The 72,089-nt window shown below is 36.3% G+C and overlaps 2 protein-coding genes across 4 annotated transcripts; one reads left to right on the top strand and one right to left on the bottom strand.

The window, feature by feature from the left end:
• The first annotated feature begins 6,454 nt into the window (after positions 1–6,454).
• Positions 6,455–23,547, top strand: LOC131933263 (phospholipid-transporting ATPase VB). The gene is made up of 23 exons (XM_059290049.1): positions 6,455–7,491; positions 8,194–8,404; positions 8,670–8,755; positions 9,700–9,803; positions 10,588–10,719; positions 11,396–11,526; positions 12,325–12,574; positions 12,980–13,053; positions 13,981–14,157; positions 14,471–14,612; positions 14,809–14,994; positions 15,333–15,497; positions 15,837–15,931; positions 16,562–16,688; positions 17,059–17,162; positions 18,244–18,603; positions 19,038–19,092; positions 19,301–19,503; positions 20,534–20,734; positions 21,171–21,251; positions 21,523–21,627; positions 21,904–22,091; positions 22,718–23,547. The coding sequence occupies exons 1-23, from the start codon at positions 7,082–7,084 to the stop codon at positions 23,172–23,174; spliced, it is 4,044 nt and encodes a 1,347-aa protein (XP_059146032.1). The 5' UTR covers positions 6,455–7,081; the 3' UTR covers positions 23,175–23,547.
• Positions 23,548–32,436: 8,889 nt separating this feature from the next.
• LOC131933262 (uncharacterized) lies at positions 32,437–38,786 on the bottom strand. Of its 3 annotated transcripts, none has more exons than XM_059290047.1 (2): positions 37,920–38,786; positions 32,437–35,031 (listed from the first exon to the last, which is right to left on the bottom strand). In XM_059290047.1, the coding sequence occupies exon 2, from the start codon at positions 35,020–35,022 to the stop codon at positions 33,283–33,285; it is 1,740 nt and encodes a 579-aa protein (XP_059146030.1). In that variant the 5' UTR covers positions 35,023–35,031; positions 37,920–38,786; the 3' UTR covers positions 32,437–33,282. The 3 variants fall into 3 exon arrangements, with proteins under 3 accessions (XP_059146030.1, XP_059146031.1, XP_059146029.1); XM_059290048.1 differs by lacking the exon at positions 37,920–38,786 and adding an exon at positions 37,807–37,868; XM_059290046.1 differs by lacking the exon at positions 37,920–38,786 and adding an exon at positions 36,210–36,269.
• Positions 38,787–72,089: the final 33,303 nt, after the last annotated feature.

Consider the following 72,089-nt stretch of genomic DNA (forward strand, 5'->3'; position numbering starts at 1 on the left):
ACAGTGTCATTCTTTAGTAAGTAATTTATAAACAAATAATCATAAAGAGAAGTAATTGCTTTTTAATTTGTTTAGTACAAATCTATTAAAAAGAGGCTTATGAGCTTCACTATTTAACTAAAAAAAAAAGGGAAATAAGTCATTGAAGTGGTTTGAACGTTTGCTTATCTTTGATAAGTTTGATTGACAGTGGTTTAAAAACGAAGGAAAAATTATCGTGGGATGGTGTCTATAGAATAAAGATAATCCAACCGCAGCTACGGTAATCTTTTTTACAAAACAAACATTAAGTCAAAAATGCAAGAATTTTTTTTTTTAACTATAACAATTTTTTTATGGTCGGCCGTGGGCCCCTAAATGGCGTGGGCTCCCCCGCATTGCGGGGTCTGGCGGCACTGTAGTTCCGCCCCTGCTAGAGGGTTATTTTGCTCATCTTTTAAATAATGAAAAAAAAATTCACAAAAAATTAAAAAAATCTCCACTACTAGTGTACTATAGTATAGGCGATTATGGCTATAAGTATACTAGTATAGGTAATAGGGGTGACAGTGAAGTGAAAATGTGGCCTATAAATTATAATAATATTATTAATATGCCTATTCTAATCTGAGACTTAATTTAATTACATTAAGCCTGTACATTAGGCCTAAAATTAATAAATATTATTAAAACAGACGTATCCAGACAGTAACAAGACAAGTGTTAGTTAATAGTTTATTAGTACGAGCCGACCTGCAGCGTATCGAATGCCGCTATTTAGTTGTTTTATTTTCTACTTTTCAGTAATTCATAATTTGTAAATTGGACAGTACCAATGCTGCCACTGAAGATATTTGCTTGAAAACACTATCAGTAGGTCATTAAGGCATGATTAAGGACAATAACCCCCCCTTTCCCCCAACCCTTACCCCCCCCCCCCCCCGCAGTGAAAGCAGCCTCCTCTTAGTTACCTCCCCTAAGTTTAAAATCGTTTTTCAAACTAAATTATCTGCCCCTAATAGCCGTCATTAAACCCGGCTCTACGATTGTAAACATTTAGCTTGAACCACAGCTCACCAGACTATGTAGGGGTGGTAGTGATATGCTTAGAGGCTTAGAGAGGAAGAGAGGGGGCTGCTAGGCGCACTTACAGCTTGGTGTTTTCTATGGTCTCCATGATATTAGTACTAGATCTAGATTAGATTCTAGTCTCTAGATCTGTCAGTTGACAGCAGTTGTGGATTAATGAAGTTATAGTTATTATTTTAATAAATTATATAGCGATGTCGGCATCGCCGCCATCTTGCTTTAAGAACGGCAACCGGGGAATTTCGCTATTGTAAAATTTCGTCGATTATCTTCCTTATTGAAATACATAGTGAGAAAATATAGGGATTTTAAAGTAATCGATTCAATTTCGTAGTCGGGCCAACTTTTCACCAATTTAATGAAATAATGTGTGATTTTAAACTGCTAACTGCATTACTTTTCTCTCTTCCTTCTCCAAGTTATAATATTGCGAAACGTGGTCTAATTTTGTGCGTGTTTCAACGACAACTTTTGATAGAAAGGTTAGTTTATCAAGCTATCTCTTTGTATTCTCAAAAATTATATTATGTATATTATAAGTTAATAATGATTTCATCTAATTTGAGGTACGTTTTCTAGTGGTATTTTGACCGAAAAAAGGGTGTTTGATTCACCACAATAACGCCATTTTATAATAAAAAAATATGGCGAGACCGGAAAGCCTATAGCCCAGTATAGGGGCGTGGGGGCCGGCGTCGCCTTTATAAATGTTCACTTGTTCCTTAATCGTAGAGTTTATTGCAAATGAATGATTGCCTTTTAAAAATAAAAGATGTATAAATATGTTAAAGGCTGTTGAAGAAAGCCAGTGGGTTTTTTTTTTTTGCACATCAAGCTAATAACCAATAATAAATTACCACTCAAGAAAAGAAATTATTTTAAGCATATATTTCCTTATCCCTTACTTTATTATGCTACACACTTGCCTCTATTAAAACAATAAATTCTACTTTTACAGTAGTATTAATGTTGATTTCTTTTCCTCTAGATATATGATCAAGAGTATGGATGAGGAAATGAATACTTCAGCAGGTGGTAAATCTACAGGCTCTGGGAGCCCTGATAAGCATTCTGCCAAAGATTTACCAATTCTGATTAATCAGTATTCTGACTTTCGGACAGCAGCTGGCATAAAGCAAGGCCATATAATTCATATATGGTATGAAAATAAAAAACAAATTAAAAAGGCAGTGCAAGTTTTGGAAGATATAATACCAGCATCAAGTAACAGTCATCAACTTTATAATAAAATCAACAGATTATGTGTTAAATTTAGATCTCTTAAGCCACAAGCACAATGGGATAAAATTATAAATTTTATGGAAATGCCATTTCAAGAGCCTGTACCTAAAGAAAAGGGGATTGTCTCTAAGTTAGCACCTGAATTAATAACAACACTAATCCCCCCAAAACAAGCCTCACCTTTAAAACTTAAACAAGACTGTGTAAGTTGTGCATACAAAAGAAAGTCTACAGAACAGTTATTGAAATCAAATAAAAAATTGAAAACTAGTTTAAAATTCTATCAAAATGAACTTCAATCAAATAAAGTTTTTCAAATTAAAGATCTAAATAAAAAAATTAAACGCCTCACTGACAGACTCCTCAAACAAGAGAAAAAGAATAGACAGTTGGAAGCAGAGAAAGTAGAGATTAAAAAAAAACTTAACTGCAATCCGTTTGCAGATTCCATCCAATACAAAATGAAACTGAATCAAGTTGCCAGTTTAAAGAAAAAATTATCAAGAAGAGAAAGAAAAATTGAAGCACTAGAAAATGTGGTCAAGATCAAAAACAAAACCATCAAAAATTTAAAATCAATGGTCAATGATTTAGAATTAATGTATGATAATGCCATCAACATGCAAGAACCCCAAGAAGAGGGACAAACTATTGTAACCAAAGAAGGAAAGCATTATGGTACTTCTATGAGAATTTGTATGTACCAATCTTTGTTGAAAAATGTTTCTGTGTCAGCTGCTGGACAGCTATTACAGTTTTTCCTGGAGCAGGAAGCTGGAATGAAACTTGACTGCGTGCCTCGCAAATCTACAGTGGCTCAAATGGCTTATGAAATAGGCATTTTAGCTGATCTGCAGGTTGGCGAGGCACTTGCATCCCTTGATGGTGCTACACTGTCATGGGATGCAACCACCGTTGATGGTAGTCATGTAAATGAAATCCATATTTCTGCTGCAGGTAAAACTCTTGCTGTTGATGTAAAACCTTTACCTGGTGGTAAAGCTGTAGATTACATAGAACATATTAGTGTTAAGTTAAAAGATATTGTAAACATATATTGTAAATACATAAATCATCCAAATTTAGAGCAGCTGTACAAAACTCTTATATCCACCATTAAATCCAATGTGACAGATAGGGCAGCTGTGAATCATTGTGTTGTAAACCAGCTGAATACTTTGTTACAGACACACCTGCTGGAATTGAATTGCAATGTTCATCCGCTAGATAGTTTTGCTGCTGGTGCCAGAAGAGCATTGGAAAATGATACTGAGATAGGCAACAAGACATTGCACTGTATTTTGAGTATTTCCAAGCTCAGATACAAGCAATCCAGTGGAGACCCTAGCGGGTTCAAGACCTATTTTAGAGAAAAAAATATTCCAGTGGGAGTTTTCCTTCGGTACGTCGGTAACCGGTTGCACATTTTATTCCATTCAGCTGGAATTATAATTTTATATCTGAAAGAGCTGAAGAAATTTGTTGAATTAGGAGGCACCAACCTTAAAAAAAGCATTAAGGAAGAGCTGGATGACCCTAGGGTTGTTGCTCAATTAATTGCACTCGGGTTAATCGGAAAAACAGTCACAGGGCCATGGATGACTAAATTCTATGCAAATTCAATGAATTTAGACATGGTCCCTGTGATACAAAGCTCTAAAAATGTTTTGGACAGGTTTGCTGCTGAGCCAGAAGAGTTGTTATGTCCCACTGTGAATGTTTTTAATGAACCCATTGATGCAGCTTCAGACATGGTGCTGACAGCAATCATCAACAATATTGAATCCCACAGGGATAAAGTAAAGCAAACTTTGAAGCAAATATTACATGAAATTGTTATGGTCTTTGACCGCCAGTTTGTTCGATATACCAGTGGCGACCTTTCTAGCCCTACAGTTGAGCAGTTGACACAAGCTTCAACTGCTCCTTCACACAACATGGCAGCTGAGAGAATATTAGGAATGACTGACTATTTATGGCGTCGGGCCCCTAATGCGACAGCTGGTTTTGTAGACGGAAAGGTGAGAGGACGGACAAATGATACAGTAGGATGGCTTCTGCAACAGGACAAAACGACCCAACATAGATTAGTTTATTTTGCAATGAAAGAGGGGTACAGAGCAAGGGAACTTGCAGCACAAAGGAAGAAGATGATGGAAGCAGTGATGATGCGTCGAATGCTAGAAGCTGGTCAGAAACATGAACAATCCAACCGTAAGGCTCTAGACAAAGAGGTTGCTATGGCTTTGAGTGCTAAAGATCTGAATGCTAGTGTGTTTTCATCTGCGTCATCTGAAGTTATGGGCCTCATTGCAATGTATATTACTTCAGAAAATCCTATGTCTGAACTGACTGAAACCTATACAGGACATCTACTTAAGCATTTATGGACAGAGGAAGGAGTTGATAAAATGTATTCTGGCAGAGTGGTAAATTTTAAGCAACAGAAGACTAAGACAATGAAATGTACAATTACTTACTGGGGACCTGATGAATTGGAAACTGACAGTGTTGACTATGACATGACAATGACATCTCTAGTCACTGATTTACTGACAGGTGACCTTGTGTTTAGTAGCTAGGATGACAGTAGTAGTCCATGTTGTACAAAGCTTAACTTGGTATAAGTCTCACCTGTTATTGTATTGATGTAAGCTATGTCTACCTTAAAAGTTTATTGTTTTGATGTATATATTAACTTTGCTTTTTGTTTAATTGTGTAAATTTAATTATTTATTGAGAATCATTTAATTTAAAACATTTATCCTAATAAGATAATAGTCAGAGATGAGTTGTTTTTTTACTTGCAATGTTATTAATTTGGTGTAGGCTTCCTGAAATGTTATTAAAGTTATTCTACTTGTTGTGTTGCTAATAATAATAGTTTTTAAAGACAACCATTCAGTAAATAAAACTCCTGGCTTGCCAGTGTGCCTAAGATAAATTGTTCGGTTTAATTTATTAAAAAAAAAATTAGTGCCTACTACCTTTTTATTCAATTTGTTCTGCTACTGGCAAGTCTATTAATAATTAAATTAATAAATGTAATTCAAACATGCTGAAGTAAGATCATGCAGAGTTTTAACATTGTACCTTGAAAAACAACTGAGCAGGGCCCATAATAGCCGTAATGTATCCCTTAAAGGAATGCTAATTATTCTGCTCCCAGTGAATGACTTAATGATTTCAATTAATATAAGTAATTCAAACATGCTGAAGTAAGATCCTGCAAAGTTTAAACATTGTAGTTTTAAAAACAACTGAGCAGTGCAACTTAGAAATTAGGGCCCATAATAGCCGTAATGTATCCCTTAAAGGAATGCTAATTATTCTGCTCCCAGTGAATGACTTAATGATTTCAATTAATATAAGTAATTCAAACATGCTGAAGTAAGATCCTGCAAAGTTTAAACATTGTAGTTTTAAAAACAACTGAGCAGTGCAACTTAGAAATTAGGGCCCATAATAGCCGTAATGTATCCCTTAAAGGAATGCTAATTATTCTGCTCCCAGTGAATGACTTAATGATTTCAATTAATATATGTTATTCTAACATGCTGAAGTAAGATCCTGCAAAGTTTTAACATTGTATCTTTAAAAATAACTGAGCAGTGCTATTTCAAAGTTAGGGGACAGTGATTTTCATGACTTACAAAGAAATATAGTGGACATTCACCCATTACGTAAAAAATTCATTAAAAAAAAACTACTGAAGCTAGAAAGAAAATTTTTTCAGTGTTATTCTAGTTACATCAAGCACAATATTTTTGCAATGCTCATACATTTAATTAGCCAATTTTAATTTTTTTAATGGAATGCCTATTATTATAAATTACACACTAACTACACTCTATGGAACTAGATCTAGACTTCTTTATGAAACTATGCTATATTTTTTCATCAAATCTAATTTCACAAAATTCCATAAACCAATTAATAAAATATATAAATTATTCTTTACATTAGTAAATTCGTGAATTCCAGCTTTAGGAAGCAAACCGATAGCCGACTCCCACTTCTCTGCTGCCATATTGTTGCTTGTCTAAATGGAAGTGTTATCCTCATTGATTGGTTATTTAGTAACAGTTCAACCAATGAATTCTCGTGGCACAGCTTGTTTAGGTTACGACAGCAGCAACACAATCACATACTCAACACACACTTCGTTGCCAAAAAAACAATGGATTTGAGGCTTGTGGTTTAACATCATTTAAATATGACGTTGTTTTATAATTTTGATATAGGATATTTTGTGGAAATGGAAGAAGACGTTCGAAATCGTTCTAATTAGGATACAGTTTCACTTTGAATGTGATGAAACTTAACCCACTTCAACTCAACTGAACTGTATTTCTGAAGTGTTTCACGAATGGCTGTGTCGTGTTCAGTTAGCGAGTGCGGAAATATTTATAAACTGAGTGTCAAATTAATTATTCTATTCTAGTACTAATAATTTAAATTTTAAATATAGATCTAGTCCCAAATCAGCAGTCATTGAAATATTAATATTGTGTTACGAAGACAATTAGGATTAGGCCATATTAATTTAATTTAAAAATATAAGAGAGTCAACAGTCTACAGAACTGGAAAAGTCATTGTTAGCCAAAAATTAAAAGTATAATACTCATCATAGGACAGGTCTATATTTTATTATTCACAACAGGCTATCATAATAGTATTAATATTGTTACTCTCTGTTGTTAAAGACAAAACATTAAAACTAGTCTTCAAATTCTTAGCACGAAATCAAGTGCTCATTCTGTCACCAAGATGGGAATTGCACGTCGCATACTTAATTTTATTCTGCCTAATAGAGGTGTGGGGCCAAATTTTCGGAGAGTAGTTCCGAATCATACAGTGGATCCAAACATCAAAATCAAGCACAAGGCACATCCTAATTATGGATTTAAAGATAATGCCATCAAGACCACTCGCTACACAATAATTACCTTCCTGCCGAAAAACTTGTTTGAGCAGTTTCATCGCTTCGCCAACATATATTTTATTTTTGTTGTTGCGCTTAACTGGGTACCTGAAGTCAATGCTTTTGCAAAGGAAGTCGCTGCTCTACCAGTTTTGTTTGTCTTAGCAGTGACTGCAGCTAAAGATGCCTTTGAAGATTTTAGGCGCTACCGGTCAGACAAACAAATCAACAGCCACACATGTCGTGTCTTTTCAGTGTAAGTACCCTATATGTCATAGGTACTGTTGTGTTACCTGTACCTCACCAAATCATATCTCTTAGTTGTGCTATGGCTAAGCTTAATAGTACTAACAAAATAACCAACTACGTTTAAAGCTTGAAATTCACATAGCAAGCTTTTAAATGTATTCATTATGTTGAGCAAAAAAAATAAAATAAATAAGATAAAGTTAGATGTAATTGCTGATTTTTGTTTTTGTTTTCATCAAATTCCAAATTTTGGTTATCAGATTAGATTGCTGTAAGTGTTGAGAAATGTCTTCTTTACTTGTTAAACATTTAACATAATGTTGTTGATGACTTAACAAACATTAATGTACACTAGATCTATGTACAGTAAGCTGGTAATTCCGTCAAGCATAAAAAGTTAATATTTTTCCATAGGCCTAAATGCTGAACTTATTTGTAGCTTTTTAAATGATAAAATATAAAATTGGAAAGTAAAAGATATTTAAAACTTACTACATTCATTAGTACTTTATGTCCTATATTCACATATGAAATAACTGATAATAGTTCATAAATATCTACAACTTGTTGATAGTGCTTCTTTATTGGCTGATGAATTTCTTATAAAAGCTATTCATGTTCTTAGAATAATGTGTACAATATGGCCATTTTATCATCTTGTTTGAAGTTGAAGTTGTAAACAGAATATTTTCCTGGCTCTTTTTTACAGGTCAGAGCAACGTTATGTGAGGTGCAACTGGTCAAATGTTTACCCAGGGGATTTTGTTCATCTGTCATGTAATGAAATCATACCAGCGGACATCTTATTTATACGGTCCAGTGATGTCCAGGGGATCTGTCACATAGAGACCAGCAACATTGATGGTGAGACCAACCTAAAACAACGGCAAATTGTGGAAGGTTTCGCCACTGTGTCTGAGGTAATTTTAGTTAGAAAATATAGGAAAATTGAAAATTAAAACAAAATATAATTCTTAAAATGTAATCTATCTACCAGTATCTGATAATTATGATTAATTTTAAGTTATTTAAAAATATATATTTGTAAGTAAGTTAAGAAACCCTTTTAGGCCTGAAAATTCATGAGGTAAATAGAGTTCATCCTTTGAGTGACCATCACATATAAAAAAATTGTGTGGCCAATACAATACTTGAATGCTTTAACTTTTATCATTACTGTTCTAGACGAGAGACTTTGTCCCCACCATGTTTCCGTATACAGTTGAGATTGACCAACCCAACTCAGAGATTTATTCCTTCCGTGGTTTTCTGTAAGTATATTTTATCAGGTTTTCTGTCAGCATGTTTTGGCTTCAAAAATCAGGTTTTCTGCTATTTCAGCTTGTTTTATTAAGGCAGAGAACAGTGTTAAAACACTTGTTTTATTAATGAAAAATACAATACAACCACTCACTGAAAACGGATCCCTTAATGTTTACAGACTTTTCTTATTCATCATAAAACTACTAAAATTCTCTGACAGTAACTTCCTGTTTTAATGTTATACTTACTTCAGTAAAATATCAACTTCATGTTTCTAATTTTAAATCTCATGACCCCACTTCAGTAAAATAACAATGTTATATTTCATGACTTCAGTAAAATTTCAACTTCATGTTTTAATATAATGTCTCATGACCTTACTTTAGTAAAATATCAATGTTATATTTCATGACTTCAGTATAATATCAACTTCATATTTCTAATGTAAAATCTTATGAGCTTAATTCAGTAAAATAGCAATGTTATATTTCATGACTTCAGTAAAATATATCAATGTTATATTTCATGACTTCAGTAAAATATCAACTTCATGTTTCTAATTTAATACCTTATGACCTTACTTCAGTAAAAAAACAATGTTATATTTTATGACTTCAGTAAAATATTAAAAATGTTGTATTTCATGACTTCAGTAAAATATCAACTATGTTGTATTTCATGACTTGAGTAAAATATCAACTATGTTGTATTTCATGACTTGAGTAAAATATCAACTATGTTGTATTTCTTGACTTGAGGAAAATATAAAAAATGTTGTATTTTAAGACTTCAGTAAAATATTTAAAAAATTGTATTTAATGACTTCAGTTATTAAAAATATTGTATTTTATGACTTCAGTTATTAAAAATGTTGTATTTTATGACTTCAGTTATTAAAAATATTGTATTTTATGACTTCAGTTATTAAAAATGTTGTATTTCATGACTTCAGTAAAATGGAGAATGAGACAGTGTCCCTATGTAACAGCAACCTGCTGCAGCGTGGCTGTGTTATCAGAAACACAGATTACATTGAGGGCATGGTGGTCTATGCAGGTAAACTGATCCTACTGGGATTAGCCTCACTGATTGTTTATTGTTCTGATTTACCTGATCTTTGGCAGGATTTATTGGTGGGGACATCTCCCCCCCCCCCACCCGCACACACTGGTTTCATTGATTAGTTTTATGGCAAGCTTTCTAATCTTACCTGGCCAAAAAACTTGAAACAAAAAAATATGGTAGGTTTATGTTTACAAAGATAATCTCTTTTTTTCTACCACCCCCACAAACATTTTTTTCTATGTATAATTAGTAAGAACAAAAATATTTACAGCTTTTAGTAAAGTAAAGAAACCCTTTTGAACCTGGTGGACCATGGGGCAGATGAAGTAGATTTCACCTTTTTTGTGACCTCAGCATATAAAGGGATAGTGTGGTCAGCACTATGCCCAGCTGCTTTTACTTTCTCTAACTTGATTCGGGTACTGATCAGAGCTGGGTGGGCTCAGAGATGTCTTTTGGACTCAAGCCCAAGATCCAAACGCAAGACTTAATGTTTAGCATTCATGTGCTTTATTATCCCACCACGCCATCCCATTTAATTTATAGTAAAATAACTAAAATAATTCAAATTCATTATAGTATTTTGTAAATAAGAAATGAAAAAAAAATGAACTGAATAATAAGTAAAAAAAAAAAAGAACTGAATAAGTGAAAAAAAAAACTAAATAATAAGTGAAAAAAAAAAGAACTGAATAAAAAGTTAAAAAAAAAAAGAAATAAAATGTGTATGTGTGTTCAGGTAAAAAAAAAAGAAATAAAATGTGTGTGTGTTCAGGGGCAGAGACCAAGGCCATGATGAACAACAAAGGGCCAAGACACAAGATCAGTCAGCTGGAGGCCAAGATCAATCGGGATGTGATTTGGTGTGTCATACTGCTCTTGTTCCTTTGTTTCTTCTGTGCCATTGGTAAGTTTACTGTTAATTTTTCAATCTATATATTTGTTATTTGTGATGTGTAATATGGTGTGTTGTATGTATTATTTGATGTGTAGTATGGTGTGTCTTACTGTTTCTTTGTTTTGTCTCAGTATTATTTTAGTGCCCTTGACCCTTATGTGTTTGGTTTCTCTCTGCATTTGTCTATCTTTAAATTTTAAACTATTTTTTCAATTAAACATTTGGTGTAAATGATGGTATCACTTTTTGATGTGCCTAAAACTCCTTTGACCAACAACTTCTATTATAGTCTGAAGGAGGCTGTTTTATGAGTATCAGTAGTTTTGAAGTGTTAAAAATAATTTTTATCTTGCTTTAAAAATAAGTAGTTTATTCTCAAACTTTCAAAAAAAGATGAAAAAATCATTCCCATTTTACTTCATTTGATTTTAGCTGTTCAGTGTACCTTTTTCAAACAAATTATGTTATAAAAACAACAAAATCTGTTGATAGTAAGAAAAAATATAGTTCAAGAAAAGCACTACATATTTTTAAAAATATTTTCCTTAAGTATTACATTTTGTGTTATAATTTTTTAAATGCTATAAATGTAATTTTCTTCATGTTCCTATTAAAACACAATTTAACTGTATACAATAGCTGCTTTATGGTATGTTTCCTATACCCACAATAATTTTGTCTACAGGGAGTGGGATCTGGCTGGCAGACTACAACAACCCCAACCTGGTGCCCTTCATTTCTTTTGGTGACCTTGACCAGTACAGTCCACTATACCAGGGGTTTATTGTCTTCTGGACCTACATCATCATCTTCCAGGTCAGTGTTTGTTTCATGTTATATTCCAGGTGGACATTTATAGTGGTCATCTGTCACTTCAAAAGTTTGGATTTTTAAATTGCAGCAGTAGGTGTATAGTAAGCCCAGGGATGGGCTAGTTGTGTCCAAGAGGCCAGGGAAATTTTCAAAGGGGCCCCCAATCCCAGATTGAAACTTATATTGTGCACTGAATTTTACACCGGTTTGAAAAACTGGAAATGATAAAATGGAGATATACCCAATAAATTCTTTTAGTAAAACATTAATAGGACTATTACATCACCGCTCCTAAGGGCGCACAGACATTTTTTCCAGGGTTACCTAACTGCCATCATCCTTGTCCTTTCAGTCTGTGATCCCAGTGTTAGCCTCCCCTTATTTCACTCCCTGATCACAATGGTAACCTTCCCATGTCTTTTCTTCCTGTGATCCCAGTGCTAGCTGCCCATGATCCTTTCAGTCTGTGATCCCAGTGTTAGCCTCCCCTTATTTCACTCCCTGATCACAATGGTAATGGTAACCTTCCCATGTCTTTTCTTCCTGTGATCCCAGTGCTAGCTGCCCATGATCCTTTCAGTCTGTGATCCCAGTGCTAGCCTCCCCTTATTTCACTCCCTGATCACAATGGTAACCTTCCCATGTCTTTTCTTCCTGTGATCCTAGTGCTAGCTGCCCATGATCCTTTCAGTCTGTGATCCCAGTGCTAACTAATTCCTTTATTTTACCCCATGACACCAGTTCTTATCTCCCCTTATTTCACCCCATGACCCCAGTGCTAACCTCCCCTTCTCTTTCCAGTCTGTGATCCCACTGCCGCTGTACGTGTCTCTGGAGCTGGTCAAGCTTGGCCAGATCTACTTCATCATGCAAGACATAGAGATGTACGACCAGGAGAGGGACAAACCCATGGAGTGCCGGGCCCTGAACATCACGGAGGACCTGGGGCAGATTGAATACATTTTCTCCGACAAAACTGGCACGCTGACAGAGAACAGGATGGAGTTCAAATCCTGCACAGTGGGCGGGGTCAACTACAACCATCTGCCTAGTAAGACTCGAGTTGTACTTTGGTTTATTTATCTATAGTAATTAGTTGTTTAATCTTTAAAAAAAGTCTACCTAATGATTAACAAGTTGTCTTTCAATAACATCATGCAGTTTTAGCAGGTTTTAAATTGAGTCTTAATAAAATTTACTGTTGCATCTGAGAAATGTATCTATAGCAATTAGTGGTTTAATTTTGCTTTAAAAAACTCTTGCTAATGATTAACAGATTGTCTATCAATAAATCATGCAATTTTAGCAGGTTTAAAATTAGTCTTAATTAAATTTACTGTTGCATCTAAGAAATGTATAGACAAGAAAAAGGAGCTTGATGTAGATGTAGTAATTTGTGGGAAAACAACACTAAAAAAATTACCATATCAAACCAATTGAATGTATTTGTTTACAGGGGACGATGAGATAGACAGCCAGAGTGATTTTGACAGCCGCATATCATTTGCTGGACTTAGTAGAACTAGCTCTGTAAGTCTCTTGACAGTTTTAAAGGCTTCAGTATTTAGTTAAATACTAAGTGATCAATGTGCTGTTCAGCTCCAGTATATGGTTGCAGTCCTTGATTACATGAGTTACCTCCTCTGTTTTCACCCCATTTTTTTTTTGCCCCCCTTGCCCCCAAACAACCTGTGTCTAACCAGGTTTTGAATATATTAGCTAATCAAATCAAGAAAAATTATAATTGAAAGAGTGCACAATTTTATTACAGCAAAAAACCATTACATCATTCTGTTTTAAAATAGACCGTTGACTCAGACTTCAGCCTGCTTTTTTAGCTGGGTTTTCTCCCATAGTCTTTGTCCACCCAAGAACAATCTGCAAGGGCAACAGTTGTTTGACTTTAGATTTTTGTATCCTAGATGGGTTGCTGTCTCTATCTAACAAGTCTCATCTGCCAGGGATCCGAACTCTGGAGTTAGCAGCCATACTTGCTCCTGACCGACCACACCATCCCTTTCAGCGTTACCAATGTCATCGTTTTTTTCATCCTCATCTTCTCTTGTTCATGCCCAAGACACATGGGGCATATGAAGTAGAGTTCATCTGTTTCAATGACCTCGGCATATGAATTGATAACATGGTCAGCACTATGCCCAGCCGCCTTTGTTTTCCCTAATGTGAGTTAGGTACCTATCAGAGTTGGGTTGACACAGGCACATTCTACTGACTTGAACTCAGATTTAAACTCAAGACTTACAGGTTAACAATCTCTCAACCACTAGGCCACACTGTCCCATCTTAGTTTTTTATGATAGAAAATTTTTGTTTCAGATCTTTGAAAACCTGCACTTGAACCCAGATTTGAACTCGAGACTCACAGTTTAGCAGTCTAGCTCTCTACCACTAGGCCACGCCGTCCCGTCATAGTTTTTTATAATAGAATTTTTGTTTCAGATCTTTGAAAACCTGCACTTGGACCCGGCCCTACAGAGGGAGGTCTCCAACATGTGTCTGCGGAGTTTAAACAGCATCGACCTGAGCATCCCACCCCACGTCAAGCAGGTCCAGGAGTTCTTTCTGCTGATGGCTGTCTGCAACACTGTCGTTGTGTCCTACGTCCACTCTGATTCTGTGAGTAGATGACTAGTTTCGTGTCCTTTCTAATTCTGTGAATAGATGACTAATTTTATATGTCCTTTCTGATTCTGTGAGTAGATGACTAATTTTATATGTCCTTTCTGATTCTGTGAGTAGATGACCAGTGTCCAAAGTCCCCTCTAATTATTTTTACATTTTTTTTTCATCCATTTCTATTATTTAAAAAAACATTTGTTGATAACTAAAAAAAAACCAAGAAACAGGAAACTTAGAAAGTGTCTTGCTAAAGTAATTGTGTTTTTATAGCCTACTTGTTTTAACGTGTAACACAATGTTTTTTATCCAGATGGATGACAGTGGATATATTCCAGAGAGTGAACATCCGAGGGACCAGCTCCCACCTGCCAAAGTTCCAGACAAACCAAACCATAGAGGCCCTCCTGGCACACCTCTCTCCCATCACTCCAGGTCTACCTTGTCTCTTTCTGGTAAGTTTGGCCAGGACCTCTACTCCCTGCCAGGCCAAATTACTGACTCACTCGACACACTATTAAAATTTGACTAAGAGTACATTTTTTTTTGAGTAAAAAAAAATATTGTAAAAATTTATTATTTCATATGAACACAAATCAGAACTTTAGCATTAGACAAAAATAAATTAGATTTTTGTTTTGTTTTGGCCAGCTTCTGAGAATGGAGATCTGGCATCAGAAGGGAGTGTCACTGGGTCGTCCTTTATGTCTGATGGCTCTCAGAAAAATCACTACGAGGCAGAGAGCCCAGATGAGCTGGCATTGGTCAAAGCTGCCAACACGTACGGCTGTAAGCTGGTCAAACGGGGACCTGGGAAGGTCAAGGTTTTATTTACGGGTGAGCTAAAACCCCAAATTTTATGATTATTTTTTTTCTTTTTATGATTCTTTTTTTCTTTTTATGATTATTTTTTCTTTTTATGATTATTTTTTCTTTTTTTTTAATTATTTTTTTCTTTTCATGATTATTTTTTTTCTTTTTATGATTATTTTTTTTCTTTTTATGATTATTTTTTTTTCTTTGTTCTTCATAAACAGAAGCTTGTATGTAGCATCTTTAAAAAACTTAGATGTAGATTCTTATTAATTGAAAAAATTAAATACAGGAACTCATTAATAAAAAAAATTCTAGAATTAATTTTTTTTTTAATTTGTTTGATGATTTTGTTTGTGTAGGTGAAAACGAAGAAGCGGAGTTTGAAGTCTTAAACACACTTCACTTTGATGCCACACGCAAGCGTATGTCTGTGATTGTCAGGCACCCCATATCTCGAGAGATTGTCTTGTACGTGAAAGGCGCCGACTCCTGCATCTTCAATGTGTTACATAGAAAATATCAAGGTAAGTTTAAATAGTACAGAAAGAAAGAAAAAAAATTTCAAGGAAAGATTTCAGGGAAAATGTTGTCTTAGTTTGATTAATATACTTGTTTATGGGACTATCAAGGGTGTAGGTGGTAATATTTTCATGTGTAGATAATACAATTGTTTGTCTTAGATTTAAGATTTTATCTAGTGTTTTGTGAATATATAAATAAATATCACATTTTTATTCCATTGCATGATGCCATTTAATGAGAAATATCTGTAGATGCAAGTAAAGATGCAGAAACAGCTTTCGTTCCAATGTGGCTTAATTATCAATTTAGATTGATTAAAATTAAATCACTTGCCTCCACAGAGGATGAAGAATGCAAAAGACTGTTAGAGGCCACACATAAATACCTTGAGGGCTATGCATTGAGAGGTCTGCGGACATTATGTATGGCTAAGAAGGTCAGTCTTGCAGTAGGCCTATATATTCACATTTTAGTTAGGCAGATCTTAGTTGATTGGTTAAAATATTAAGTTATAATCTAATAAGAAAATTATTATCTACTAAGTAATAAATAGTGAAGTAAGAAGTAAAATTAATATATAAATAATCTGCTAAAAAATAAATGAAATGATCAATTATTATTCTAATTCTAGTTACAGTAATGTACAAACATTCATATAAAAATATAAAAGTACTCTTTCAAACCTTGCGGTTCATGAGGCTGGTGAAGTAGTGTTCATTTGTTTTATTAATCCCTGCATAATAAGGGATAGTGTGATCTGCACTATGCCCAGCCGCCTTTACTTTCCCTAATGTGAGTTAGGTACTCATCAGAGCTGGGTGGACTCGGAGACGTTTTACGGACTCCAGCTTGGCATCAAAACTTGAGCCTTTTGGGTTAGCAGTCAAACAGTCTACTGTTCAACCACACCGTCCCACTATACAAATATAAAACGAATAAAAAATTAAAAAATTAATAATAATAATTAAAGTGATTATGTAATTAATAATTCATAAACATATAGTTTAACTAACAATTGACCTCAAATACTGAGATTTAAAATGTGCCTGATAAATCTGGTGGTCAGGTCCTGAGTGAGCAAGAGTACGGGGAGTGGGCCATCAAGCACAAGAAGGCAGAGATTGACATGAACAACAGGGACGAGTTGATACGGGAGTCTTGTAACCTCATTGAGAGGGATCTGGACCTGTTAGGTCAGTTGCACTGGAGGAGGTTTTTTTGGGGTGGGAGGACGGGGGTGTGTGATCTTTTACAACAGTTTTGTCAACTCCCCTGAAATTTTCTGCCTCGGGAATTTTCAGCCATCAATGTTGTCAGCCCTTTAAAATTTAACCCTTTGTTGTCTGCCCTTAAAGTTAATAACCCTAGAAGTTTAACCCTCCAAAGTCTGCACTTAAATTTATTAGACCCTTGATATTTAACTCTTATGTGCCTGCACTTAAAGTTATTAGACCCTTGAATTTTCACCCTTAAGTGTCTTGTGTCTTTTAGCCTCTATATATAACTTGTGTAATTTTATGAAGTGAGAGAAGTCTGTAAAAAAGGTTTACTTGAATATCTCAGGTGGCACAGGTATAGAGGACAAGCTCCAGGAAGGTGTTCCATCTACCATCTCAAACCTGCGCAAGGCTGGCATGAAAGTCTGGGTCCTTACAGGTGACAAACAGGTGAGTCAGGTCATGGGGTTGGTTGTTTACTGGGGACAGTTATCTAAACCCTAAGTCAATGTTTTCTAATCTCTAAGCTAATGCAGTATCTGTTACCTAAACCCTAACTTAGTATTTGATAGCTTTACCCTGATCTAACCCACTATCTCACTGTTGTCTAAACCCTAACCTAACCCACTATCTTATCCAAACCCTAACAATCCAGTATCTGTTATCCAAACCCTAACTTAACCCACTGTTATTCAAACCCTAACCTAACCCCACTATCTGTTATCCAAACCCTAACTTAACCCACTATCTGTTATCCAAACCCTAACCTAACCCACTGTTATTCAAACCCTAACCTAACCCCACTATATGTTATCCAAACCCTAACTTAACCCACTGTTATTCAAACCCTAACCTAACCCCACTATATGTTATCCAAACCCTAACTTAACCCACTGTTATTCAAACCCTAACCTAACCCCACTATCTGTTATCCAAACCCTAACCTAACCCACTATCTGTTATCCAAACCCTAACTTAACCCACTATCTGTTATCCAAACCCTAACCTAACCCAATATCTGTTATCCAAACCCTAACCTAACCCACTATCTGTTATCCAAACCCTAACCTAACCCACTGTTATCCAAACCCTAACCTAACCCACTGTTATCCAAACCCTAACCTAACCCACTGTTATTCAAACCCTAACCTAACCCACTATCTGTTATCTAAACCCTTACTTGATTTCTATTATATATCTTACCGGCGAAGTCTAAAAACTGGCATTCTATAGAATGTACACAATGTCTGAAATGGGACGACAGAGTATGAAATATAGAAAGCCGGATTTTCATACATTGCCAGTAACATATGTACCATAACCTAACATAATTTCTGATATCTATGCATTAGCCTAACATCTAACATATTATCTGTTATCTAAATCCTAAACCAATTTCTGTGACCTAAATGCTAATCCGTGTTATCTTTTATCTTAATCCTAACCCAGTATATGTTACTGTTATCTAAACCCAATCCCATTATATTCTATGTAAACCCTAACCTAATATCTGTTATCTAACCACGCGCAGGAAACAGCCATACAGATTGCGTACGCCTGCCACCTCTTCTCACGAGACCAGAACGTCATCACCCTCAACGCTGACTCCATGGAGGAAACCAAAGCCAGGCTTGACAGTGCTCTGGCTGACCTCAGGAGTGAGCTGCTGCCCACGGACGCCCACAGCCTCTCCACCTCTGAGAGCAACATTTTGTCCCGCTCGTTTATTTCCCTCCACTCCGTGGCTAACGAGAAGGAGAGTAATTACGCCCTAGTCATCGATGGTCCGACTCTAAATCACGCGACAAGCCCGGAGTTAGAGAAACGTTTCTTGAAGATTTGCATGAACTGTCAGTCTGTTGTTTGCTGCAGAGCCACGCCCATCCAGAAGGTAAACATTCAGTTTTAGACTGCCATCAACTATGATATCAGTATTGCTAAACTTTTAAACACGTCTTAAATATTTCTTTTATAAAACAAATTATATTGTAAATGTTATATTTAAAAAAAATACTGAGTACCCTGAGTCCACCCAACTCTGATGGGTACCTAACTCACCTAAGGGAGAGTAAAGGCGGCTGGGCATAGTGCTGACCACACTATCTCTTCATATGCCGAGGTCACAGCAACAAGTGAACTCTACTTCACTTACCCCATAGACCGTCATCTTTGTAAGGGAAACTTTACTTTTTACCCTAGCAAAAAACAACAAAGCACTTCTACACTCAGTTTATAATTTTGCTTTCACTGATTTGTGTAATTTTTTCAAGCACTACACTGCATATATGCTTTCCTCTGACCGGATTTTGATTTGTTTTCTTCTAGGCAACAGTTGTCAAGCTTGTCAGAGACAACCTTAAAAAGATGACCCTGGCTATTGGTATGTCAAAGCTGATATAATCAGCTTTTAAAAAATTAGCCTGTCAAATATTTTACCTTAGTGCTTTGTAGTAATTAACAAAAAGAAAAAAAATGTAATTTTTTGTTTATTTATTGACTAAAAAATTTAGGTCTTATTTATGATCATTTAGATATATTTTTAAAGATTTTGTATTACAGTGAAAAGAAATTAAATTTTTTTTTTAAAGGTGACGGTGCTAATGACGTCAGCATGATCCAAGTTGCTGACATCGGTGTTGGCATCTCTGGTCAGGAGGGCATGCAGGCCGTCATGTCCTCGGACTTTGCCATCTCTAAATTTAAATTCCTGGAGCGTCTGCTACTGGTCCACGGCCACTGGAACCTTGAGCGCCTGGCCAAGTTTGCTGCCATCATGTTCTACAAAAGTCTGGTATGTGCAGCACATGGAAACAAATCTGTTAAATATTTATTAGTAATAATATGGAATTATATATATATATATATATATATATATATATATATATATATATATATATATATATATATATATATATATATATATATATATATATATATATATATGTATGTATATATTTAAAGATTATAGATTAAACAATGGTTGACCAGAATTAAAGTAATGAAGCTAATTTAAAAGTCTAAGGTTCATTGTTTTTGCTTGAGTCAAAATAATAGGGTTTATAATGTTGGATGCTCTTAGTTCACCCAGCTTGGATGAACATGTGATTGGCAATTAAAAGTTTAAGTGCCTGGTAATATACTAGTCAGAGATCCATTATATAATATATAAAAATAAGAGTCTGTTTTTTCTACCCTATGTAACATCATTTTACTAAATCACTAAATGCTTCTCTGTGTGCAAAACAACTTCATTTTCTCTAGAAATTATGTGGAGGTTGAGAAGCATAGGATAGTTGAAAGTGTTAAATAGTTGAACATCTGTCCGGCAAAATTGATGGGTTTTTTAATTAGTTGCTATAGTAGTTAGCCTGCTATCCCACTAAGACATAAACCACTGAGGGGAAATTATCTGATTGTTTTAGTTAATCTGAAGAGATTATCTAATTGTCGTAATTAATCTGAATAATTTCAATTACTCTGAAGAGATTATATGATTAATTCAAAGAGATTATTTGATTTTCCAGTTAATCTAAAGAGATTATCTGATTTTTCATTAAATCTAAAGAGATTATCTAATTTACTCAGTTATTCTAAAGAGATTATCTAATTCACTGTTATTCAAAAAATCTGATTGTTCTAGTTAATCCAAAGAGATTGTTTGATTGCTTCAGTTAATATTTAGAGATTATCTGATTTTCCCAGTTCATCTAAAGAGATTTTCTGATTGTCCCATTTAATCTTTAGAGATTCTCTGATTGTCCCTGTTCATCTGAAGAGATAATCCAATTATCCCAGCTAATCTGAGGATTATCTTGTTCCAGCTATCTGTGCTGGCACTGTTCTGGTTCCAACTGTTCAGTGGTTTCTCTGGCTCTCTGATGATTGACAGCCTCTACCTGACCATGCAGCACGTCATCTTCACGGCCGCCCCGCCCCTGGCCAACGGGATATTTGACAAAGATCTGGCCGCTGAAACCCTGCTGTCTGAACCAGCCTTGTATAAACCTGGACAGAAAGGGAAGGTAAGTGAAGACTGTCTTAAATAAAGGGAAGTAATACATGGTTTGCATGTTCTTTAGTCAATATTTACTAAAGTTGTTGTTTAAATTGTATTGAATACTATGTTTTTTTAATTAAAAAAAATATCATCAATGTTAAAGTGAAGCAAGATTTTAGTGTTCTATTTAAGGTTAATTACTCAAAGTAATTTAAATTTATTATTTAAAATTTTTGCTTTGAGTTGTTAAAAAAAGGTGAATAATACTAGACCTGAGTGGTCATTTATCAATATTTACCTGAAATAATTTTGAATATCGAGTGCTCTCATGAATATATCTTGTTAAGGAAAGTTTTATAAGTATGTAAAATGTGTCTAGTTGTAAATAAACAAATAATTACAATTTTGAATGAAAATGATCAGGGGTAAAAAAATGAATATTATTCTCCCATTGTTGCCAGATGTACACACAGTGGACGTTTTTGATTGTTACTATAGACAGTGTGTACCAAAGCATAATGATTTACTTCATTCCTCATTTGGTGAGTCTGTTGCTTTCATCATTGAACCATATTTTTATTAAATCTTGAAAAAAAAAGACAGCAAGATTAAAACAATTTGGTGTAATCTTTTAAAATACCTTTAAATGAAAGTTTAATGAGAAAATACATTGAGTGAATAGGCCTACAGTCACAGGTGTTTCTGGTGTTTCAGGGGAGGTAAGTTTTAAATATTTGCTGCATTACTAGTTACTGTTCCTGTTGTGCTTATAGACAAATGGTTTAAATTTAATTATAAGTTTATTCTCACTAGGCATACATGAATCAAAGTATAGATATCTGGGAATTTGGGACAACTATTGACGTCTGCATGATCTTGTCTATATTGTTGCACATGGGTATAGAAACTAATAGTTGGGTAAGTAGAATTATTTCCCTTTTCATTTTTATAAATAATCATAAATAGAATTAGGAAATTTAATAAAAAGTTATGAAGTAAATTTAAACTACAGTCCAGATGCAACAAATCTTTTTATTAATTAAATATAGTAATGATTTTAATGATTCATCAAACATTTATTAAAATTTTTAAAAATAATAATCTTTGCTGCTTGATATATTTTAAAATCAATAACCATAACCCCTACTGGTAATGATTACCCCCCTTGGCTATACTCTGGTTTATGAATTGCAGGTGTGGATCCAGTGGGGTTCTATAGTCCTGAGCTTCGTCCTGTTCTGGGGTTTCCTCCTCATCTCCAATGCTGTTTTCTTCACATTTGACCACCCGTCCAACCCCTACTGGGTGATGGAGAACACCATAGCCACTGCCTCCCATTCCCTGATTGTTGTGCTCACATGTTTTGTTTCATTGTTACCCAGGTTTGAGTTTTTATTTTCTTAGCAGAAAGGAAGGTAATTTCATGCAGGAAACATAAGATTTAAATATTCTTCTTATATGATTAAGCTTAAATATTAAAAAAAAAATCAACAGTTAAGAAATAAATTAATAGAATTCTACATTAAAAAAAACAACTCAAAAGAATTGTTAATAAATCAGCCGAAAAGTTTTAAAAGTTGAAGTAAGATTGTATAAGTTCTTCCTTATTTGTGTAAGCTTAAAATTATTTCTAAAACCAATTAAAAATAAAATTTATTTTGTAGAAATGAGTTGACGAAAATCCTTCCATCATTATTGTTAACATTAATAAAAAAGGGTTGTCACGCTCATGGAGGCTGTAAAAACAATCATTTTAAAAAAGCTTAAATAAATTTCCAAATTTTTTTATTTAAAAAATCTACAATGCAAACGTAGAGAACTTGAAAGTAATTTTTAACATTTAAGACATTTCTATTTACTTTCATCAATCCTAAATTATAACCTGAATTTTCACATTCGTAAGACAAACATTGTTTAGCTGTACACAACAATAAACCTAAAAATATTTCTATTATTAATAAAATAAGTTTTATTTTGTATGGCAATAAATAAATAAATTTTTTTGCAGATTATTAGTTCGAACTCTCCAAATGTCAATTTGGCCAAATGAGATTGGGGTTGCCAAGCAGAAGGAAAAGGACCAGGAGCAAGAACTCTTGAAGCAGGAGCAGACAGACAGCAGCGCCACCAGCCAGGACGAGTCAGTCAGTCAGGACATGAACTCTTACGACCAGAAACAAAACGGCAGCCTGTTGTTGTCCGGCCTGTCTTACCCAGGCTGCCCGAGCTTTCACAACTCAAGGGACGCAACTCACCACAGCACAAGGGAGCCTACTCAGCATCTGTACATTAAGCACCACAAGTTTGGAGCTGATAACAGAGGATTTCAGGGGGATTGGACTCCGCCCTCAGAAAACAAGGTCAGAGTTCATTCTCATCTTGTTCCTCTTAATGACGTCCAGGTGAGGCAGAGAGGGAGGTTTCCCTCCTCCGCCTCCTCTGTTGAAGAATCAGTCATCACGTAGGTCATCTTTTGAGTCACATAGGTCATCTTTTGAATCTAGGTCATTTATTTTTAGTTGTTTACAAATTAAAGTTTGTAATGCATACAACCTAAATAAAAAAATTAATTAAAAAAAGCCTGATTTACTGAAAACAGATTGTAATGAAAGAATATACCATCTCATGCGGTGAATGAAACATGCATAGAAATTACAACTTGAGAAACCGTAACAAACTGTTAAATATAAATCTACTTAATTAAAACATGACTGTTAATTGTAAATGTACTTAAAATTAAAACTGGACTATTAATTATAAATGTACTTAATTAAATCATGACTGTTAATTATCAATGTACTTAGTTTAAATATGACTGTTAGTTATCAAAATATGACACCTGAACACAGTTACTTAGATCCAACTCTAGTATACCTAAATTTATTATAATAGACATAAATATTAATAATGTTTGTTTATGGCTTTTCAAATAATTTGAATTTTTGTTTTTATATTTAGACAGGTTAACTCAAAATAGTTAATTTTGATAATCTTCAGTCATATATAGTGTTTTGATCTTTAGTACCTTTTGTCACAAAAGAATTCCTTGTGTGTAGCAACCCTAGTAAGTGAGACAGATCTGATAAGGAAATAAAGTTGCCAGAGTTGAATTATTTACACATATTTTGTAGCCAAGTATTTCTTCAGCTAGTCATGTGACAAATAAACTTATGTGACCTGTCATTGGTTGGGCTAATCATGTGACCATCTATTTATCAGTAGGTTAAACAAAGTGTGTGTTTGAAATCCTAAAAAAAAAACCTAATAATCAAGCAAAAATTTTTTGACACAAATATAAAGGCAACAAAACACTACATACCTTGTGCACTTAACGTACCAAAATTATTAATGTTTTTAAAGGTTCGTATCTAATTTATTACATATTAACTACAATTTATGTGGCATACTTATTTCATGTTAGGTCTAATGTATAGATTATTCTATGCTAACTTTAATTGGTATGATTTATTTGAAGTAAACTACAATATACATGATTTAATTATACCATGGTTATTGTAGTATGCATGATTTAATTAATGTATGCAGATTTATTTTACCCTACAACACAATTCCATGTTTTATATTTAATGCAGAAATATTTTTCTTATAGAAAACAAAAAATATTTATATATTTTTTTTCACACAAAAGCTAAGCTGTGATTTTATTGTTGTCACATTTTAAAACACCTTACAAAGTTTTATCCATATTCTAAATACCTATGTATTCTCTATGGACCATAAAAAACCATGCTAATTTTTGTGTAAAATGGACCATAATAAAACACCAACTATGCTGATTGCAACCTAAGCTGATCTGTTTTATGCTTACTTAATATGGCTACTATTGTTACTAATATGTGCCTAAAATGATACTTTTATTAATTAAATAACTTTGATATAACAGATATCACAGATATGAAAAATGTACATGCAGAATGCTTTTTAAAAAAATGTGAATAGTTAAGACACAATGTTTTCACTTATTCCAAAGATATTTTCTCTGCAGGTACAATATTATTTTTTTAATTTTTGTTTAAGATCGTTTGATGAAGTCTAGAGCAACTGATGAGTTGCTCCACATTTGGTAATGTTCTATATTATTCTCTCTCTTTCTCTCTATCTGTCTATATGTATACAGGGCTTCTCCATAAATGATGTCAAGATTCTTAATACTAACAAAAAGACAGACCACCCCTCTTAATTGAAATCACACTTTAGCCTAACCCCCTCCCTCTCCAATTCACTTCAAAACAGCTATTTTCTTTGGCAATGATTGCACTAGGTGATGATAAAGTACATTGATTGTTTAAAAACATGATATACAGACAGCAATGAAAGTAGTGAAACAACAATAATATTTAGATAAAAAACAAAACATGTAAACAATGAACTATGGTTGATTGTTGTCTAAGTACTTAGCTTATCACAATTAGGCATAGCAACAACCATTACAATTATGGGATTAAAGAGTAAATTAATTGCAATAGAATTTTATATAAAATTTTAAAGTTTGTTTTATGTGTGTTCAACAGTCACAATAAACCCCAAAAAATAAATTCTGTAGATTATTTATAAAGATTGGTTTAATATCTCAGGCAGCTGGTCTTTTAGGCATTTGTCCCAGGCATTAGTGTCTCACTCACAAGTACACAAGCAGCATCTAAACAAAGTTCAAGTTAACCAGACCATCTTGAGTTATCTCAAACTCTATTACGTCCCTTGATATGTATCACATTACTTCCCCTGAAATTTCCTTCAGTGGCTGTTGCCTATTGATTTTATCATTGATGAAAAGTGGCTTGACATTTTATGAAGTTATTGTTCTCATAAATTTTTAATTAAATAAAAAATCGTTTTTTTATTACTTTTTTGAGGTAGGCCAGATGTTGCAAAATTAAGTTTATGAAACAATGTTGATGCTCAAATTTACTTTGCTTAAAAAGAAAACTTTTAAAATTGTTATAAGACAACTCTTTTATGAATGGTAAATCACATAAAATAACAGTACGTAATCTTGCATATTGGTAGTATCAAAGACATCATCATGTCTTTACTGTAAAGAAAAAATATTTTTAAAAGCTATTTTTTTTTTTTAAAACTTCGAGTTTCAGTTTTCTTTAAAATTCTGTGAGTGCTCATCAACAGGTGCCTATGAGCACACATGACCTGGTGTCTGTAAGCACACAGCACCTTGTCACTTAGAGTAGGCAGACTTTTCTCTAAACACCTAAGCTGCACACAAGCTGATACTGACATCCAGTCTTTCAAGTACATCTTACACAGCTTAACCCTTTCTGTACCAGTGGAGGTTTTTATGGTTCTCATAGGGGTTGTAGAGCTCCATGAGGTCCTGTTTTCTTTTGATCATCCTTCTGGACTAGAACTCTGCTAGTTTAAACCCATTTATTCAACAAAAGCATTGTTGCCTAACTTTTGTTTCCTGTTGATTTTGTTGATACTTGTAAAAAAAAGTATAATTTTATGGTGATGTATTTTTGTAGATGATTTTTTTTTGTGATGACTAATTTATGTTTTATATAATTTTAATATATATTTATTTTAAGATTTTTTTTGGAGTCATGTAGAAAATGTATGTATTTATTAATGTTTAGTAAACTTGATCACATTTAATTTAATCAGTGATATATTTTTATATGAAACTATTAAAATTATGAGAAATATTTAAGAAAAGCAATCATTTTATCATTTTATTTTTTTCAGAAATAGTCTGTGATACTATTTCAGATAAGTAAAAAAAAATACATTGACTTGCACTATATAAAGCAATTCACAAATAACTTTATCATGACTTTTTTTTAAAATAATTTTTTTATTAGCCCACATTTGTCTCCACCAACAATTTTACAATTTTTTTTTAACATTATTTTCTCCGTTTCACTTTTTTCTTTCTAAAGATTATTTTGAAATTATTTTTTTTATAAATATTTACTAGCACTTTCATTTTAATTTTTTTTTTCAAGACTTTTGTAAAAAAAAAAATGTTTAATTATCTAACATTCAGAACACATTGTGTATACAATTTTAAAGACTTTAACATTCCATTGTTAAAAATGGTTGAATTTCTATCCAATAAGCATATCATTTTTTTTTAAAAACACTTTTTGTATAATTTGTAAATTTTAATTAATAAAACTAGTAATGGCGATCACAATCATTTTGTTAATATAAATTTAAAAATTGTTATTAAAAAATAAAATGATGCTGATGCACGGAATGGTTGTGTAGCAACTCAATATTTTATGTACGTTCTCAATGCTGTGATACTCAGGGTCATCCAGCCAAGTTATAGCTGTCACCTTTTATTCTATGGCTGTTGTTTGAAGCTATCAAGTGTATATATGCCGCAAACTATTTGGTATTTTTATTTTAAAGATGCTTAACCCTGTTATTTAAGTGTGAAAATCTGGAGGCTTTCTTTTTCTATTTAAATAAATATTTTACATGTGATATCTTTAAACTAATGCAAATGTTTCTTCTCTAAGTTAAATGTGTTTTTTTAAAGTTAAATGTGTGATATGTGTATGTTGATACACACTTTTGTTCCTTAAGTTAAATGTTGAAAAACAAATTTTGTGATCAGTATGTTAAATGTGTATGGGATGGCATGGTTGAATGAAAGAGCTTTCTACGGCTAGTCAGAAGGTCTTGAGTTTGGATCTGGGTCCGAACTTGAGACTCTAGGACATCCCTGAGTTCACCCAGCTCTGATGGGTACCTGACTTACATTAGAGGAAGAAAAGGCTTAGTGCTGACCTCACCATGCTGAGGTCAAGAACATGAACTCTACTTCATCTACTGTATGGATTGTTAGGTATGAAAGAGCAAGTTTACTATTTTAAATGTGTGATTGTTGTGTGTATTTTTTTTGTGACCTATAAGTTTAATGTTTTGATATCTAAGTCCATACAAATCTTTGTGATCTGTATATTAAATGTATATCTGTATGTTGATACATATGTTTATCTGTAACCCTTCAGGACCAAATGAGTTACAATGCAACTCATATTTTATTTCACTTGTCAAAAATATGAGGGGGGGGGGGGTTCCTTTAACATTGATTTGGGATTTTAGCTATTCTTATTACTCATTCACATATGAACACTATTGTGGTGAAGTTTCTTGAAAATTGTAACTAAAAACCATTTGAACTATTTTGACAGCAGCAATCTGATTGGGAAAAAAAAATATAAAAAAATAACATGGGTTTTCAGCAATGAAATAAGTGTTACAAATGAACAAAATCAGCCTTTGGTGAGAGGCAACTCATTGTGTTGGAGGGAGACATAAGGTTATACAGTTGTTTCTCAAATCACATATTGCATTACATGACAATTTTAATTTTTTGAAACTATAATAAAAAAAAAGGAATTCTCTACTTTGTTTGATTCATCTTGTTTATTTTGTGTGAATTATTTTTTATTTGTTGGGTGAGGTTTTTTTTTCAGTTTGTCTGTGTGTGTGTGTGGGGGGGTCATCGCCACTTTGGGTGCTGGTGGGTTTGGATCCTGTATCTGGGCGGTTCTTGTGTCTGTTGCAATGGCCACTACACCACTGGGTCCCCCAATAATATGATCTTGGTTAATTTATTTAAACATGAGTTTGTCTCCGAACAAAAAAAAAACACAACCTTTCACCTTTGAACTTAAGACCCATCAGACACAGGAAGAAGTCATTGGTCAGTTTCTATTGAGAGATACAAGAACTCAACTTCTTAAAATTTCAATAGACCATCTGGCCAAACTACATGAGTTAAACAGTAAAATCTACTGGATGTACCAACAGTGCAGCCACATTAAAACTGTTCAGTTTTAAACTGTGGTATAATCACTAGGTAGATTTGCCTAAGTGACTCAATAGGAATTGGTTTCTTTTTATTTATCACATTACTAAATCAGTTTCAACTTCTAAAAATTTCCCTTTCAAACCTGACAGTCTATGGGGCGAGTGAAGTCGAGTTCATCTGTTTCTGTGACCTCGGCTTATGAAGAGATAATGTGCAAATATTTTTAACAAATGGGCAAGGAATAAATTTCACTATTTCCGACAAATCACTTTCAACATTCCCTCTGTAACAAGTGACCAACACTTGCCGTTTAGTGACAAAATTTTATTGTTGACAGTCAACACAGTCTAATGATGAATATGAGTCTATGGATTACAACTGAGCATTTCAAGACATAAAATTTCAACATTCAAAATAGGTAATGACATGTCTAGTTTGAAAAAAAAACATGGATTACATAGGAAGTAAAGAAATTGCACTAACAAACTGTTTTTGTTTTTTTAAAAAAAAAAAAAAAGGAAGTCATGGAACTGATTTATTATGGTCAAATGACAATAACAAAAACTGGAAGTAAAAATCATAAAAGTTTCAACTGGAAAAAAGAACGAAACAACACCCTCACCAAAAACAATTGAGCTATAACATGAAAAATAGTTTTTGTGGTTTTTAATTTATTGCAGGAAAAAAAATGGTAAAAAGAGGAATGTTATTTGATATTGTATGTGGTGATATATTAAATAATCTTCATTATGCATCATAAGAAGTTTAAAATAATTAAAATCAAAATGACAAAATAAGTGCAACATAATGAAAACATGTCTGAAGGATTAATAGCAGAATTTTAAAAATAAATAATTATTGATCACATGAATCAAACGGTAGAATCAATCTAAAAACAATTTTATTTTTATAAACAAAAAATTGGAAAACTGATCCCCTCCTGGGAGCTTTTCGTAAAACAAAATAAAAACTTTTTAAACATGAAGAAAAATATTAAAACAGAACAAGAACGGCAGCCAGAGGCAACTCGGGCACAAGGTAAACAGACCATTTCATTTTTAGGATTAAAAAAAAAATAGGCCATTGCATCGATTGGTAAGGACCACAGAATGAAACTTAATAGGCCACTTCACTATATATTATTTTTAAGAAGTAACAAATTTAGTGAACAAGTTACAAGTATAGATTAAAAGATTACTAGCTAAGCAAAAAAGTTGAAGTTTGAAAAACAAAAATTTTGCCAACTAATGACAAGGCTTTCACTAAATTATATAAAGGGTGGTAACTTTGGGAGAGATATAAAGGGGGGCAACTTTCAGTGACTATTTCTTTTAAGAAAATATGTTCTGGTTTAACTCAGCTACCAATTGTGCATCTGGCTTGCCATCAATAAAGTTAAAAAAAAACAATTCTTGTAAATATAACAAAACTAAAACGATCTAACAAATTACTAACATATTTTTAAAACAAATTTACATTTCAATTCCAATAAAGTTACTTGTAATAAAATGATTATAACACGGATTTCTGCATATAAATTTAAGAGCAAAATAAAACAATATACAGCATGAACAGAATGTTAAAAAAGATTAAATCTGACAAAACTCACAAAACAGTTAAATGGAATGCAACAGCAATCATTTTAAAAAGTAAATGTCTTCAAAATAAAATACTATCTAAAACCAGATATACGTTTATGGTCTACGTTATTGCTTGTGGTAAAGGAACGCATGTCAGGTCAAGGCACATATGGTTTGAGCATCAAGATCAACACCACAGCAGACATGAAATACTTGAGAAATCTTAAGCAGCGCTGAATACCTGAATACGTACATTGCAAAATGCATACATCACATATTAACACAGGTGCTCTTAAGACTCCGTTCCACAAAAATGTTTCAGTAAAAAAAAAAAATCTGTATCACAAATTTTAAAATAAACTGTTTTGGCAACCTTTAAAAATGTTATGATTTTGTTACATGAACTTTCTAAGGTCATTTACATAAACCAGGTGCGGACTGTCATAAAATGGAATGATGCAGACAGTGGCATTGCATAGATAAACATTTCATACGGTTGAACACAGCCGAGATACAGTTGAACACATGTCATATTGCTAGAATCTTAGACTTGTGTCTGTCAAGGCACTGAGATTATCAGCTTTGATTGTAAGGAAAAAAGGACTGAGAACGGTTTAAACAGGAACAGTTCAGAATTAAACACTGGGTGGCCCAGTATTTCAAGACCAGGATGGCCCAGTATTAAAACACCAGGATGGCCTTGTGTTTAAACACCAGGATGGCCCAGTGTTTAATACACCAGGATGGCCCAGTGTTTAAACACCAGGATGGCCCAGTATTTAAACACCAGGATGGCCCAGTATTTAAACACCAGGATGGCCTAGTGTTTAAATACCAGGATGGCCCAGTATTTAAACACCAGGATGGCCCAGTATTAAAACACCAGGATGGCCCAGTATTTAAACACCAGGATGGCCCAGTGTTTAAACACCAGGATGGCCCAGTATTTAAACACCAGGATGGCCTTGTGTTTAAACACTTGGATGGCCCAGTGTTTATCAGCCTTAGTGAACACACCAAGACACCAGCCTGAGCTAGGAAGAGACAATACACAAAGTTATGAACCAGCAGATGCATATAATATACAGAAATCAACAAATAAGTTAAATGACTAGGTACTGAATTATGCAATAATTCTTTCCATACACACAAAAATAGTGAATATAGCAGCAGTTTTTATATTAGCAGCGTATGTAAATAGGGTCAGAAATTAAATTTTTAAAATGTTGCTGCGACACTGCTTCTAGCAGTTGAAAAGTCAGACTTTAGCAAAAAATGTTTTATAAAAAAACAAACTTTCCAGAAGAATTTTTAAAATTACTATATTATTATTATACACTAATTCAATAAAGTAGCATACAATGCTTTATAATAAAAAATTGTAAGTATTAAGTCTTAACTTTTAAACTGCAGTTTGACAACAAATAAAATAATAGGCCTATCTCTAATATGTGAATATAAATTTACTCTGTTCATGAGTACTTGTATGTAGAATATACTTAAAAAAATGTTTTACAGGTTAACTAGTTGTGATATATAAAGTTTTGCGAATGTTCAGCTATGAAAAAAACCTAATTTTTTTTAGATGTTGACTCTTGACAAGCAGACTATTCTCTGTGTAATTGTTACAAATACACATGGACAAGTAGTAGAACATTGGTTTGTTTACATATTTACAGGTTTGTTTTTCTATAATAAAAAAAATAAAAATCAAACACTGGAATAATACTAGATAAAGCAATCAAACAAAAACACTACTGCATCTGTACTCTGGCTTGATCTACTTTAAAAAGTTACACATCAACAGAACAAGGTAATAATTTATATACTGGAAAAAGTTAGGAAGGTACATTTGACGAAACAAATTTAAAATTGAACTACATTAAAAAAAGTTAGGAAGGAGCATCGAGAAAACAATTTATTAAGATTGATCTACATTGAAAAACAGCATCAAAACTATTTGATGGCCAAAAGGTGAATTTTATAGTTTTATGATGGGGAAACTACACAGTCTAAAGTAAGCTACTACAAGTTATACCACATAAGATCTAACAATTCAAACAGAAATGCTCAGAAACTGTGCCGAATTTTTCTCTGATGAGCAGCTAATTTCTAGAAGTGACATTTAAAAAAAAAAAAACAACACTGAACCCAAGCTAAAAAAAAATAATCTTGAACGGAAGTCAAAATTAAATTTTACAGTAAAGTAATTGATCGCGATAAAGTGAATTAAAATACAGCAGCAGATTACAACATGAACAGGTTTAAGGCACACACTAAAACAGATTGGATTTATTAGCAATTTTCAGCCACCTGGAACTCAATTCAAATAATTTGCACAATTTAATTGGGTACAAATTAATTGTAATACACTGAACTGTCAGGGTGTGTTAACTATTTCTAAAACAAGTCAAGCAAGCAGAAAAAACAAACATTCAAAGACAAAATGGGTACAGTTCTCTAGTTCATATACATTTCAAGCACTGAAGCAGAAAGTAATACTGTATTTATATAAGTAATTAATTGTACTTTAAACATAGGGGTCAGTCTGTTAATTGCAAGATAATTAGTGAAATGACCACCTTTTATGCATCTTAAGAGTAGTGCATATGGTTATGATAGTTTTAGATATTTAAAAAATAATAATTTTAAGCTACTTTGCAAGATTCAATAATGCAAGTCCTCTGACTTTTAATTTTTTTGTTTCACTATAGAGAATCTAATATTTTAAGATACAAGTTGTCAAATTCTAGTTCAGAGAACTTTTGGTTTGTTAAAAAGTAAAACCTAATCAACCTCATGCAATGCAGAATAAAAGGTGTTTAAAAAAAAACCATCACCATATGAAGGTTTTAAATTAGAAAAAAAAAGGTTATAATTTTTTTTTAAAAGAGAAGAAAAGAAAAGCAGGCAAAAAGCGTAGAGGATTAGTTCCGGAGTCAGATTGAGTGGGGTCATAATATTGTTTATGTTAAGGCTCAAAAAGTTGAAAAAAGAAGTGACTCTAGCAGGTAGTTTAAAAGTGCAATGATAGATATCACATTCAGCACAGGTTTGTTTTAAATTAGAACGTTATATTACAGGTTGATAAAGGGCTATAAATAGATGTATCACTTTGAAGGATGTTCTATTTTTTTTTTTTTTTTAGCTTGTGTATCACTTGTTTATCACTTTCATTCTGTCTGGTCTTCACTGAACAGGAACAGGACAGGTGGGTGGGACTAGGACACCTTGCTGTTGGAAGCTCTGTGAAGAGGGGTAGCTAGGGCTTACCATGTACACCACATGTGGTTGTGTGGCTGGCTGACCTGCGGGAGGAGAGGTGTAAACATACATGTACTGGTTACCTGGGGGGACAGGGTAGCTGGGGGCCGGGGGCTGGCTGGTGGGGGTGGAGGGGAGGGGTTGGACAGGTGAGCCCTGAGGGGGGAAACCCACTTTAGGCTGCATGGTCATGTAAGTAGGGCTGCTGTAGTTGGGGGCCATGGTGTAGGTCAGGGAGGGGGACATGGAGACGGGCGGGGCCGAGTGGTTTGATGAGCTGGGGTGGATGTTTGGGGGAGGGATGTTTAACGGAATGGGGAGGGATTTGTTTGGGGGCTGAGGCTGGTTGTATGTTTTGATATGCTGTTCAACATACGTAGAAGTTGTTTTGGTCTGGCCGTGATTGACCTGGATGGGTCGACCTGCTTGGTTGGATACAGGCGGAGAATTGTTAGAGGACATGTCTATTGGGGGTGGGGGTAATGACGAGGGAGGGGGAAAAGGGGGAGGCATGCTGATTGTGTGAACATGCTGGGTTGCAGGGGGTTGTGAGGGAGGGTTGGTAGTTTGAGATGAGTAAACAATAATTGTCTGGCAGTTCTGAGAACCTGGGGAGTGGGGCGGGATGGACGCGGGGGGCAGTGGGGGCACAAAGACATGCGCAGGCGGCATAGCGTGAGAGTTGGAGGGGGTGTTAGTGGCACCTGCACCGGGGTACCCGGACACCGGGCAGTAAGCGGGGTAGCATTCAGGCAGGTAAGGGTTAGCGCTAGCATCTACACCGCCACCATCGGGGTTAGGGACAAAACAAGAAGCGTTAGCGTTAAGCGTAACCTGCGAGTCGTCGTTGGCGTGGTAGTACACAATGTCGTACATGGGCTGAGGCTGGGGGTGGTGCTGCATGTAAATTGGCTGGCCTTCGCACCTAGCTTTGGCCGCGCTGGTCTCCGCTAAAAGAATTTGAAACCGCAGCGGGATCTCTTTAATGGGTTTGACCAGCTTGTGGTTCCCGTACATGTAATACCGGCGCTTGCCTTTCGGCTTGCTGCTCTCAGCAGCCGACTGTTCAGTCACTGAAGCTGTTTCCCCTCCATCCGAGTGCACCAGCTCGGAGGAGGAGAAAGAATCTGGGCCACTGACGGGTGAGAGGTCAGCGCATTCGCTAGGGCAGCCACTGTCGCCGTCGCTGCCGACGTCCATGCCCTCGCTGTCGTTGTCCTCCTCATCCTCTTTAGCCTTACCCTCTTTACCTCCCTCCTCCGCTTGACCAACACTTTCTTTACCGCTGTCCTCCAGCTTACTCTTATCCTCAACCGTGGCTGAAATTTTATCACAACCCACAACTTTATCACTCAGATAAGACCTGCCGCCCGAGAGGTCAGAAGGTCGTAGGTCAGAAGGTCGCAGGGCGCTGGTGTTAAACAAGCCAGCCCTCCCACACTTGTCTGACGGAACAGTTTTAGAAACAATTTTATCGCTCTCACCACCACTCACACCTGGGGTCATGGTGACCTCGCTGTATCCGGGTGCCACGCATCCGTATCCGCTGTTGATGTAGGCGTCGCCACACATCATCGGTCCAACGCTTGTGTAATTCCCGTAACTGTCCACCATGACAGTGCCAGGTGCCATCGGCCCCATTTCAGGGTTGCCTTGAGTGGACATCCTGTAGTACTGTGGACAAATAATTAGTGTCTTAATTAATCGGAATTTAATTTTTTTTTATTCACAGTAAATAAAATAAGTAGAAGTCATCCAAATTTCTGGAAACAGACGAATGAATAATAATTTGCAAAAATGTTGCTCAATATGAGAGCATATCATATAGGCCTAAACATTTTATTTCTTATGTTTTGTTTTCTTGTCTCATGTATTTCACAGGCAGTTAAATTCAAGAACCAAAGTAAACCAAAAACAAACAAGGTCCCAAATAATATATAATAGTAATAAAATACACAAAAGGCTACAACAAGTAAGACAAACAAACAATGTTTACGATTATATTTATAATTAAACTTGCGGAAAGGACAGCTCAAGATACAAGCCCCTAAAGGTCAGAGGTCATCTTACAGTGTATTAATTTAACCAGGACAACACAATGAAATGCTGGATAAAAAACTAGATGGTTATCTTTAGGAAAGCTAAAGGAAACACTAGCCATAATTCTAACCACTCTAACAACACCAAGACAAGTATTTAAACTAGCAACAGCCCTATCAAAACACAACACCAACACGAATCTAATATTTACCCTAAACCTAAGCACTGAAAGAAATCACTATGACAAGTCTAACACTAAACCTAACAATGGAAAAGAATCTTTACAGTAATTACCAAAATACATTGATTAAATCCTACACTTACGAATATTGATGTTATACACACACAATCGCATATATAGTGCTTACTATGAAATAGATTTTTAACACTATGAAACAGATTTAGCAACATACAGTCCATCTATGATACGGATATTAAACAATATACAGTCCCGCTATGAAACATTTAACAGCATCATCTCTTATGAAACAGAATATACAGTCAATCTATGAAACATCTAAGAGCATACAATCACTCTATGAAATAGATCTAGCAACTTAGTCCCTACAAATAAATATTGAACAATATAAAATCCATCTGTGAAACAAATCTAACAACTTAAAGTCCCTCTATAAAAAGAAAATAGGCAACACACAGTGCCTCTAGGAAACATCTAAGAACATAAAATTACTCTATGAAAGATATCTAGCAACTTACAGTCCATCTTAAAAAAGATATTGAGCAACACACAGTCCCTCTATGAAACATCTAAGAACATACTATCACTCTATGAAATAGATCTAGCTACTTACCATCCCCTATAAAAAGATTGAGCAACACACAGTCCCCCTATGAAACATGTCTGAAACAAATTTCACACTACCCAAACCTCCCTAGACTGAAAACCTTTTACAGTAAATTATCTGAGACACACAGCCCACTGCATACATTCAGCCACGAGAAACGCTATTGATATTTTATGCTTGGGCCGATACTGGCAAGTAAATGAAAGAAAAAAGTCACAAAAGGAGAACAGATATTTTTCATGTCTACTGTAAAAATCTAAATATTCATGCTCAAAAAAAAAACTTTACATTCAGTTAAATTTATATGGAGGGAAATAATTCATATAATAACCCAAAGCCTTGTGGAACAAGATTTTATCTATTCCTTCAGGTCAGATGGGTTTATTTACTAGTCTTTTCATGCTTCAGCGACTAGAAGATTTTACACTAAAGAAAAGGTTCATACAATTTTAGATAAAAAAAATCTCTGTGCATTCAGCACAAATGATCTTCCAAGTCTATTAATATGCCTGGAGTCTAAAGAACATACAAGTGCAGTGACATTTTGTGTGTCTGGGGCAGACATTTTGTGGCTATGACAGACATTTTGTGTGTTTCTGGGGCAGACATTTTGTGTGGCTCTATGGCAGACATTTTGTGTTTCTGGGGCAGACATTTTGTGTGTTTCTGGGGCAGACATTTTGTGTGTTTCTGGGGCAGACATTTTGTGTGTTTCTGGGGCAGACATTTTGTGTGCCCTTTTGACAGACATTTTGTGTGGCTCTATGACAGACATTTTGTTTGGCTCTATGACAGACATTTTGTGTGGCTCTATGACAGACATTTTGTTTGGCTCTATGACAGACATTTTGTGTGGCTCTATGACAGACATTTTGTGTGGCTCTATGACAGACATTTTGTGTGGCCATATGACAGACATTTTGTGTGGCTCTATGACAGACATTTTGTGTGGCCATATGACAGACATTTTGTATGGCTCTATGACAGACATTTTGTTTGGCTCTATGACAGACATTTTGTTTGGCTCTATGACAGACATTTTGTGTGGCCATATGACATACATTTTGTGTGGCTCTATGACAGACATTTTGTGTGGCCATATGACAGACATTTTGTGTGGCTCTGGCAGACATTTTGTGTGGCTCTATGACAGACATTTTGTATGGCTCTATGACAGACATTTTGTGTGGCTCTATGACAGACATTTTGTGTGGCCATATGACAGACATTTTGTGTGACCATATGACAGACATTTTGTGTGGGCATATGACAGACATTTTGTGTCTCTGGGGCAAATATTTTGTGTGGCTCTAGGACAGACATTTTGTGTGTCTCTGACAGACTTTTGTGTGTTTCTGGGGCAGACATTTTGTGTGGCCATATGGCTGACATTTTGATGGATACCTGAATTCAAGTTTGAGAAAATTTCAATCGACCACACTATTACTTCATAAGTAGAGTTCACAGAAACTGGTAAACTCTACTTCATCTACTCAATACACTACCCCATTCAGTTACAGACCATTCACTGTGACACAAGTTAATCAAACTGGATTGTGTCTGTTTAAAATAACATGAGCTAGGGTAATGAAGGTCAACGGACCACTGGGCACTTCACATTCTATAGTGAAACCACAATGCTACATGCAGATGCTGGTAAAAGCGGACATTTGTTTTATCTAGTAATGAGCAGTATAAAAAGGTTTTACCACTTACCTCTACACCTGCAATGAAATGAAAGGTCAAGTATCCAGTGCTGAAAAGGTAAAATGTTAACAAACAGCAAAAGGTTCAAACTTTTTTTTCTCATTATATTCTAAATCATGTTCAGTTGATGAATTATATTTATCTATACAGTAATGGCTTTTAGAGCAATGAGGGGCGCTGTAGCTTTGTTTCTCAAGCTTCAGCGGGAGAGTGTGGGTAGGGTTAGTTCCTGGGTTCAAGGTACTTGCATGTTCCTGAGTTCACCCAGCTTTAATGATTACTGGATTCTAGTAAGGAAATCTTTAAGGAATACATACTGAGCACGAAATTACTTTATATGCAGATGTCGCAGGAACAGTTGAACTCTACTTCATCTGCTTTAAACATACTGTCAGCTTTTAATAGGTACATTGTTAATTTAGTCTCTGAATCCAGAAACTTTTCAAGCCAAGTAATCCAAGTTTGTGTACATTTGACTTTCTCTACTGTCATTCACTCCCTATTTGGTCATATGGAAATTCACTTCTTTCTTCTTCTTCTTCGTTCTTAATTATTAGTATAGAATGGGATCGAGATTTATCTGCCAGTGGGTTTGAACTCGAGACTTTGTTCGAATTTATCAACCATGAGCTTTTTGCCGACTCGACCACGCCTCCAACACAATTAAGCGTTACGTGTCAACTGGTTATGCGCCATTGACTCCGATTTCAGCCTGCTTTTCTTTTTGGATTTGCTTCCATAGCCTTAGTCCAACCAAGAACAAACTACAAGGCAGCAGTTGTTTAATTTTGGAGTTGTCTCTCCTAGAAGAGTGGCTGTCCCCAGCTAACGAGCCTCATCTGCCTGAGGGTTCGAACTCGAGACTTTTTTCGGTTTAGCAACCATGAGCGGTTTAGCAACCATGAGCTTTACCGACTCGACCACGCCGACCCCTGGACATTCACTAATTCACTCCCTTTATGGACATTCACTCCCTCTATGGACAAATGGACATTCACTCCATATATTGTCATTCACTGCCCCAACAAAAATAAATGACCCACCTGAAAGAGGCATGTCCCTGCCGTAGGGGTCCTGTGGGGGTGACCAACCCATGCCGACCTGCCCCATGTTGGGGGGGTACGGCACGGCCATCACGGGCATCCAGTACATCTGGGAGGGTGAGTGTCCTGCGCTCATCATGCAGTAAGGTTGGTTGGGGTCAAAGGTGGTCACAAACTGGCCAGTTTCCCCTTGTGTGCCAGTACAGTACAGGTTGGCTGAGGTGAACTTGGCTGAAGGATCAGGCACAACACTAGAAGTAGAGGAATAATAACGTACAAAATAGTTTTTCATAAAAGATGTGGTAAAAGGTTATATATCTAGCTTAAGCTTTTATCCAAAGCTTGTGTATATAAAAAAAACCATGTCCCTGTGTCTACTAAAGGCTACCTGAGATGTCAGGTAAAATTAAAGTGCTTGGACTAGAATGTTCCAGCATTTGCTGATGCCACCAAAAAAATAGGGCAATTTACTTGTGAAATGTACACCTAGCTTGATCATTTTTAAATACGGTGTGGTCAAAAAAGTTATTGAAACTTTTGGGTAATTGGCTAAAGTGAACTTTATGTAAACACAACTCAAACTATAAAAAGAGTTAATGATTCTAAAAAATAAATCCCAAATAAAATCGGTGTTTCTTTCAGGCATCTTTCCATGAGATGGCAATGCTTTAACCCAAAGAAAAATGTCTTAATGTTTAAGTTAGGTTCATTGCACCACATCCAAAATATGACAAAAGAAAAAAAAAATACTCACCCAAAATGGCTGTCTAATCCTGGACTCTGGCCAATGCAAGGACCAACATAAGCTGGACCAGGGTAGGCCGTGTAAGGGAAGTTAGCGGGGATAAAACTCTGCTGAGGGGGGATAACCTGGGCCGCGGCCAGGGGCGCTGCAGTCGGCACTAGCTGGCAGGGTTCGCCGTAAAATTCTGGGACCCTCTGCGGGCCGGGGACGTCCGGGTTGTTCTGGCTCCCTGCGCTGCTGGTGCTCTTGACGCTGTTGATGCTGGAGTTGACGTCACCGCTGATGACGTTGGTGGTGCTGCTACAGCTGGAGTTCCTGCGAGTTCTGTACGGGGTGGAGGCTAGCGGCACGCCGGAGACTTCCTCGATCACTGGGGGGATGGGGAGGTGTTGCTAAAAGTAGAACGAACAAAAAAGGTTTATAAGGAGATTTACATCGCTGGTAGTGAGGGATGGGTGGGTGAGGTGTTGCTAACAGTAGGACTAGAGTTTTTTTTTCTTCAAATTCATTTATTTACCTTGTGTGTTGCATCAACGTGTATCATACAGTTCTGAATAATGTACGTAATCTAGTTATAATTTAAATAACTTTAACTATACATTTTTACTCCTGTATATACATTCTTTGTGCCGCTTTACGCCAATGTAGCACAACATTGTTATAAAAGGAATAGGGTTTGTTAGGATAAAAAAACAACAACCTTAATCATACTCCCCGTTAGGACTATGACTAACAATAGAAGAAAAAAAAAGTTTGTTTTGAGACAGCTAGCCTATTGGAAGCTTAATCACCAGTGAGTGGAGCGAGGAGGTGTGGTAAAAAAATAATAGAAAAAAAACAGCTTTTGTTTATAAAAAAAACTATAATTTAAAATACACTGTTGGTTTTTCTACGTGGACGGGACTGTGTGATTAAGTACAACAGAGATAGCCGAACAACATACATTTACATATGGCACCCAGCTGATTTCAAGTTTGGGTGCTGTGAATGTATTTTGTTTCACGTTTTGGTTAAAGGCTATGGTATTAAAACCAGGAAGAAAAGCGGACTGAATTCGGTAGTAGACGAGTTATAAGGCGCGTAATAAGTTGACACATAATACTCGTTGTGTTTGAGGAAATCTCTAATACTACAATTAAGAACGAAGAAAAAGTCTCACATTTTAACTAAAGAAAAAATTATCAGACTTGGTAGCAATACCGCAAATTTTTGCTATTTGAGGTGTGATCTCTGTGCCCTATCTATCTGTACTCACGTGTTACATAACAATTTCCTGTACCTTGTTCAGGTTGTTGACCTATGCACGTTCATATTGTTACTGTAGTAATAACGGTCACCCTCATTTCCTCACTCCAGTTGAAATTTAATAACAGGTAACATAAAATTATCTAAGTCCCATACGTTTATAGCAGTACCTGCTTTATAATAGACTAGAGTACACGATCTAAACCTAGCAAACGTGTTCACGAGACACTTATCAAATGTACAGCTGAGATGTCATCCACCCCGAGAGTTGAACGAGCGGCTAGACCCTGCCATAGCGAGTTGTCGGCGTATTTCACTGTCAAAACCAGTTAACCAAATGATCAGCAGACGAGTTAAAAAAAAAAAACTTTCAATCACGGCACACATCTACCCCACACACGGTGTGTGTACGTGCGTGTGTGTGTGATCGTTCACGTCACCAGAGAGAGAAAAAAAAACAACGATCTCAAGTTATTAAATTTTGGGCACTTAAAAATCTGGCCACGCCCACCAAACGGAGATGTAAGCTGACGTCGCGCGTCGACCTTTGATGTGGCCGTCGTTACGGGCGATAAACGCCGCTTTCAACGGTCCGAGAGCTTGTGGTAGGATTACCACTGTAAACAGACCTGGCGACGGAGTCTTTTGTCAAAACATGAATGAGGATTTACATTCGTAAAATTCACTTCTAAAACAAAGCGAAGCTTACTTGAAGGCTACATTAAACAATAGAATTCATCGATGACTAAACCTGTTTTTGGGTACTCCAAAGTTGCGTTTTTACCAGAAAAAAAAAACCATGGCTAAGTCTACAAACTTGTTTGAATATTTCACGTTTAACACAACAACATACACCATATATTCCACAATTAATGAAATACTTTTAGAAAGCCATAATATTTAACCATTCGCTATAACGACGAGGATTCACCCAAACAAAAAGAGACTACCCCTTGTGATTAAGGTAACGTAATGCAGGTACTTAGGGCCGGCGGGGTTGGGGGGTAGAACGTATAACTGATAACTAGAAAGTAAAGTTCGGATCCCCTGTTTGAGCCCGTAGGTCTAGGACCTAACTCACGTTACGGGAAGTAAAGAAATAATTATAGAATCCCTTCGCATGCCGAAGTCACAGAAACAGATGAGTATCTACATTTGCCAGGTCTAAAAGTGTACCTTTACTAATCCAAACAATACGTCATCCACCAAAACCCACGGACGTGACGTATAGCAGGCACCTGGTGGTCAAGAGAATGGACCAACCACTGCAGTTCTAACTAGACATTTGACTGGTTTTAAAAATACCAACAAACCCTATTCCTTTTATAACAATGTTGTGCTACATTGGCGTAAAGCGGCACAAAGAATGTATATACAGGAGTAAAAAATGTATAGTTAGGGTTATTTAATGTATAACAAGTTTAAGTACATTGATAAAAACTGTATGATGCACTTTGCTGCAACACACAAGGTAAATAAATAAATAAAGAAAAAACCTAGTCCTTCTGTTTGGCGGAAACTGTGGCGTCACTAGGTCGGGTGTCACACGGCAACTGTCGGTTTGGTTTTACCCCTCTCTCCTACTATATTTTTTTCATTTGAACATTTTCTGACAGTAAATTTTACCGTTTAAAAAAAAAATTATGTCACCCCCCCTACCACCCGGTGTTACTAGGTGCAGACGTCACCGCCCCCTCTTATCAAACTACTGTGCTCAAGTACCCACTTCAACTTTACAGAAAGTGACTTACCTTTCGTCTGCGATTCTTTTTCAAATAAGGTAACACGTCTGTAAGAAAAAAAACAAACAGAAATCACATTTATCCACTGTCTTCACAGGTATACAAGATTAGTAGCATCACATTTAGCACAGGGTAAGTCGTAGCATCACATTTAACACAGGGTAAGCTAAAGCAAATTGATACTCTAAACAACAAAAGCAACCCCAACACAACAATTGCCTTGAGGTTAGACTAGTCTAGATCAAAGAACAGCCGACCAATATTTATTTTAATTTAGGAGGATAAAAAAATATCAGGTTTTTAAAAAACATATTCATTCTTAACAATAAAAACCGAAAGAAAAAAGCCTAAAAACAAATAAAACAAACGAAGAAACGTTTTCAGTATTTAAACTTGGTCAGATTTACTCGCCAGTAACAAGATAAAGAAACGAATCCAATCTAAATCGGATAAGCGGTTATCCATCAAATATTAAGACGATAACGTTAGAACTCACATCCACAGCAAACACAACCAGAGCTTTCTGTATTTTTTTTTTGACGTTTGAAACAAACCAGATGGCGCTATTCACATTAAACAACGGATGGTCTATGAAAACATTACACGATGGCCTATGAACACAATAGTCTATGAACACAATACACGATTGCCTATTAACACAATACACGATGGCCTATGAACACATTAAACGATGGCCTATGAACACAATACACCAGGGGTCGGCAACCTTTTGAGTCGGAAGAGCCGAAAGTTACAATCTACAAAATTTCCCAGACTTTAAAGAGCCACTAACATTTGTATGTGCACTTCGGTAGTGGAAAGCATAGAACCATTGCCACGGGTCTGGCCACAGCATAGTTGTGCGGCTGGGCCTAATGCCCTAGGCCAGGGGTTCCCAACCTTTTTTTACTCTAGAGCACATTCTAAAATATCGGTATTTTAAATCTATTTTAAATCGACAAACTCCTTCCAGGGCGTAGCGACCGTTCCCGTCACCCGGGGACAAAACTTTCGATTTGCACCCCCCCTCCCACAAACTTTCGATTTGCACCCCCCCCCCCCCCCCCAAACTTTCGATTTCCATCCCCTTCAACCTTTCAATAATGCTTATGAAAAAAATTCTGTCTTTCGAATAGTGAGAGGCGGGCACATACGAATCGTTCGGCGGGCGCCATGGCGCCCGCTGGCACGGGGTTGTGAGCCCCTGCCCTAGGCTGTCAACTGTCCATATACACTCTACTCCACCTATTCTCGTTGTTTTTTTTATTTTGTTTGAAGTATTTGTTTTTACAGTATAATTTTTTGTTTTGGTTTCTATAATAAACAATTATAATTATTATAGAACTAGAGAGCCGCATATTGACATCAATATTGACATGCAACTCGCGAATGGCAGGTTGCCGACCCCTGCGTGCGAGTAATTTGGTTAACACAAGAAATCTTGTAGATCTATACATTTTTTGAGAAACTAATTCAACTTGTAATGTCATTGATTAAATATAAGGAATTTACTTTATTAACGCGAAGTTATCTTACATAGTTATGAGTTTCGTAATTTAATTAAAAATATTTTTTCTATTAGTATCAATACATTTTAAAGGCAGACAAAATGTGTACATAACATTTATTAATACTTATAGAAAAGTAAACAAAATCAACAAGGATTTACATGAGTTTTATATTTCAACTGGGGTATTGGTTTATTTATTAATTTGATAACATAGTTTAAAGTTGTTTCCCTTATTTGTTTGGAACTAAAATATCGGAAGTAACAAAAAGAAACCAATATAATACAGATCTATCAAGTTACAACATTGCTGTGTTGTATAGAAGAATTAAGATTTATGTTTACGAGAAAAGGGCGGAGCATTGTAAGAAAGGTTAATTTATTTTACTATATTGAAGGTAGACCTACTTTCCTAAAATAAAGAAGCTACATATTTGAAACTATGTGATTTTTCTAACTTGTTAAACAATAGTAAACTCGCGTCATTTCTTTTAGAGCTGTCCAGTTGTACAGTGAAACATGCATGTTTTTCTGGGCCTCCAAATAGTCTAACTTGCTCTTGAGATATGTGAGCTTACCGCTCCACAAATGTGTGGTTTTCAAATCTAGCAATTTTATTTGAAGCGAACCAGCATTCCAAATCTCTTTTAATTTTGTGTTGAGAGAATCTACTTTGACTGTGAAGGTCAGAGTACTTGCATTTCTTTTGAATTGCTCAAATATCTCAGTGAACCCATCCTTCATTTTGTTTATAGTAATGCTGAAGTGATTCATGTTAATAGTAGTGTTGGGTTTATCATATTTTTTTTCCAGATTTTTTAAAATAAAGTAATTTACCTCTCTCCGGGTCTTCAACAAAATGAAGTAATTTTTACTTTCTCGTATATACGTAGTATAGAGAAAGTATTGTAATCGTGCAAAAAAAAAAAAATCGAGATTTTTACAAATCTCGACGTTTTACACCTCACTGATACGGAAAAACATAATTTTGCAATCTTGTCCGTATGTCTGTGTGTGTGTGTGTCTGTGTCTGTCCGTGTGTAAACACGATAACTTGAGTACCGTTACAGTTAGGTTGATGAAATTTCATATACGAGCCGGCCCGCGGCATAACATACGCCGCTATTTAGTTGTTTCTAATTTTCAATAATTCATAATTTGTGAATTCGACAGTACCAACGCTGACACTGAAAATATTTCTTTAAAACACTATAAGTAGCTCGTTAAGGACCATAACCCCCCCCCCCCTTCCTTCCCTCCCCCCTCCTCCCCCCGCCCCCACGTTTAAAATCGTTGGCTCTGCTTGTAAACATTTAGAGTGAACACAGCTCACTAAAACCATGTAGGGGTGGGGAGGTAGGGAGAGCGTTTGCAGCTTGTTTTCTAACGGCTCGAAGAAGAGAATTATATATATAGATAAGTATTTTATCAAAATCGTAGATCCGTATCAACTTTTGAGTGATTTCCGATAACCGGAAGTGGTACTTTTCCTACTTTGAATTTTTTAAAAGCCTATAACTTGAGTACTATTTCAGATAGATAAATGAAATTTCACATGTAAGTAAAAGATCTAATTCTCTACCTTCTGTTAAATTTTGAGTAATTTCCGTTGACTGGAAGTAGTAATTTACGCTACTTCCGATTTCTCAAAAAACTAATGTAAATTTTAAAAGTACTAATAATATTGCGCACTATTATGCGCTTTTTTTTATTTGCGTTCACTTGGTGTGCAATTAATTTGTCTACGAGATTTTATTCTATTTTTAAAACTTTAAGTATTTAAAATGGATTAAAAATCATGTCTATAGCCCGAGTTTCCATCCCCTGTTATTTTATATAAGAATATTCGAGAAAGTTTAGGGGAGATCACTCCCGGTTTATTTTTCGAAACAATCATCTTCTTCAAGCAAGGCATAGGCTGGGTTTTCCTTTCCGTGCAGTTTTTTTATTTAGCTCTTTAAGTTTCTTTTGTGATCTCCCCCATGAAGTTGAATGTTGCAATTAGCAATAGACAAGTTAATAGGAAGTAAATTGAAATATGGCGTAACTAAATATTCTAATAGGATAGCGAGTGTTTATTGTTTGTTTATTATTTTATCGTTCATTACCGAGTATTGCGGAACAATATTTGTATGTGTTTTAAAAATAAAATAAAATAATTGTTAATATGTGTGCTTGGAGCTGAAGAGCCGCATCACGACATCAAAAGAGCCGCATGCGGCTCGCGAGCCGCAGGTTGCCGACCCCTGCAATACACGATGGCCTATGAACACATCACACGATGGTCTATGAACACAATACACGATGGCCTATGAACACACAATACACGATGGCCTATGAACACAATACACGATGGCCTATGAACACATTAAACGATGGCCTATGAACACAATACACGATGGCCTATGAACACACAATACACGATGGCCTATGAACACAATACACGATGGCCTATGAACACACAATACACGATGGCCTATGAACACAATACACGATGGCCTATGAACACACAATACACGATGGCCTATGAACACAACACACAATACACGATGACATATGAACACACAAAATACACAATGTCCTCTGAACGCGCATTACGGAACCGATAGCTATTGTACTTGTTTCACTAAGTAAAGTACCACATCCACAGCTTCGGGGACCAACCAGCGCCTACTTTTAAAGACAAAGAAACTATACATCAACAGCACAGGAACGATATAGCAGAATTTTAATATTTCCTATATCAAACTAATGGAGCCGAGACAAAACAGTAAAACTATCCTTGTTACACAGCCCACGCAATGTATTGACGTTTCGACAACAGTGTTTCGTCAGATAAAAGCATTAGAGCTAATCCGCTTTGAAAAATACGCCTCCTCAAATAGAACTAAAGAAGCTAATAATTGTTAATTCTGATATAGACCTTAGATTGTAGCTTCATTTAATTTCACTGTTGTTAGCGTAGATGTTTGTGGGAGCAGTTTTGTTAAACTCCTAATTTGTAATTTATTAACCCGGGACCTGACAGAACTCGTGTAGACCAAGGAATGAAACTCGTCCACCAGCTCGAGATTTGAGAAGGACGAGACCGGAAGTTCTGGACCATCCTTTGTTTACAGATGGTAATCTTCGTTGGGGGAGGAGCAAGCGGTTTTGTGAAAGACTCGAGGTAGTGCGTGGACGTCATTCAGTCTTAACATATGCACGTAAATCGTGGTGCCATTTACAAACATGTCGAGCTTTGTTGTAAAGGGCACCCCACTGGTTGGCGCAGTCCATTATGATTCTTGATGACAAGCCCCTCTTGAATTCACGAAACAATATTTTATGCTAATACCCCGCACTTAAAAGAAATACGAACCGTTTCGCACTAAAAGATTTTAACAGCAATATTTGAAGGGGTCGACAAAAAAAGTTGAATTGTTAACGGACGATGAAATTAATATTATAGAAACCTAGCGCTACCAACATGCAAAGATAGAGTGCATGTCTATAAAATCCAAGAATGGTTGAATAAAAGCGACGCAAGATTATAAGACACCCGAGTGAATTGAATTTATAGACAAGAGAATTGTAATTTTAACCTTGGGATTTGTCCTTATATAGTTGGGTAGAAGAGCATATTTTCTCACCATATATCAGGAGGTACTTTCTATCAGGCCTCTCTTCAGGGGACACCGCCCCCCCCCTCTCCCCGTGGAGCACGTCTACTGCCCCCCACCCCCTGCCCGACGAAATAGGATACGTATGTGATTTATATTTATACTTTAACTGGTGTCCGCAGAATACAAAGAAATGTTCGTTTTTTGTTCGAATTATGGTTACCTTAGGGTGTGAGAACTTTATTAGGTCATTTTAGGAATGGCGATTTTTTTAACGTCTTTTGGTGACTGCCTAGGACGAAATGGTATTGGAAATGCTGCGATTAAATCGCGTGGTATCACTACGAAGTTACTTAGTTTAAAAAAAAACCATCACATTTCTGTACGTACATCTATCTCCGAGGACAGTAGCGAGAGACTAAATTTTGTGCGTGCTGTACAAGACATGTTGAGAATAAAATACACGTGTTTTTAAACTAGTGAACTTTTAAATTGTAGGGCCGGCGTTGTGCTTATTCCAATTCAAGTTTTAATAAAGAATCGGAAGCGAAACAAAAACACGGCTTGTAGGCCAGTATATTTCTATTCAATGGCACGTATGCAAATACGTTTTTAAAAAAAAAAAATCCATGTCTTTCATACATGTCTTCGTGTAGCTGTGATGATCTAGGTACACAGTGCCGATATAGCAAGGGGAACCAAGGGAGGTAACCGCGGCATGTTGGGACAACTCTTTGCCAGAGAACCAATGAAATTACATACAAGTTGCAACAGTTAACAATACGTGTAATGTGGTTTTAATTTCTATTTATAAGTTAATCGTGGACATATTACAACTGCAACAACTGATTTGTTACAAAACCAAAACAAAAAAGAAAACAATATTTAAATTAATTATACGATTCAAGGTAAAGAATTGTTATGAATGACAAACTTAAGCTGAAATGCGCTTTCCAATGAAATCATCATCTTTTCCAGTTTGTCCCTTACAAGGGGATGGTGCGGTCAGCACTATTCTCAGCCGGCTTTGTTACCCTAACATGAGTCAAGGTACCCATCAGAATTGGGTTGACGCAGGGTCATCCTACAGACTCGAGCTCGGGATCCGAACTCAGATTTTCGAGTTAGCAGTCTAGCGCTCTACCGCTCGACCACGCTATTCTACATCCTTAATTAAATAACAATAAATTTAAACAATAGAATAACATGTCCATTAAAACCTTAACAATAATAGATTAAAAAAACAAAACACGCAACTCTGACACAGTCGTGTTGCCATACTCCAAGCTGTAGGCCTAAACCAAGAAAGAGATTAGCTTGCTGTGCTCAAAGATTAAGATAATAAATGTTCAATGTGATAAAACGAAAAAGAGCCTATAAAATGATATAAAACGTGCATTGATTTTTGCCCTTCCTGACGTGGAAGCTAATTGTTGAGAAGGTATAAATTACTGTAAAACACACAAAAGCTCAAAAGATAGATATCCTTTAACATACATTTTTGTACAACACACAAAAGATAACCGTTTTACTTAAATTACTTTGTAGTATAAAAGGATACCATGTTTGTTTTGAATTTTAACAAACGATAGCTACGTTTCAAAATTTAAATTACTGTAAAACATACAAGATAGCTATGTTTTAACATATAATTTACTTTGAACAGGTAAAATAAAACTTATTAAAAAAAAACATTTCTAGATCTATTTTTTTTTCAGTACAATTAAACTGCATCTTACCAAGCAAGTACACTTGTAGAAAGTTAAAAGTAGATTAAGAACAGTGTTTCTTTCAGACTTTTTCTCCGGGTGGGGGGAGCGGAGCGGTGGCGACAATGGTTAAAGTTTATATTTTCTACATAAATTCTATTTCGTTAGGGGGTCAACTCCCCCCCCCCCACAAACACAGATGCATGAAAGAAACACCGATTAAGAAAGAAAAACGGGTGGTCGAGTGCAGTGGCGTAGCGAGGTCGGGTGTCACCCGGTGCGGTACTTAATGGTGTCACCCCCAGAGGCGTAGCGACCCTTCCCGGGGACAATCTTTCAATTTCGATTTGCATTCCCCCCCCCCTCAAACTTCCGATTTGCATCTCTTAAAAGACTATTTGACACTAGAATTAATCACTTAATTAAGTGGAGTTATCATTTTTCTCTATATATTTTGCTATTTTTTTGCCTTGGTGACCCCCCCCCCCCTAATGGTGTCACCCGATGCGGTCCGCACCCCCTCTCCCCCCCCCCCCCCCCTCGCTACGCCCCTGGTCGAGTGGTAGAGCAGGCGACTGCAAACAAGAAAGTTTAGGGAGTCATCGAACATCGGTGAGTCTTTTCTGTGCCCACATTGGTCTAAAAAAAATTTACACTAACTCTGCTAGCCTATAGCAAGTGAGATACGGATACAAAGGGAAAGCACTCCAAATTAAAAAAAAAATACCCAGAGATCATATATCAAGTGACTGCCCGTCGGTGACAAGGCGATGAAGGCCTGTTGGTGTGATGCACAAGGGGGGGGGAAGCCCAGATGACACCCCGGGGTCGGGAAAATTATCTCACATCTACCCTGCTTATTGAACGTAACGGCCAATGTCCAGCAATTAACGTCAGGCTAATTATTGATTGTCCATCCCCGACTCTCGTTAGTTTCGATTTGACATACTAGGGAACAGATGGTGTCAAAATATTGACCGAAACACTGTAAGAGGGTGGGGAAGAAGGTGGGGAGTTTAGAAGAGAAAGTCTATACTATGTTTTATTACCATCCGTCAACTCATTTTGTAAATATTTTCAATTTAAAATACACCCTAGGAGTCTTATTTCTCTTTATCTGAATACGCTTTACATAAATGAAAACTGTTGAAACAATCATAATCCAGAGTTTCTTCCAGGCATCTCTTCCGGGCGGCGACGCCTCACCCCCCCCCCCGAACGAAATGGAGTTTATATAGAATATATATACTTTTAACAGTGACCCCCCCCCCCCTCGAGAAAAAAAGTCTGGAAGAAACACTGTCATGATCCAGTAAGGTTTAGGCCATCAAAAAGATATGCGATATGCGAAGTTCATAATAAAAGAAGCCATGATTGAGGACAAAGCGAGGGTATAAAATGTCCAGAGCAAGTAGCGGTAAAACGCGAAATAAGTAAGATTTCGAACTTTGTCTTAGCATCCTAGAGAATATCAAACAGAGGAGCATGGCAGAGGGTAGAATAAGCTCATTACACCGGGACATTTCGCAACATGAGGCCTACAGTGTTATCTCAACGGTCAAATGAGACAAAAAATACTCAAATTCAAAATATAGAGTGGCGCATAATCTTTGCCGTTTTTTTTTACATTTTTTTTCCCGGGGGGTGGTAGGAAGAGACTGACTAAATTTTCCGGGGAGTGATGGTCAATAGTTAAGGTATATCTTTTCTATATACATTTTATTTCGTTCGGGGGAAGGGCGCGGAGGACGGTACACTTGTTTCGGAAGTCGTCCCCCCCCCTCCAACCCCAAGACATGCCTGAATGAATCTCATCTTATTGCTAAAACACACATCAACGAACAAGAATTCATACGCAGGAAATCAACACAGCAACCCCCCCCCCCCCCCCTCCCACATGCTCGAAAGAAAGGAATGACTTACGTGCAGCTATTTCGGTCAAAACTTTAACTAATCGCCCTAAACTACATTACACCTAATCATCATCTCATTATCTTTTCCGGTTCGTGCCCAAGACACATGAGGCAGATGAAGTAGAGTTCATCTGTTTCAGACACCTCGGCATATGAATGGATAGTGTTGTCAGCACTATGCCCATCCGCCTTTACTTTCCCTGGGGATGTTCTACTGACTTGAACCCGGACTCTAGACTCAACAGCATCGCTCTCTACCGCTAGGCCACGCCGCCCCATACTAACAGTTATGGTCATTTCGAAATGTCCCTCTCTCTTTCCCTTTCGGATACTGTTTGATTTAAAACAATCGCAAGTAGTAGTTCTAGACTGCTTAATTTGTACTTTAAATTCGTCTTAGTTTTGTTTACACGTTAAGTTATTAAACCTCCCTACACTATCTCTATTTAACACTGTGTCTACAAGGGTGCTAGTCAATGTATTAAATCCCCAGGGATCTTTCATTATAAGCAATTCAAACACCTATTGAATTTCAGAATACATTAAATATTTTATTTTAAAAAATGTATTTAGTTACACACCCCCTCCCCCACGCCCGAGGTCAAAATGACATTAGCAGTTCACCGTTCCTTGAAGACTTTACGATAATGGTTTCCTTCAATATCGAAGACTTAGGTAAGCTTTTCATATAGTGTGTAGCTGTATTCAGTTCATTAGGAGACACGGCTAAACGGGTCGAACTTCTACCGCTTAACTAGTGACAGTGGCAATATAAACAGTATATAGTGACTGTATGATGAATAGTATACACTGGTAGTATGATGAAGAGTATACACTGGTAGTATGATGAAGAGTATACACTGGTAGTATGATGAAGAGTATACACTGGTAGTATGATGAAGAGTATACACTGGTAGTATGATGAAGAGTATACACTGGTAGTATGATGAAGAGTATACGCTGGCAGTATAAAGAGTATACGCTGGCAGTATGAAGAGTATACGCTGGCAGTATGAAGAGTATACGCTGGCAGTATGAAGAGTATACGCTGGCAGTATGAAGAGTATACGCTGGCAGTATAAAGAAGAGTATACGCTGGCAGTATGAAGAGTATACGCTGGCAGTATGAAGAGTATACGCTGGCAGTATGAAGAGTATACATTGACAGTATGAAGAGTATACATTGACAGTATGAAGAGTATACATTGACAGTATGAAGAGTATACATTGACAGTATGAAGAGTATACATTGACAGTATGAAGAGTATACATTGACAGTATGAAGAGTATACATTGACAGTATGAAGAGTATACATTGACAGTATGAAGAGTATACATTGACAGTATGAAGAGTATACATTGACAGTATGAAGAGTGTACATTGGCAGTATGAAGAGTGTACATTGGCAGTATAAAGAGTATACATTGACAGTATAAAGAGTATACATTGACAGTATGAAGAGTTTACATTGACAGTATGAAGAGTATGCAATAACTGTATAAAGAGTATACAAAAGCTGTATGAAGAATACAAATTGGCAGTATGAAGAATATACATTGACAGTATGACAAGTAAACATTGGCAGTAAGAACAGTATACATTAGAATCATGAAGAGTACACACGGCCATTCAAGAGCTGTCCCCAACACAAGCACCAGCGCAGTCCGCCGACAAAACAAGCGCAGACAACCGAGTAGCAAGTGTGAACTAACTTAACCCTTGGCACCCGTGGTTGTCCCAACGTTATCTTTTATCACGGGGAACGTCTTTTCATTTGAAACAAACAGCACGCTAAACGGCTTAACAAAATACTCTCTAAAACTGTAATTAATGTAATCTATGGCTTTTCGTGTTTTTTCGCCCTCGCGTACCTGTTGGTATGGGTTGGTTGTATACGAGTCTATGGTGAATGTGTCAAGTTTTTCTAACCATAGGCAGAGAGCCTCAGTGCTATCTGTTCTAAGGTATGGCAACGACTTAGATGAATGGAGATTTTACGACCACCACGAAGGTGTTACTTTAGGCTTAATTATCTACACCATCAATAATAAGGGGATAGAAATACAGCAACCCACATTTATTTTTATATAGTCACATTTAATACGTCGGCGAGAAGTTCTTTAAATATGAAAGCTACACTTGTGATTCATACCAGTATGATGCGATAGAAAATAGTTGTCGGCACCTAGTGGGCTGATAGTAACGTACACAACTCAACACACTGCACTGACCTATGGGGACTCATCTACACCAACATACAACAAGACAGTGTCGCAAATTTTTGCTAAATAACAAGACAATGTCGCATTGTGCTAAATAACAAGACAATGTCGTAAATGTGTGCTAAATTACAAGACAATGTCGCAAACGTGTGCTCAATTACAAGACACTGTCGCAAATGTGTGCTAAATAACACGACACTGTCGCAAATGTGTGCTATGTCTGCACGAAAAAGTCGCTGATGTGTGTGCTATGTAACACGACAATGTCGCCGTGTTGTACAATATCAATTTAAACAAACAAAACTTTTTAAACTAACAAAAAGTTAACAATTTTTATTTAACTAAGCAATTAATCTAAATATCTATTTTTTACTAAGAGATAGTGCAATATTTTTTTTTACCTTGGCTAGGAACGCGACCAATGATTACAAGTGACTGAATCGGCGCAGTTTTTCACTTCAGTAAATGCTAAAAGATGTTCGCGAATTGAAAATTATATATCATTTTAACAAATCAAAACACCCCCCTCCCCCCAACTTTCCAGCGAAGATTAAAAAAAATCAAAAGAGCAGACACGAAAATGACAAAACGGCCAAGTGTACCCCTTAACCAACGAAGCGTGACCCGTGCCGCTAGAGGAGGAAACATGTCAAATGACATGCACCAATTGTCAGATAACATACCCCGTACAGTGGGCGTATGTTTCAGCCCTCGCCAATGTCAAAAGTAACATTGATGCCTCGGCCGAGATAGGCTTAGTGTCTTAAGAAAAGGGTAGACATTTACCAAAGTTCCAATGAAAGGGTGCACATTTTAACTGAGGTCTAGTGACAGAGACATTTACCTTGTCTAGTGAAAGAAGTCGACATTTACCTGAAGTCTAGTGAAAAAAATCGACATTTACCTGAAGTCTAGTGAAAGAAATAGACATTTACCTGAAGTCTAGTAAAAGAAATAGACATTTACCTGAAGTTTAGTGAAAGAAATAGACATTTACCTGAAGTCTAGTGAAAGAAATCGACATTTACCTGAAGTCTAGTGAAAGAAATCGACATTTACCTGAAGTCTAGTGAAAGAAATCGACATTTATCCGAAGTCTAGTGAAAGAAATCGACATTTACCTGAAGTCTAGTGAAAGAAATAGACATTTACCTGAAGTCTAGTGAAAGAAATAGACATTTACCTAAGTCTTATTGTCTAGTGAAAAAGATCGCCATAAATTCTAAAGAAAGAGATCGACATTTATCTCAAGTCTAGAGAAAGAAATGGACATTTACTTAAAGTCTAGTGAAAGAAATCGACATTCGCCTGCAATCTAAAGAAAGAAACAGACATTTACAAAAGTCTAGTGAAAAAGATCGACATTCGCCTAAAGTCTAGTTAAAGTAGTGCACAGTTATCGTCTTTCTCAATCGAAACATGACTCAGTTATACATTTGTCCAAAGTGTTTTTTCTTCTTCATTCAAGAAACAAAACATAAGGTGACTTAGTAAATACCCCACAGGTATAGAAAACCAACATAACCTTAACCTACATATTTTCTTATGTAAGTTTCGGTGATGCATACAAAAATATCTGAAGATAGCAACGCGCATGCGTTTAAAAAAAATGACAAAAACAAACAAACAACAACAAGGAATTTTGTAATCATATGCAACAAGAACAATGCCCGGTTATGGGAAATTTAATTTACATAGAGACTGCACGTTTTTTTCTATCTTATCGTCGATCTCGTAATGTTTAAGAACACATTGTTTATTAAGAACAAATAAAAAGCTATGGAGGAGCCACACTGTTATTGTAGTTACAGTGGACCTTCCCCTGACGTTATAAAGGTAGTTACAGTGGACCTTCCCCTGTCGTTATAAAGTAGTTACAGTGGACCTTCCCATGTCGTTATAAAGGTGGTTACAGTGGACCTTCCCATGTCGTTATAAAGGTAGTTACAGTGGACCTTCCCCTGACGTTATAAAGGTAGTTACAGTGGACCTTCCCCTGTCGTTATAAAGTAGTTACAGTGGACCTTCCCATGTCGTTATAAAGGTAGTTACAGTGGACCTTCCCATGTCGTTATAAAGGTAGTTACAGTGGACCTTCCCATGTCGTTATAAAGGTGGTTACAGTGGACCTTCCCATGTCGTTATAAAGGTGGTTACAGTGGACCTTCCCATGTCGTTATAAAGGTAGTTACAGTGGACCTTCCCATGTCGTTATAAAGGTGGTTACAGTGGACCTTCCCCTGTCGTTATAGAAGGTGGACCTTTCCCTGTAGTTATAGACTATAGACGGTAGTTACAGTGGACCCTCCGCTTTCGTTATAGACGGTAGATATCGTATAGTAGGTCCGCTACTGGTACAAACGGTAGTTATAATGGACCGCCCCTGTTACAAAAGGTAGTTACAGAGAACCAACCCTGTCGTTAGTGAAGGTAGTTACAGTGGACCTTCCCCTGTTACAATAGAAGGTAGTTACAGTAGATCTTCCCTTGTCGTTATAGAAGTAAGCATTCTTTAACAGAAGCACGCTACTGGCGTAGATAGTAGTTATAGTGGATCCTCCTGTTATATAAGGCAGTTTCAGAGAACCGCAGAATGTAGTTTCAAAAGACCGCCCCTGTTGATGTGGATTGTAGTTATAGTACACCCCCCCCCCCTGTTGTGCCACTACATATTTACAGACGCACGTCCTAACCTAGGACCCGGATATATTATAATGCAATTTGTTTTAGGACAGTTTCTTAAGGATCCGCATAGTTTACTCTTAACGCATTTCTGATCCTCTACAAACTCGAATGCTAAAAGCCTTAACCCAGCTTCTTCTTCTTCCCTCCAACAACAATTAAGTAATACTTGTCAGCTTGTTATGTCGTTCTAATAGCTTTCAGCCTGCTTTTCTTTTTGGATTTGCTTTCATGCGAGTCTCATTAACCCGAGGGTTCGAACTCGAGACTTTCCGTTTAGCAGCCATGAGCTTTATCGACTCAACCACGCCGACTCCCCCCTTACCAAAGTTCGTATACCCAATGGAAGCAGACGAACGTTGTCTACAAAGAGCCACTACCCGTAGTGATTAACAATTGAAGTATTCTAAATTAAAAAAAAAACATAGCCCAAATAAGACGACCCACAATATATCTTTTGATACTTTATAAAAATATCAAATGATAGGCAGCCCCCAAAGACACCGCAACAGGAACAATTTTATTTAAGCTTTTGTATTATGAGAAAACACGCTAACAAAGTTTAGAAATATATTCTTTTATAATTAAAAAAAAAGGAAAAAAAAATCAATCGCATAAAACACAATGCTGTCTCGAGGTAAAAGTCCTTGATCTTACGCCAATACAATGTATAAAGGAATGAAAGGGGGGTGGGGAGGGGTCGTAATATACAAATCTACGAGTCTTATGAACATGAAGCGAGTGTATGGGCCTATATTATGTTAACAACATGAATGTTTACATTGGCACTTTAAAATTTATTCACACTGTTTAGCCTAGTTACTTGAAATAACATTGAAAAAAATATTTAAAACTTTTAATAAGACTATTGTTTATGCATTTGATATACATTTAAATTTAAAACCTTTGAATACAGACTTTTCGAATACTGTTCACATACTTGAACAAAAAAATGTACAATTTAAATAACAGACAACAAGACCATCAGACTAATATAAACCAACATTTAAAAGACAACCGAGTTTGTTTATCAAACAACAAAAACACTTACTTATCGAGAATAGGTTTTCTGAGAGCGAACAGAATCAACTGAACGCGAGGTGAGTAAAACGTGTACATACCCAGATGAAATCTCGACTACCTGGCCTGAGATTGGTGACAACAGGTGATTGTAGTTTTCCAAAAAGTCGATACTTAACCCCAGGGTATTTTTTTTTTGTAAATTACAACTTTATTAAAATTGATTATAATTTAAGATAGTAGCTTTTAACAAAAACATACAATATCCCACTACAAGTTTTTTATTATGTTTATAATTTTTATTTTACATTTGATGAGATTTTCGAAGTATACTGAATAATTTATTAGCTAAAGCAGATGATTGGTTGGGTCTGCTACGTATTTAAACTTCAACCAATGGAAACCCTTCATTACGGGACCGATTATCTGATTGGTCGGATTTCATAACACACCGGTGATAAAATTTTAAAACTCAGCAACATTTCAAAAAAACATTAAACGAAGTTTCTCATGGACAGGATCGATTGCTTTGCGACATTTTAAAAGTCTCGTTTCAAAGTTCCGAAACACAACTGATGGATGTATGAGTGAAGCACCTGTCTGAAGTGCGGACACCTACTCTCTCTTCTGCCAACATCCCGTGATCACGTGATTCAAGTCATCGACAAAAATAACACCACGTGACTTGAAGGTTATATGCGCGTGATGACTTGTTTACAGGAGCAAGCTTTTAAGGCGGACGGAAACAATCAGATTATTAAAGTCATCTATAAACAATAAGTCAGAAAATTGATTTGAAACTTCACAGCCAAGCGTAGCACTTGATACGCGGTAGACTTTGAAGTCATCTCAATCATCCCAGTTTTAGTTGACTCAAGAATATGGGGAGAAATTAATGTTCATAAAAAAAAAATTTGGATGATCGCCAAGAAAAAATAAATCGATTAAATATAAACGACGTGACGCAATTTAAATGGTGTGCAGATTGCGAAATGGTATGACGTAACGAAAGAAATGTGACGTCATCAGGTAAACGTATGAGTACTTAAAAAGTAACAATGAGACAAAAGTGCGTACTGTAAACAATCCCAACTATGGAGGGGGTTCAGCATACGAGTTAGTGACACAAGTAAGTAGCTGTGTGTGGTACACATTAATGAAGCAGTGGATGTATTGCTATATCCAGCCGTTTCTTAAAAGCCTTCATGACGAGGTGTGTGTGTGTGTGTGTGTGTTTGAACAGACACCACTGTCTATCTATGTATGTATGTATCTATGTATGCATCTAGGTATGTATCTATCTATATGCATATACCTAACTGAAACAGTATTCAAGTTATCGTATCCCCAAGGAAACAGAATAAAGTAATACTTCCGGATACCGGAAATCGTACACTAATTACAAGGAACCTTCGAATACAATCCGCATACAATCTATTACATATATTTGAAATTTTGTGTTCCTAGAATTAATGGTACTGAAAGTTATCAGCTTTTCCGAGACCGGAATGAGAGGACGTAGCCCTTCCGATTACCAGAAATCGCTCAAAAAATAGAAAACTGCTATTTGATATAAAACTTGTATACGAAATTTGTTCAGCATAACTGAAACGGTACTGGTTTTCGTGTTTATAGACACACACAGGCACACAAAACTAAGTTTTTTTCGGCTCCGGAAAGTTACAAAACGTCAAAACATCGATTTAGATTTTTGCACGATAACAACGCCTCCTATTATATTCCGTATACGATACAATGGGGAGGTGTAAAACGGCGAAAGCTATTAAAAATTTCATTCAATTTTTCTTCATAATAACAATATTTTCTCTATATTCTGTAAACGAGAAAGTAAAACAATCAGATTTGAAACTAAACATATCGATTAGGAATATAACAAAAAAAAAACAATAAAAGGAAACAAAACGATTTTCCCCCTGTGCATTAAAGAAGGAATTAAAACAATGGATATAGGCCTACGTGTATGGCGGATTAAGATTGTTAGTTTCTATACGATTACACGGCTAATTCAATATCGATTATAACTACGGGAACAGATTAAAGCTTCATTGTTCGAACTAATGTAGAAGTTTTTTTGTGCCACTTCAATCGCTGGTTGTACACAATGGTTTGAAAACATTACGAGAATGCCTGGATTTCAATGCAAACCCCAACCAACTCCCTTAAAATCAAAGGTTGCCAACGATGCTGGGCAGAGAGAGAAAGATATAGAATAATCATAAAACGGAAGACACAAAGATTAAAATTTGGGGCGTGATTGGTTAGTGTCACAGTCCACATTCGGGAGGGTGTGTGTGTGGGGGGATGGCATGTGTGTGTGTGTGGGGGGGGGATGGGTTAGGTGGCGGAAAGTGTGGGGTGTGTAGCGGTGATTGGTCAGTGTCACAGTCCACATACAACGCAAGCAAATTGAGAATTCCTTGCAGAGGTAGTCAGTGTTGTCGAGATAGTTTTAAACTGCTTACATACACGATGTTTTTAACTGCTTACATACACGATGTTTTTAACTGCTTACATACACGATGTTTTTAACTGCTTACATACACGATGTTTTTAACTGCTTACATACATGATGTTTTTAACTACATACATGATATTTTCGAATGGTTACATACATGACGTTTTTAAATACATATATATATATATGTCCTAATGAATTACATCAATATTTATCCAATTTCATAGAAGAAATATAAAAACCATAAGAACAAGCTATTAATTGCAATAAAATAATAATAAAACATACATTCTTTTTGATGGTGGCTAAAATGTTATATAAAATAATTTTGGAAGAATTAGCTTATCATTACAAAAACAAATTTAAAAAGTGGGAGGAGGTTCAAAAGAAAAAACGCTATCGAGCTCACTCTATGGGGAGGTGTGAAAGAGAATTAAAAAAACAAACAACGTCATGCTAAAAACGAATTTCGCCTCCTCCCTCTCCCCACACATATAGTAAGACCCCCCCCCCCCCCTCCTCCCCCAAGTGACATCAGTTTCAGACTAAATTATCTCCCCTCAATTGTGCATTTTTTTTGTTTTGTTTTAAAATATACCTTTCCCCGCTGAAATATTGAGTGAATTATTGTGTCATCATATTTTCTGACCCCATCTCCCTTCGTCACAAATTACACCCCCCCCATACAAGTTTGACGTCTTTTATCCCCCCCCCCCCCCCCAGGGATAGTAGATACAAGAGGTGCAGGTAGTGCATAGTTATAAAGAAACCGGCCGGCCATTAAAGTAGTTATTAAAACGTCGGCGAGCAGGGGCGATCTTGTGAAGATGACATAGCCGAGTATATCAACGGCCGCTCATCGATCACTCGGGAAATCAATGCCGACAGGTGCTCGAGCGTCAGAAAACACGAGGGCAGCAAGATAAGATTGTGTTAATTTCAAACCGGGTTTTTAATTTTTTAATTAAAACAGCTCTAATAGACCACCTGAGCTTTGAAGCCCTCGGCGTTGCCTCGCGATTTAATAAATACACATTTCATGGCGCATCTATTCCAAAGTAAATGATGTACTTGGCTACTGTTTTTTTTTTTTGGCCCAAAGAAAATTTAAACAATTTTTTTTCAAAACTATTTTTAACCATAAAATTTAATACATATTTTTGAAAAAAAAACAACAAACAAAACAACAACAGTATATACTAAATGAATTTTATATTTAAATTTACATAGAATCAATACTTTACATCGCGCCCATAAAATTTATCTTCATACACGTGTGTATATGCCCCGCCCCCAATCCCACCAAGCTGTACATAACAAAACCTAAAAATAAAACGCTCGTTTACCATTTACCACGATAGACAAAACAACTTTTTTTTGGTAACAAGATCTAAATCGATTTCATGACGTGAATAGCACTCGACCATTGTCTCGAGACATGAATCCACGTTCTACAAAGAAAAGAAAAAAAACACACGAAACGTTTTGACATTTTGTTTAAGCTGTGCTAGTGTGTTGGTGCTTCTGACATCGTGTGATAGTTAAATGTAATTGAAATATGAAATTTGTGCCTGATAATAATCGGGGGGGGGGGGGGGGGGGGGGGAAGGGGAGAGAAGAGGAGGGTTACATGGGTTTATTAAGCTGCCATTTTAAATCGTCAGTAGCCTACGGAATAAGCGATTAGTTTTATTTTAATTCATCTCATTTAACATTTTAAATCTCTCTCACCCTGTATATGTTTGTATGCATGCATGCATGCGTGTCTATGTATATCTTTATATATATATAATAATGTATATCTTAATGTGTGTATGTATGTATGTATATATATATATATATATATATATATATATATATATATATATATATATATATATACGTAAATAATATATACGAGTGTTTAAATACATACATACATACATGTACACACAAGTTAACAGTTGAGATATCCAGCATACACAAACGCAATCAATTAAAAGCAGCAGTGCATGTTACGACTGTTTCTCCTTTAAACCGCACTGAAACATTTGTGGGGGGATTTACTTAGCGGGTATCATAACAAGACGTTACTAGTAAAATCAATGTAAGCCCGACTGTTGTGTTAATCCGTGTGTTGTGTGGGGGATTGTGTGGGGGGGGGGGGATTTGTGAGGGTGTTGAGATAAGAGTTAGGTAATGTTAGCTGGGATATTCGACGTGGTGATGTCAGAGTTAAGTCATTCTATGATGTGATGTCACGGCGTGATGATGTGTCATCGATATATTTTGTGATGGGTCATAAATGTTATTATGTTATGTCATAGAAATGTCATTGTACGATGCGATGTCATGGGGAATTCAATTCGTGACGACGTGTCAAAGATATCATTTTGTGATGTGATAGATACATAATTCTAATCTAAGATGGGATGTCATAGTGATGTTATTTAACATTTAATGTCAGTCATGTCATTTAACGTCATAGTTTTACATTATTTAAGCTGTAATGTAATAGTTATGCCATTCTGATGTCAGTTGCCATTCTATGATACGATGTCATAGTAAAGTCATTTTACGTCAATCTATTATACGATGTCATAATAAAGTAATTTTACGTCAATCTATTATACTACGATGTCATATTTATTTCATTCTACGACGTGACGTTATGGTTAAACCATTCTATAACATGACGTCCACTACCAAACATTAAATGACATCGCGTCCACCACAAGACATTAAATGACATGACGTACAACACAAGACATTAAATGACATGACGTCCACCACAAGACATTAAATGACATGACTTCCACAAGACATGCCATACATGACCATTATCAAGTCGATACAATATTAGAAAGATATGTGGACATTATCTGCCTGTTAAGAAAGGGAACCATACACTTTATTTTATTCGCTAAATTCTATAATACTATACGCACACATAGGAGAACAAAATTTAAAAAAAAAGTGTGGAAAATGTGATTATAAAAACTTGAGAAAAGATTAGTTTTAGTTATAGTAAGGTTTAAAATAGTGGTTAGGGTTTTGAGTTTAGTTCCGGTGTTTTAACGTAAGCTATCAAATTGCAGAATTCATTTCTGTGACAATGAGCTTCGTATAAGATAAAAACAAAGAACCACAAAAACACAACTAGCGATGTTAATTTAAACAGATTACTTCACGGGTTTACTTGTAATGTTAATTTGAAAGTTTACTTCACATATTTACTTACAATGTAAATTTAAACGATTACTTGACAGGTTTACTTACCTATATGAGCAACAGGTAGGGGAGAAACCTCACCTGGAAAACAACAAATAATTATACAGTGCAGACATGTCTCTGTGACACAACCCCACCACGATTCCTGCTGAAGTGCAATGAAGCGTGGGGACGGTTAATAAAACCGCACAAAATGTCGCTATATACCTATTGTTTCTATTAGCTGATTGTAGCATTTTAATACTAGATCTAGATATCTTTTTACAATTACTATGCCTGGTAAAAGTATAATATCATGCATTTAAAAAAAAAGTCTGATCTGTACGTTACGTTCGCAGCCAATACGATATGGGGATTATCCCCCCCCCCCCCCCCCCCCCCCAAAAAAAAAGAGAGGGTCTATCATCCTGCCTATGAATTAATTATTCTTTTGTAACAATAACGGTATACGCCGTTTTTTTTTTCTCCCTTGCACAAAACTTCCAAGTTACTTCCCTTTCATTGTGACGTAGATGTAGCACCGCTATCAAAGGTTGCTAGTTATGTAAAGAGGCAGACATTCCGTCTTTTGAAGGAAGTATAACTCAGCTAAATCAGACAACTGCTGTTTAGGTTTTAGGTAAATAAACGTAGATTACAAGATAGAGCCACAACTAGTGTTCAAATATGCTAGCCAGGACGATATGCTTAAAAAAAAATTACAGTATAATATAAAAAACACACTATCAACACCAGTAGCTCCGTGTGGTCTTCTACGAAAATGTGTCAATGACTATTGGATGGTGTGGGGATAGTGTTTCTTTCAGACTTTCGTCTTCGGGGTGGGGGGGGGGGGGACGGGACGGCACAGGTTTAAAGTATATATTACTATATAAATTAAATTTGATTGGGGGGGGGGGGATTGTTGAAGTGCTGTGGGGGGGGGGGGGGGGGGGGGTACTGCCTGAAAGACACACGGCGTGGGTGGGGGGATATAAAAAAAATGAAAGCTGGAAAAAACAGTCGGGGTATTGGGGGCGAGGCGTCGTTATGCCTGAATTAATGTAGTGATGGTATATGCAAATAGAAATGTAGCCCTGGGGGCACAAAGACAATATTTTCATTATCTCTGCATTGGCGTATGTTGTAACACTGTTCTACTGTTTTACATTGTGTAATGGTTTTGTTTTAGCTATTTTAAAAACAGGTAGGCCAATGGCCTCACAGAAATTATTTTTTTCTTACTACAGTACACGATTTTTTAAAACCATGATTTGTGCCAATGCCATTCTATCATTACTTAACAATGTTAAGAAAATACTGTATGGTGCAATAACATTACATTCATCAACTATATAGCCGTAAACTCATCATTAGAGAGGCCCACAGCGTAAACTACTAGTAAGTATATACCGTTTGTTTCCGCGAAGATCGGTCTAGTAAAACTGAAACGTTTAATGCCGTCCTGTTAAGCTAACACTTGTGAGATTAACTCGGAGTTTTCTTCGGGTGGAAAAAAACCCGTGAAAAGAACGTTTTGGGGGCTAATCCTTTTTATAATTGCGAGGGTAGAGGTTGAATAGAAACCGCTGCATAATGTGCAGTTCTTGACAGACTGTTGCCCTCGCCGTGGGAAAAGTGGAATTTATCGTGGCACTCGTGATCATGTGCTGGTTAACTTTCTCGTGGTGGTAAGTCGGTTGTATGGACAGTTGATACGTGGGTCGTTTGGACGGTTGATAAATGGGTTGATACGTAGGCTGTATGAACAAGTTGGCCGTCTGAAAATTGGGCCGTCTGGACGGTTGATAAGTGGGCCGTCTGGACGGTTGAAAAGTGTGCTGTCTGAACGGTTGGTAAGTGGGCCGTCTGGACGGTTGGTAAGTGGGTTGTATGGACGATTGGTAAGAGGGTTGTATGGACGGTTGGTAAGTGGGTTGTATGGACGGTTGGTAAGTGGGTTGTACGGAGGGTTGGTAAGTGGGCTGTCTGGAAGGTTGATAAGTGGGTTGTATGGACGGTTGAAAAGTGGGTTAATACGTGGGCCGTCTGGACGGTTGATAAGTGCGCCGTCTGGACGGTTGATAAGTGGGCCGTCTGGACGGTTGATAAGTGGGCCGTCTGGACGGTTTAAAAGTGGGTTAATACGTGGGCCGTCTGGACGGTTGATAAGTGGGCCGTCTGGACGGTTGATAAGTGGGCCGTCTGGACGGTTGATAAGTGGGCCGTCTGGACGGTTGATAAGTGGGCCGTCTGGACTGTTGATAAGTGGGCCGTCTGGACGGTTTAAAAGTGGGCTGTCTGGATCAACTCTACTGTATCTGTTCTATGGACTGTTAGGACTGTTTTGCTACGGAGAAATCTTGATTATTTTTATGGTGGAGGGGGAGGAAGGCGGGTGGTAAAATAAAATGTTACTGGATTGGTCAGCTACAAGACACAATTGGTCAGCTAATAAACAGTATTGGTCATCTACAAAATAATGTGAACTGATCAATTACAAAGCCATCCGGTCAGTTACATTACCTGAAATGTCTGAAATCTATAATTTTTTTTTACCGGCGAATTTGCACTTGATAACCTACCCCCCCCCCTCCTTCCCCACCCATTTAAAGATTACCATATGAATATGACCCAGATATTAAAGACAAACAAACCACGTATTTGCTCTCACCCATAAGTACCTGCGCAGGTAAACTCAGGTATTACTTTTTTTTCCTTTTTTTAAAATGACACGACGACGTCCGCGTATCGTGAAGCTAAGCAGAGGCCGGTTAAAAATAAACTTTTTAACGGGGTGGGGTTTAAGGGGAAGCAACAAGGGGTGAACTGGTTCAGGTTATTTCCCTTGGTGTCTTGTTTATGAAAGTTGGGTTCCCTCCCCTCCCTTGTTCCCAGACCCCGCCTTTTGCACTTTGTCGATGCTTAAGAAAACCGCTGAGTCAATGTCTGACTTATGGGCCACCTTTAAATAGAAAGATGTTTAAAAAAAAAAAATTAGCCAAAAAATAAACAATCACGCCTGACAAAATCAATCATCCCATGTACAGGCCGTTCGCATGGGAGACAACCCGTGTTTAACCTTCAGTGATAATTGTAGCAGAAGACAGAAAAAGGACCCGCCTGAGTGAAAGTGTGATGTGACAAAATTCTTGGCCAGCTACCGAGGCTACCTCCTCGTAAAACCGAGAGTATAAAGGAAAGTTTTTTTTTTTTTTTTTTTTTTTTTTTTTTTTTTTTTTTTTTGCAGGCCTCAGACAACTATTATAGACCAATCGTGCAGATATCTAGATTCAAACATTGAAATGTGTATATGTATAACTTTTACTTACTGGAGTTAGCAACTGGCAGTGGTATAGGCCGTATACACTTGATGGAGACGGTCTGTCTGTTGACAACATAAATACAAATAAAGTCATGCAAATCTCTTCGATGCTAGCTACCTATCTATACGTATGTGTGTATGTATGTGTGTGTGTATGTATGTGTGTGTATGTGTGTATGTGTGTATGTATGTATGTGTGTATGTATGTATGTATGTGTGTGTGTATGTATGTATGTAAGTATGTGTGTATGTATGTGTGTATGTATGTGTGTATGTATGTGTGTGTGTGTATGTATGTGTGTATGTATGTGTGTATGTATGTGTGTATGTATGTGTGTGTATGTATGTGTGTGTATGTATGTGTGTGTATGTATGTGTGTGTGTATGTATGTGTGTGTGTATGTATGTGTATTTATGTATGTATGTGTATTTATGTATGTATGTGTATTTATGTATGTATGTGTATTTATGTATGTATGTGTATTTATGTATGTATGTGTATTTATGTATGTATGTGTATTTATGTATGTATGTGTATTTATGTATGTATGTATGTGTATTTATGTATGTATGTGTATTTATGTATGTATGTATGTGTATTTATGTATGTATGTGTATTTATGTATGTATGTGTATTTATGTATGTATGTGTATTTATGTATGTATGTGTATTTATGTATGTATGTGTATTTATGTATGCATGTGTATTTATGTATGCATGTGTATTTATTTATGTATGTATGTACGTACGTATATATGTATCTGTAACCAAATATCATATTTAAAAAGGCAACTTAATTAACATTGGAGCCTTACACAGAACATATGTCTTTAAACAAATGTAGGCTGCACCACAGAAACAATAAAACAATCTAAATGACACACACATAGATAAACACAGATAGAATTACACACAAGAAAACCGTACAGCAGAAAAACAGCCCACTTAAAAAGTAAAAGCACATATTAAAGACATAACACGACATAGCAAAACGGAAGACAGACAAACAGACCGACAGACAACTCACTTGGCCCCCAGCTCCTCTATAAACACAACCACGGTCCCTTGCAGCTCGTCTATGGCCTGCAGATGACCATTGTATGGACGTTCTTCTCTATCGTCTAGTACAACCTGAAGACACAGAGATACACACTGGTCAAGACTAACTGTACGGTGGTCAAGACTTGCAGTGGTCAAGACTAACTTCACTCAAGGTTAATTGTAAGGTGGTCAAGACTAACTTGACACAAGACTAATTGTACGGTGGTCAAGACTTGCAGTGGCCAAGACTAACTGTAAGATGGTCAAGACTTGTAGTGGTCAAGACTAACTTCACACAAGACTAATTGTACGGTAGTCAAGACTTTTAGTGGCCAAGACTAACTGTAAGATGGTCAAGACTTGGAGTGGTCAAGACTAACTTCACACATGACTCATTGTACGGTGGTCAAGACTAACTATACGGTGGTCAAGACTAACTGTACGGTGGTCAAGATTAATTGTACAGTGGTCAAGACTTGCAGTGGCCAAGACTAACTTCACTCAAGACTAACTGTACTGTGGTCAAGACTAACTGTACAGCAGTCAAAACAAAGTGGACAAGTCTAACTGTATTGTGGTCAAAATTAAATTACATTGCTCAAGATTAACAATACAGTCGTAAACAGAAAAGATTGGTGCTACAATCGTTGACTACAATTGTCAACACGAGCCACATAGCGTTAAAAATCATAGCAGATGTTTGGTGATCATCTTTTAACACTGGCACAGAGGGTGACATCGAATCCAATGTGTATCAAAACATACACGTCACCCCCCCCCCCCCACAACCCCAGTTCTCGCTCTAGTAAATCTAAATGATTTCTAACTGAACATGCAGACCGCGACCACTCATCCAGTAAAAGTGAAGTTGATACGACCCACGAGTTACGTGGAGTCGACCAAAGCTCGGCAATCAAAGGGTGGAAGGGCCCTGTGCTTGGTGGGTTTTCCCCAGATAGGCGAGCGATTAAAACGCGTATTTCAATGTTCTTTGAGGGGTTATGTGTAGTGGAAAATAGGGGTGGGGGTGTTAAGAATTATTAAGATAAACGGTTTGTATTGAAAAGGAGACGGGGTGTCGGAATGACGCCACAAAAAAATAAAAATATATCTAAGCGCTCGTGACCACTATCAAGAGTGTTATCATTATTCGAACTATATGACGAGGGGCAATATTTTTTTTTTACATAGACGAGGGATTTATTAAAAAATTGTTAGTACAGCCAAGCGGCTCTGCAGTGTTGTTTTATAAGAGATTTAAACAACATTTATAAAATGATGAAGTTAATTTTCATTTTATAATTCTCAGTGAATTGAAAAACAAAACCGCCGAAAATTGGAATCTTTATATTAATAATATAGCAGTTTAAAAAGAGGTCAAATAATAGCTTGCTATACAAACGAAACATGCTTATCACGATGTATCTGTTATGTTGATTACGTTGATAAATCCAATAACTTAGTGCTTTGTTAAGATTATTTGAGGTAAGCGGTAAATTCCCAAAGATAGGTGAACATTTGCATAGTGACTGTAATGACTTATGTTAACTTATAGTGGTCAAAATTATTTTTTTTACAATAGTCAAGATTAACAGTAGTCTTCTCTTTAATGCGTGCCCAGATATCACACACCATGTACAAATCTAATAATAATCATTACAAGTTTTAAAAAAACCCACGTTTTCTGATTGAACTAAAAAGTAGAAAATAAATGTTATACATCACAATAATGCAAGCGATCACTCTACTATAAGCGATCAAAAACGTGGGGCGCCGTGATTTTCTTACAGTTTCTAATACTATTGACTTTTATTAGGGAGCTTGTAGAGAGTGAACAGTATTAGAAACTGTAAGAAAATCACGGCGCCCCACGTTTTTGATCGCTTATAGTAGAGTGATCGCTTGCATTATTGTGATGTATAACATTTATTTTCTACTTTTTAGTTCAATCAGAAAACGAGGGTTTTTTAAAACTTTTTTAATGATTATTATTTTCTACTTTTTAGTCTTTGTCTGTTTGTTTGCATTAAAATCTCGTAAAAGTTGTATAGCATTAAAGTCTCGTAAAAAGACAACTCGTAAAAAACACGTTGTGTGAATACGTTACTGACTAGAACACATAGATTTGAACCCGCGACGAGTGGGATAGCAATCGTGTGCCCAACCACTCGACCATATCGTCTCCCCCATACTGGCCACCAGTTGTTACGTTCTGGTTGTTTGTACACAAACACTGCGTGAACACTAGTCAGTAAGCAAAAAGAGGGAGAGTCCCGAACCTTGTTTTCATCAAATTACAGTTACTGGGTTATGTCCCTTTTCCCCCACGTTTTTGTACAATTATATAGCGGCCTAAAATGATCAATAAAATGTTTCCATGGATCAATTTAGTAATAATAACAATTGAATATTCTATGGTCATCGGAAACAAAGCTTCCCTGAAAATTTCAGCGCGCTAGCTAACCGGGAAGTGCCCGAAATTTCGATCGCAAGATTTGATTGGAGAACCAAACAGACGCGAAAGCAAGTTAAAGAAAACGTGGGAAAATGTGTAACATCAATACATGTTACTAAAGAAAAGAAAAAAAAAACACACACACACCTAACGCGTGTAAATTGAGACATCAGACATTACACACAAGCAGATAATGCTATAGGGGGCTACCATAAACTCATGACATTTTTATTCTTTTGAAGCTTTTTTTTTTGTTTTGGTAACTGAAGGTTATAAAGGGAACACAGCGGACCCCAATGAACAATTAAAAGCGTAAGAGTAGAATAGCGATTAATGTGGCTCAGTTTTATAACCCTGATGCGTCCTTAAATCCTAATGTCATTGTTGTGTGTAGTGTGTATTTTAAAAAAAAAAAACTTATTCAATAAAATTTTGTTTATTTTGATAAGCTGTATCACAATGATTCAATAGTTAAACCTTCCTAGGTAGAGCTGTAGCCGTATAAGTGAAAAACAGCAGAAAGTTGAAAAGGTGAACGCGAGCACAGATAAAGTAAATTGCCATAGGGGAGGACGAGTGTGTGAGCGGGGGAATATTTACAGACAAGTTTAAGAACTAGTTTAATAGCACAATTTTCTTTACAATTTTTTTAGAGTTAGCGAAAATAAAAAGAATTTTAGAGAATATTTATTAATCCTAACTGAAATTAACACACTGCACTAAGACCATGAGAGTATGTATGAGTGTACAGTTATTGAACTAATGTTTGTAGCTACATCGACAACGAAGTGTAGCCTACACGCTGGAGTGGTCAGCACACTCTCCAGGTGGACTTTACTCATGGCCAGCCTAACCACAACTCATTTGTGGGGAATTCAGGAAATTAAATTTCACATGTCTAACCTGACCGAAACAGCTGGTTGAACAATTTAACATTTAACAGAATAATCTGTATCGACAATAGCGTAATTTAAAAAAATCCTATACGCCTTAATGCCATTTGCTTGTAAGAATTTACGATTACGTGAATAGCTGGATTAATATAATTGTTTAAAAGGGTGTATAGTAGTAATACTTACAATATATCGAATTTTAATACATGATCACAACTACTTACCTTTACTAAGTATCACATAGTTTTAGAAATCCACTCAGCTTTGTTTCAAACCCTCGCCAGTAGCTCGGCTAATACAACTAACACAACACAATATTAAAGGAGCGAGAAAACTTTTTTTCCCCCCAAATAAGCCCTGGCCAAAAGAATAGTTAACAAAATGTAAACATTGAGAGACGCGAGTCGGATGAAAAGAATCATATACAGCATGCCAGGGGGAGATAAAAACCGAGTTGGGTGTGTCATTTTACGTCACACAGCACGCCTAAGATAAATAAATTCGCCCTCCGCGTCTGTTTTCACATTTTAAAATTCTGCATGAATTGTGTTGATAATTGTCCAACATGCATATTTAGCAAATATTTAACATATTTTTTTTCTTCTTCTCTCTCCGCGGAGTGTGAGACGCGATTAATCATTTGGTGCATGCAAAACTCGGTAAACATTTCACGTGACGTCTTAATTTATGCCAAGGTTTTGGTAAAATTTATTTTTTTATTGTTGAGAAATACGATTTTTATATATATTTTTTTGTTTAATTTGTTAAATGCTCATTAGCTAGGAAATTGCGTACCTGTTACAGAAACCGACGTCGTGTTTTGTTCTGCCGGTTGTGATAATCAAAGTGTCAGATATTTTGTGCATGTCATCCTAAGACGCATCCTTGTGGTTTAATCGGATATTAGGCTATGTGTTAGTTCGACTGTTTTCGACCGGCACACTAGTTCTAATCCTAAACCATGCAGTGTTTCTTCCAGACTTATTTCTACGGGGGGGGGGGGAGGGGGGGGGAAAGAAGGAGGGGGATGACGACAGCGGATGATGACGGCGGCTTGATATTTTCGGGGGTGGGGGTCAACAATTTCCCCATTCACCCGAAGAGATGCCTAGAAGAAACTCTGAAATCTTGGTCGTTGCCGATCTGATTTTATAAGGTAAGGAAACAAACCTTAATGCCGCTGCTGTAGCTTTGTTCTTAGACGGTAGGAAACTTCGTCCTTAATTTTGATATTGGAAGGGATTCCCTCTAACACAATATTATTAAATATACGTGTCAACTGGTTATGCGCCATTGAGGCCATTGACTCGGATTTCAGCCTGCTTTTCTTTTTGGATTTGCTTCCATAGCCTTTGTCCAACCAAGAGC

Source organism: Physella acuta, unplaced genomic scaffold (assembly GCF_028476545.2).
Source record: "Physella acuta isolate Inbredline_101_S28 unplaced genomic scaffold, ASM2847654v3 ptg002424l, whole genome shotgun sequence".
Taxonomy (NCBI): domain Eukaryota; kingdom Metazoa; phylum Mollusca; class Gastropoda; family Physidae; genus Physella; species Physella acuta.

What these genes read in the sequence shown, in the direction of transcription:
- LOC131933263 (XM_059290049.1), top strand. Translation starts at nt 7,082, where the DNA reads ATGGGAATTGCACGTCGCATACTTAATTTTATTCTGCCTAATAGAGGT. An exon ending in CAACTACAACCATCTGCCTA is followed by an intron (nt 12,575 to 12,979) that starts GTAAGACTCGAG and finishes ATTTGTTTACAG; the next exon opens with GGGACGATGAGATAGACAGC. An exon ending in AACCTGGACAGAAAGGGAAG is followed by an intron (nt 20,735 to 21,170) that starts GTAAGTGAAGAC and finishes CATTGTTGCCAG; the next exon opens with ATGTACACACAGTGGACGTT.